This window comes from Rhinatrema bivittatum, chromosome 5 (genome assembly GCF_901001135.1).
Source record: "Rhinatrema bivittatum chromosome 5, aRhiBiv1.1, whole genome shotgun sequence".
Lineage (NCBI taxonomy): Eukaryota > Metazoa > Chordata > Amphibia > Gymnophiona > Rhinatrematidae > Rhinatrema > Rhinatrema bivittatum.
Genome location: NC_042619.1, coordinates 50,156,050 through 50,228,138, shown reverse-complemented (window position 1 = coordinate 50,228,138; position 72,089 = coordinate 50,156,050). Strand labels below are relative to the sequence as shown.

The following is a 72,089-nucleotide window of genomic DNA, read 5'->3' as shown; positions in this document are numbered from 1 at the left end:
TTTGCCTCTACAGCCAACTTCTTTTCAAATTCTCTCTTAGCCTGTCTTATCAATGTCTTACATTTAACTTGCCAATGTTTATGCTTTATCCTATTTTCTTCTGTTGGATCCTTCTTCCAATTTTTGAATGAAGATCTTTTGGCTAAAATAGCTTCTTTCACCTCCCCTTTTAACCATGCCGGTAATCGTTTTGCCTTCTTTCCACCTTTCTTAATGTGTGGAATACATCTGGACTGTGCTTCTAGAATGGTATTTTTTAACAATGACCACGCCTCTTGGACATTTTTTACTTTTGTAGCTGCTCCTTTCAGTTTTTTTCTAACAATTTTTCTCATTTTATCAAAGTTTCCCTTTTGAAAGTTTAGCACGAGAGCCTTGGATTTGCACACTGTTCCTTTTCCAGTCATTAAATCAAATTTGATCATATTATGATCACTATTGCCAAGCGGCCCCACCACCGTTACCTCTCTCACCAAGTCCTGTGCTCCACTGAGAATTAGATCTAAAATTGCTCCCTCTCTCGTCGGTTCCTGAACCAATTGCTCCATAAAGCTATCATTTATTCCATCCAGGAACGTTATCTCTCTAGCGTGACCCGATGATACATTTACCCAGTCTATATTGGGGTAATTGAAGTCTCCCATTATTACTGCACTACCAATTTGGTTAGCTTCCCTAATTTCTCTTAGCATTTCACTGTCCATCTCACCATCTTGACCAGGTGGACGGTAGTATACCCCTATCACTGTAGTCTTCCCTGATACACAAGGGATTTCTACCCATAAAGATTCAATTTTGTATTTAGTCTCATGCAGGATGTTTATCCTGTTGGACTCTATGCCATCCCGGACATAAAGAGCCACACCTCCTCCTGACTGCTCCTCTCTGTCATTGCGATATAATTTGTACCCCGGTATAGCACTGTCCCATTGGTTATCCTCTTTCCACCATGTCTCTGAGATGCCAATTAAGTCTATGTCATCATTTACTGCTATACATTCTAGTTCTCCCATCTTACTTCTTAGACTTCTGGCATTAGCATACAAACATTTCAAAGTTTGTTTTTTGATTGTATTTTTATTCTGCTTTTTAATTGATAGGGATAAGTTAGAATTTTTTAGCTCAGGTGAGCATGCTGAAGACTTACTATTTGGCCTCAGGTCTTCAGAAATAACATTAGGGGAGCGTGGAGTTATTGCCACCTACTCCTTGATTTGCCTGAAAAGTTTTATTTGATTGCGACGTGGCTTTTTTAATTGTACGTATTTGGATCCTGGCTGTTTGAACAGTTCCTTACCTTATTTTTGCAGTCTGCTGCACGATTTTTTGCTTCTTTTTTTTTTTGGCTGGAAATTGCAGTTGGAGAATTTGGCCTTAAAAGATCCCTTTTTCTTTTCATAATTATTTTGCCTCTGTTTGGTGATAGGCTCTCTTTTTCACATTGTGATGATGGACTGCCTTAGACTTCAACTAGTGGCTCTCTGTATTTACCTTATTTCTTGTTCTTGTTTTTTTTTGTTCTCTGCGACACGGCCTCTATTCCCCTTGTATAGGGGATATAATGTCTCTATCGAAGGCTGGGAATAGAAAGAACAGGGAGGGATGGGGAGGGTTTTTGATTATTTTAAGAGCTTTCTATACCAGTATTCGTGTGAACATCATTATGGTTGAAATTATCAGGGGCTTTGGGGTCATTGATCCTGAACCATCGGGGCTGATTGGACAGTATGTAAGTGTTGCGCCCGTCGGTCACAAAAGCCTGCGCCCTCTGTTGCTTACCTTTTTTCTGCCTAACTCCGTTCACCTTGGGAAGATGGCTGCCTCTGCTTCGCTACGCTGACCCCTCCGGCGTCCCCAGACCGGCATGGTCGATTGCGTTCGCTATCTTTCTCCTAGGGCACATGCGCGCGCGCAGGCCCGTCCTTTACGTGCGTCATGGCAGGAACCTCGGGGGCGACCCCGCTGCATGATGCCACAAGATCAGTATATTTAAACCCATTTCACAATTCCAGCTATGAGTTAGCAAGGAATCCTCCATGCTGATCTCTCTTCGTTACCAGATGCTCCCGCTCTGTGTACTCTCCTCCAGGACGACCTAGGTACCAGCTCCTCGGGGGCCTTGCCTCGATTCTCGTTACCCTCTGGGGTTATCTGCTACCAACACGCTCCTCGGGGGCCTTGCCTTGCTCCTATTTACCCTTCAGGGTTGCCTATCTATTACCAGGATGCCTACGGAACCCGCTCCTCGGGGCCTCGCTCGTCCGAGACTCTGCTCCTCGGGGCTCTCTCCTACTACAACTACCAGCATCAGAGTGAGTACTGCCGCTCCAGTTCTGTCTTTGCTTGTCTCATCTCTCTCTCCATAGACTCCCGCTCTACCCTGCACTGCGGGCCTGGTGAGACTGCGCAACTGCCATTCCACTCTGCTACATACAGACGGAACATTATCATCTTTTTCTCCTCTCCTAGCTGGAATCCTGTCCCGATCCTCAGGTTACATCTACATTGCCAGTACAATAAAGATATATCTCTGTGTCCATCTCTGCCTAGAGCTAGCCTATCGCTGCAAGTTCCCACAGGGCTCCACCCTGTGGGAGGTATCATCTCTTACAGCGACCAAGGGCCCATGCTTCAATGTCCAGAGTACAACAGTAAGGCTACTTTCACACATTTATAGGCTAGAGTTTGGGTTGTGGCTGGGAGACCCAGACTCATTGTGTTATGAACCCTCCTGTAGCAGTGCTACGGGAGGCTCCTTACCTCTACCTGGAGGCCGCTCCGGAACCAGGGTCTCGCCTGCGAACTATCCAAGATTTGCTCTAGGGCCTGGGAGGCCTCGATGTCCTTGGGGCCTGCCCGAGGCTGCTTGTGTTTGCATGAACTTCCTGGTTTGAGCCACGCCCTTCTCCCTAGGGGCTGGCCCGCAGCACTTCTCCGTAGTTATAGGGCCAGCTAGATGTGGGCCTGCCAAACTCCTCCCAGGGAGTCGCCGGTCTGCAGCCCTATAAAAGGACCAACTTCATTCTGGCTTTGCCTTGCAATGGGCTTACATCCTGGTTTCCTGTTGTGCCGTGCCCCAGAGTGACCTGCCTTGCTAATCGCTCCGTTCCCGCCTGCCTGCTACAGTACCTGCTTGGTTCCCGCTTGCCAGCTACAGTGCCTGCTTGGTTCCCGCCTGCCTGCTACAGTACCTGTTTGGTTCCTGCTTGCCAGCTGCAGTGCCTGCTTGGTTCCTGCTTGCCAGCTGCAGTACCTGCTTGGTTCCTGCTTGCCAGCTGCAGTGCCTGCTTGGTTCCTGCTTGCCAGCTGCAGTACCTGCTTGGTTCCTGTTTGCCAGCTACAGTGCCTGCTTGGTTCCTGCTTGCCAGCTACAGTGCTTGCTTGGTTCCTGCTTGCCAGCTACAGTGCCTGCTTGGTTCCTGCTTGCTTGCTACCGTTCCTGCCTGGTTCCAGTACCCGAGTCTTGCTACAGTTCCTGCCTGGTTCCAATGCCCGAGTCTTGCTACAGTTCCTGCCTGGTTCCAGTGCCCAAGTCCTGCTATAGTTCCTGTCTACTGTTCTAGTCTGGTTCCAGTTCTCAGTCCTGATCTTCAACCTGCCTAAGTCCCAGCGGCCGGGCCCCTGCAGGCTCCTCCCGGGGGAGCACCAGCTTCCAGGGTGAAGAGCACCTCTAGGTCCTGCCTGAACATCTGCCTCCCGACCTGCAGCATACCAGAGACATTGTACACCTTTCCCAGTCTCCTGCAGGCCAGCCCAAGGGTCCACTAAACTGAGACTTCCGTAACACATTGGATGTTTCATTTTACTATATTGATTAACTTACCATCTTGCGCCCCTGCAATTCTGGTCCTGGAATGTCTCCAGGATCGGTTCTGTGCTTAAAAGATACAAACTCTTACAATCTTTGCAAAAACATAAAGTAAATATTGCTCTCTTGCAAGAAACAAAATTGAATCAAGTGGAACACCAGAAGTTGCGTCGTATGTGGGAGGGGCAAGTATTCTCTGCGCAATCTTCCACTAAAGCAGCTTGCGTGGCCGGAGTTATTGGTAAACAGGTTTCTTTTCAACATGAACAAGAGATTATTGATGATGATGGGAGGTATATTATCCTGATAGGGAAAGTAAATGGACAGTTGTTTACAATTTGTAACATTTATGCTCCGAATGTCTATCAGCATACTTTTCTTTATTAAATTGGCAAAACTACTGGCTGATCATTCCAGAGGCCTCCTATTAGTTGGGGGTGATTTTAATTGTGTACTAGATCCAGCTCTGGACAGGTCTTCTGGGTGACCAGGAAGAGAGAACTTAGGGAAAAGAGTGTTTCTTACCTATGTAACACATTAGGATTAGTAGATGCTTGGAGATTACGTAGAATATATCCATATTTCGAGGGCACATGTAACTGGCTGTAGACTCAATTATTTGTTAATTAGAGATCACGATCTTGCAACAGTGCTACAGGCTAATATTGGGCCTTTAGCAATCACTGACCATGCGTCGGCAACCCTGGATTTACAAGAATTTACTCAGATGTTGGATCGTAAAATATTGAAGTTCCCTAAACATTTGTATGGTGATGCTGGCTTTAGGACTTTTCTTCACAATAAATGGGAAGAATATGCGCATAATAATTTAGAGCATACGTGCCAACCCCTTTTGTTTTGGGAAACTGCAAAAACAGTACTGCAGGGAAAGATTATTGCTTTGGTTGTAGCTCGCAATAAAGCAATTATTAATCAAATTTGGCAACTTGAGGGTCTGTTAAGAGAGGCCAAAGGGACCAATGAGAAGAAACCAATTCAGCAAAATAGGAAGAAATTGGTTAATACACAATATGCCCTAAACTCAGTGTTGCACAAGAGAGCGCAGAAAACCCTCTGGTGTTATAAGGCTAAATACTATCACTATGGGAATAGGTTGGGGAGAATACTTGCCAATATGAAGAAATTTTGTTAAGGAAGTAATAAGAACCTTGCAAAACAGATTGGTTACTACTATTAAAGATATTAGTGATATATTTCGGGCTTATTGTGCCGCATTATATTCAGATGACCTGATGGACGAGGCCCGAACTGCAGAATATTTACAGGATTCTGATCTGCTGCATTTGACAAATGCCAAATTGGCTGTACTTAATATGCCAATACAAGTCCAAGAAGTGTTGACTGGCATCTGGCGTTACTCAAAGCACCTGGCCCCAATGGGTATTCGACAGAATTTTTAAAGATATTAGCTACACAATTAGCGTTACCTCTGAGAACAGTGTTTAAAGTTCTCATAGATCATGGGCGCACTCCTTATTCATCTAATTTGGCATATATCGCCGAAATTACAAAGACCCTGCCTCCCTGGCCTTGTGTTGGCTGATCTCTCTATTAAATTTTGATAGTAAACTGTTAGCTAAAATCATGGCTGATCACCTGGCTAAAATCTTACCATATCTAATAGCGGAAGATCAAGTGGGATTTGTTAAGGGAAGAAGTTCCTCGTTAAATGTATGAAAGATCTTAGCCTCTCTGGAGGCTTGTCAGTGGCAGGGAATCCCTTCCAGGTGAATTAGTTTTGATACTGAAAAAGCATTTGACTGAGTAAGCTGGTCTTTTATGTTTGCAACATTGGGAAAAATGGGTATTGAAGGATATTTTCGTAAAGTGGTGGAGGTGCTATATCATTCCCCATTAGCATCTATCTTGATTAATGGAATTCCCTCAGATCCTCTTGAGCTCCTGCGGCAGGGCTGTCCCTTATCCCCATTATTATTCCTTATTGGTTTGGAGCCTCTACTAAGTAAAATTAGAGGTAATGATAATATTAAAGGGGTTTCTATGAAACCGGGGGAAACAGCGCCATTTAAATTGGTCGCCTTTGTGGATGATATTTTAGTGCATCTCAGTGTTCTCCAGGAATCTTGGTCAGCCCTGTTGGTGGAATTTACTGCTTACGGTGAGATTGCAGAATTCCGGCTAAATTTAAGTAAATCTCTGGTTATGCTGACAAAACCAGAACTCCAGTCATGGTAGACAGTAGATTTCCTTATCCCTAGTATTGAGGCATCATTGATATACTTAGGTGTGCTAATACATCAGACTCCAGAGAGGGTGCAAACCTTAAACTATACTGTCAACTGGAAATGTGCTTGTGATCAATTGTGGAAATGGCTGGATATTCCGTAATCCTTGGCCGGGCGAGTTGCCTTGTATCAGATGATGATCTTGCCCCAATGGCTGTACGTGGTGCAACTACTCCCTGTTTAATGAACACGGAAAGAACTTGCTGGTATAGATAAGCAAATGAGGCTGTTCCTTTGGAAAGGTTTAAAACCTTGTAAGGCTTTAGCACAGTTGAGATGTCTTAAAACACAAGGTGGGTTGGGGCTAGCTGATATTAAGATGTAAAATATTGCATGTCATTTATGACATATCGGAGACTAGATAATGGATACTAATTATCATCCATAGAAAATTATTATCCATAGAAAAACAGAGTAAAGCCTTTGGAGTTGCATTATGTCTTGCATAAAACTAAATATGTTCTTCCAATTCATCTCCAGAACAGTGTGCGTATCTGGCCAATTCTGTGCGCTTGGTGCTGGTTTTGCAAAAAGATGGGGCTCTGTCATCAAGTTACGCATTATTTACTTATTCTGGGTAACAAAGATTTTAGTCCTGGCATGCAAAACAAAATCTTTAAAAATTGGCATGATAAAGGTTTTCAAACTGTATTCCATGTAGTCGACGAAATGAATCATGTTCATTCTTTTAAAGCACTGCAAGATGAATATGCTTTAGATTTATTTATTTATTTATTTATTTAATGTCTTTTTTATACCGATAACCGTTCACACATCGCATCGGTTTACAGTTAAACAGGAACCATTGGGCAGAACCCTTACATATAACATTGCAAACAGGTTAACTTTTGGGCAGGGCCCTTACATAAAATTGAGAACAGCAAAATCACTATATACATATCACCAAAACTATATACAAAAGATAAGTACATAAATAGCCGAGTCAAAGTACAAAATCGATAGGCATACAACGTAATCCGAGAAATAAATCATAAGTCGCGTATCAGATTCTAGGAGAATCACTTATTTAATCAGTAAGGATTTATGTAATGGGAGGTGATGTGTGGTAAGCTTGCTGGAAGAGCCATGTTTTCAGTTTTTTTTTGAAAGTGGGTGTGTATGATTCCAGGCGTATATCAGGAGGCAGGGAGTTCCATATAGAGGGGCCGGCTAGGGAGAAAGCTCTGTTTATAGTGGACGATAATTTGAAAGATTTGATAGGTTGTGCACGTAGGGTTCCTTGGAGGGCAGTACGTGTGGGTCTATTCGAGGTGCGGGGGAGGAGTGGGGGGTTAATCCAATTCAGGTTAGAGTTCAACAGACTTTTGTGGATGATGGAACAGGCTTTATAGAGAATTCGAGAGTGTATAGGGAGCCAATGAAGTTCGATGAGTGTAGGGGTGATGTGATCTCTTTTTTTCGTGTTTGATAGTATCCTGGCGGCAGCGTTTTGTAGTAGTTGTAGGGGTTTGATATGGGTAGCGGGGATGCCTAGAAAAAGTGCATTACAATAGTCTACCTTAGATAAAATGATAGACTGTAGTACAGTGCGGAAATCAGAAAAGTGTAGCAGTGGTTTGAGTTTTTTTATGGTTTGGAGCTTAAAGAAGCATTCCTTAATGATAGATTTAATGAAAGGTTTGAATGTAAGATGGTTATCAATGAAAACACCAAGGTTGCGAACTTGTGATGGGAAAGTTGTGGAAGAGTATGCAGGTGGGATGTCTGGGAGCGGTGGCCTGTTAGATATAATTAAAAGTTCAGTCTTGCTGGGGTTTAGCGCTAGTTGCATGTCATTTAGTAATTTGTTGATGGCTGAGAGACAGGATTCCCAGTTGCGAAGGGCAGTAAGGAGAGAGTCAGAGAATGGGAAAATAAGTTGCACATCGTCCGCATAAATAAAATGCTTGATGTGGAGGTTAGTGAGGAGGGTGGTAAGGGGGAGCATGTATATATTAAAGAGGGTGGAGGAGAGTGAAGAACCTTGGGGCACACCTTGGGGAAGACTGATGGGGTCAGATTCATTGTTATCAACTAATACTGTGAAAAGGCGATCCTGGAGATACGATCGTATCCAGGAAAGGGCATTGCCAGTGATCCCGATGCTCCTGAGAATGTTAAGGAGGACATCATGATTGACTGTGTCGAATGCCGCTGAGATGTCAAGCATGGCAATCAGATAAGAAGAACCTGAATCTGTACCTCTGATGAGGGTATCATGTAGAGAGAGTAGCAGGGTTTCAGTACTTAATTGCTTTCTGAAACCGTGTTGTGTGGATGGGAGAATCTTGTTTTGCTCCAGGTGATCTGAGAGCCGTGAGTTGACAATTTTTTCAAGAACTTTAGCTAGGAGGGGTAAGTTAGAGACAGGTCTGTAATTAGATAAAGTGTCGGGGTCAAGATTAGGTTTTTTGAGTAGTGGTTTCACTACTGCTTGTTTAAGAACATTGGGGACTGTGCCATGCTCTAGGGAACAGTTAAGGATATTTGAGAGGGGTTTGGCAATCACCTCGGGGATAGCTAGCAGGAGTTTAGTGGGGATAGTTTCGGAAGGATGAGATGATGGTTTTAATTTTTTAAGGATGTTTTGTACTTCGAGAGAGGATGAAGAGTCAAAAGACGAGAGGGAGACTGGAGAGTTGATGGTGGGCAGATAAATATTGACGTTATTATGTGAGAATTGTGCAGTGATGGAGGAGACCTTGTTTTTGAAAAATTGAGCTAATTCATTGCAGCGGTTTTTAGAGGGATTGGCTGATAGTTGCGTGGGGGCAGGAGAAGTGAGGTCCGCCACCATGGTGAAAAGGGCCTTAGGGTTGTATTGCATACCATGTATTTTTTTAGCATAGTAACTACGTTTAGCCTGGAGGATGGAGTTTCTATATTCGTGCATTCGCTGGTAGTATAAAGTTTTGGTTGCAGGGGATTGATATTTGCGCCATGACCTCTCAGCTGTTCTGAGTTGGATTTTCAGATTCCTAAGATCAGGCGTATACCAGGGTTTTCTGTTTCTACGGTTTGGGTTAATAGTTTTCGTTATAAGAGGGCAATGTTTGTCAGCAATGTTGAGGGTGAGATTGATCCAGGTAGAGAAGGCATTGTCTGGGGATGAGGCGTCAATTTGGTTGTCTATGTCAGCGCATGCTTGTGAGATGATATCTATATCGCATGGTTTGCGAAATTTAAAAGAAAAGGGCTGCTGGGGGGTGATGGGGGACATTTGCGGGAGAGAGAGTTTAGTCTGAATCAGGGAGTGGTCAGACCAAGGTACTGTGTTGCATGTAGGGGGATTGTTTATGTTGATGGGGGAGTTGACAAAGATCAGATCAAGTGTGTGGCCAGCTTTATGTGTAGGAGCGTTCACGATTTGTTGGAAACCCATTGCTTCAAGAGAGGAAAGGAATGCTTCGCATGCTGGAGATTGCGGGGAGGTGTCCACGTGTAAGTTAAAATCCCCTAGGAGAATTGTGGGTATGTCAGGGGATAGAGAATTTGCAAAAACTTCGATAAGAGGAGATGAATCTTTCTCCAGTAGGCCTGGGGGCGTATAAATGAGACATAGTTGGAGCGACTTAGATTTGAAAAAGCCGATTTCGTACTGGTTTGGAATATCACAATTCTGGGGTAGTAGTTGAAACTCCTTTTTTACAGCCAAGAGTATGCCACCACCTCTTTTCTTTTTCCGAGGGATAGAGAAAACATCGTAGGTTTCTAAGGGTAGCTGGTTGATGAGGGGCGTGTCATGTTGTTTAAACCAGGTTTCCGTGACAGCACATATTTCTGGTTTAGAATCTGTGAGAATATCATGTAGTAGATGGGTTTTCTTTTGGAGTGATTGTGCGTTAAATAGAATAATGGTGATAAGAGATAAACTGATGGCTTGAGTGCGTGTGAGGGTGTATATTGGGATAAGCCTTCTTTTGCTGAGCTTAGTCTGGTGGTGTGGGGTCTGATAAGAGAATGTAAAGGGAAAAAATGGGTTGTGTCCCAGGTGGCAGGATAGAGAACAGTTTCCACTTAAAGGAGGCATTGTTAACCTACAGTGTGTTAAAAGCCTATCTATGCAGATTCTAAGCACTTTTTTGCATACTTGCTGTTAGGACATCATGTCACTTCTCTGACCTTGCCGGATCCCCAAAATCAAGCTTGGGAGCTCCTGTTGGATTTTTTAAATTTGGAGGATCCAAGCAAGCACAAGGTATCTTTTTGGTACAAATTGTTACATAAAAGGAAATCTAACTTAACTTGGATAAGCTTAGTGGAGGGTTGGAACAGGGAACCGGGAACTAGGTTGACCTCTGCATATTATGCAGGGTGTTTCATGAGAATGCAATCTTTGTCTGTCAACATTAACCTCCTGGAACACCAATTTAAATTCCTGCACAGATTTTATATTCCCTCTAAAATAGCTTATCGATTGGCTGTAGCAGACTCCGGGCAGTGTCCCTTATGTGGGGAGGTAGATCTTTGGCACATCAATTTTGGACTTGCTCCATAATCCAGAGGTTTTGGGAGGCCGTTTGTGCCTATCTATGCAGGATGACTGGAGTTTCCTTTTCCTTAATGCTGAACACTTTTCTATGGGATAGCATGAGAGGAGCAATTTTTCCTAGTAAGTATGTTAAATGGTGGTGCAGACTGGCAATATTGTTAGCAAAAAAATACATTTTGCAGAAATGGTTGTCTTCTGACCCACCTACTTTGACACAACTGAGAAATCTTATGCATCAAACACGTATTTTGGATAAATATATTGAAAAAATTGAATGTTTTAAGCAGAAGCAGGATTTTGTAAATCGGTGGGAAATGTATTTGAATTCTTTGTCTCCTTTTGCGAGAGGTTTGATTGTCAATGATTTTTCAATTTGACTATCTACATTTTCTGTCAGTCTATTACAGATGGTAGTCACTAGAGTGGCTTTTCTCATTAGGTGATAATGATTCAGGAACTAGGAAGAGGTATGGGGGGGGGGGGATTGGGGTACTGATGGTCTCCTAATGTATTTTCTTCTTTGTGATATATATATATTTTTTTATTTAACACTTTTATATACCGACCTTCATGAATAAAATTCATATCAGCTCGGTTTACGTGTAACAAGGGGTATAACTTAATCAACCATTTAACCAGAGGTGAAAGTTACATATAACAAGGAGGTATTAGCTTGGGGGCTTGGTTAGCCGGAGGCAAAGGACAGCATGACAGAATAAACTAAATAGTGCAATGAAACAAAGAAACAGAGGAATACATATAATGCCTAAATTTGGCGGGGCACTTAGGTAGGCGGAGTCCTGTTTGGTGGAGAATTGATGGTTTTGAAAGTTAAGGGAAAGCTTGGAGGAAGAGCCAGGTCTTAAGTTTTTTTTCGGAAGATTAGAGGACAAGGTTCTAGCCTGAGGTCTGTGGGCATGTTATTCCAAATGGCCGGACCCGCTGTAGAGAATGCTCGTTCTTTGGTGGATGATAGACGTGTGGATATCACCTGGTGGTTTGAAGAAATCCCTTCCATCAGATTGCTTCTGGTTAATAATACCTCTTAATGTTAGGATTTACTAAGAGAAGCCTTGAGATGATATTGTTTATAAACTGTTATATCATGCCTGGATTATACTGATAAATGCCAGGCAACTGGTTCATGTACGTTTTTATTGTTGAGTCAATAAACAGATTTAAACATTAAATTAAAAACCACAACAACAAATCTTAAAATCTGTATGGATTTTAAGATTTGTTGTTGTGGTTTTTAATCTTAATTTTCATTGGTTCATACTTCTCTCAATCTAACTATTGGGACAGATTTTCACAAACAGCACACACAATAGAACACACCTACCTCATTGTCTTATATCGACGCTCACAAAATGGCGAAATGCTCTCAGATGCTGGTCAATTTGTTGAGAATTGTGTTTGTATGATCTCAAGGTTTGTTATTGTGGTTTTTAATTTTATTTTCATTCTGTTTCAGAGTGGGTAACCCCTGATGCAGGTGGCAGAGTCCGCCAAAATATGACTTAGCTCAGTAAGGGAGTTGAATAATTTGCTGCAGATCCTTATGATAGCGTGACCCTGGGACAGCTCTTTGTTTGATAAAAGTTAAGTGTGTTCTTTAATCTTTCATATTTAAAGCATTTCAGGGATTAAATAAAGGTTTGTTTACATTAAGGATGGGGAGGACAATAGAGCAGAACCGGCAAATGAATGATATTTGAGTGCTTCCCACTGATACCACTTGGATCCCATTGTGTGGCGAGAAGCGGTGGATGGATAACGTATGAGCACTTAAGAATAACTTCTGATGCTGTGTTCTTAATTAAAGCAGTTGAGAGTAATAAGCGTCATTTTGGTATAGTTGATGAAGTAGAAATGATGTACCTACTGTTATTATAATGAAGGTTATAATGAAAAGGCTTCTGTTGTAATTTTGTTTGCAATACTTTACATTTTGCCCATGGTTTCTTTTTCTATTTTTTGCAAAAGGGGTTTCAATCATTTCTTCTGTTTTGATTTGGTGGTCATCAGATCATCTGATAACTACTTCAGCATAAAGAACAAATGTCATCTGTGTACATATAGTATATGGAATGAGTTTACTTTTCATGCTAACTGCCAGCCTTCTGAGGGTCTTTGCCTTATTGTCTATAGGCCAAATTAAATCAAGAACCATATCAAATGTTTCATGTGCCATTTAGAGAAAGACAAGTGAAGATTTTTGCCTCAAAAGTGAATGCAATGTCAAGTATCATTGAAGTTCACTTGAATGCAAGTGAATGTAGTCATAATCCGAGCCTTGATGTGTTTGTACATTTAAACAGTGCACAAGCTGCCGTGACTGCCCTTGAAAAGTTGAGAACTAAAGATAGCCATCATCTATGTGCAGTAAATATTTCATTCAGGTACAAAATACTGTTTAAGTCATAATAGCCACCAATAATGTTGTAACACAGATCTCAAAGAAAGGAATTTGGAAGAGGTGTTTTTAGAGGAGGAATAGTTTATAAGTATTCAAACATGGGAGCCTACTTTTTTTTTCTTATCTCTCTATATTTATAAAACTAATTGGGCCTATAGGGTTGTCTGGATTTGGAATTTAATTACTTGCCTTTACAAACCTGTGCTCAAGATGAATTACAGTTCCCTGCTACAAAAAAGGGGTTATGATATAAATTAGTACGCAGGGTAATGTGACTTGCTCAAGGTTATATGGAACATTAGTGAGGGAAGCAGGATTTGAACCCTCAGCCCACTATATTGGTGCTACTACCACCCCAAGATTTCTATAGTGCTACCTGACCTATGTAGTGCTCTACAAGCACAATCAAGTTAATCCTCCGGTCTGCTGATGGTGAAGAGGCAATCTGAATACTCAAAGCTAGGGGAGGTGCGTCCTACTGACGCTGCAGGGATGATTCAAATGCTGGTCACAAGTTGTCTGGTGTCTGTGCTGCTGACGCTAGAGGGAGTCCCTGCTGTGCATGTTAGAGGGTTGATTTGAATGCCAAGCGTTTTTGTCTTTCGACTCAGCAGCTTCTGATCAAACAGAACCTCTAATGCATGGGGGATGATCCAAACAACGATTACTCAGTCTTCAGTTCACCAAGGTTTCATCAAACCTCCTCCCTCCTTTGAAAAGGGGTTTAAACTTTCTAATGTTCCTGCACTTTCTTTCCATAGTAGCACAGTGTGCACTATTTCCTATTCCTAGTATTCTCCACTCATAACATTTAGTAAAAAAAATAATATAATAATAAATAAACAAATAAAAATGGCATTCCTGGGATATATCAGCTGGACACCTGATGTTTCTGTGGCAAGGTCCTTAAGTTTTAGGATCCTTAGGGGTAGATTTTCCACATAAGCGTGCTGCGCACATGGACGTGCCAATTTTCTACCATGCGCGCGCTGGCACAGATATGGTGGAAAATCAGTGGGCCGTGCGCACATGTGCACCAGATTTTATAATCCGCACGTGTATGTGTGGGCAGCGTGTGCAAGGGGGGGGGATTTTTGCTATTTCTGCGCAACGATGCTCCCAAGTTCCCTCCCAGTCCTCTCCAATTAAGTAGCGGACTGGGAGGGAACTTCCCTACCCCCTAAACCTTACCTTTTTTCTTTGCAACTCCCGAGCTGAAGTAAGTCGTGCACGCCAGCAGCCGGCCAGCGTGCGAGGCTCCGGGACAGCGAACAATGATGCTGTCCAGGCCCGCCCTTCCCCACCCAGAACACGCACCCCCCCCCGGCCTGCCCCTTGTAGAAAGTCCAGCACTTGTGTGCGTACTGGCTTTTTACTCGCATGGCTGGGCCTCGTGGAAAATTGGCTCAGCGCGCACAAGGCCTGGCCAAGCGTGTAAAGGCCAGAATTTACGCGCGCAGCTGGTGGAAAATCTACCCGTTAATGTGTCATCAGAGATTTTCAGTGTACTATAACTATTATAAACAAAAAAGACATGACCTATGCTCTTCCTTCGAAATCCCATCCGTTCCTAACATGCTTAAATATATATATATATAATGTTTGAATTATATGTATGCATTTCATGTCTGTCCACTGGATCATAATTTTGTATTTGTAAACTATGTCAGATGATCTATTATTTTGAATAGGTGCATAGGGAGAGGTATATGAAAGGAAACAAGACTCAGGAATCTAAAGATATATGCCCTAGATGAGAGGAAGAAGAGACAGAAATGTAACAGAGACACTCAAATACTGAAGAAAGGCAAGCATTTTTATGTGGCAAGTGAGTTCTGGAAGAAAAGGAAGACTCAGGCGTAATATAAGGAAATATTTCTTCACAGAAAAGGGCAGTGGAAATTTACAGAAGAGTCTTCCAATGCAGATAAAACAGTGTCAGATTCATTTTGTTTTATTTTAATATGTATAGGTTATTTATTTTGCATTTTTTTCCATTAATAAAAACACATTTTCGGTTTTCACAAAGGAATTTTAATGGACAGGTTCAGCCAGTAAAATCTTCAAATCTGAAATTATGCTCTTGGGATCACCTCTTTTAGCTTTCAGCTCTTAAAATGTATGGCTGGGAACTATCAGTATCAGCAGGCTTCTGCACCAGGGCAGGGTGCTGGCTACTATATATAGTAATCCCCAGACCATTCTGCTGCACCCTCTTCCAGAATAGATGAAAGAAACTCTTGTCCTCATTCAATTGTTCTCACACTATTGATGTATAATATTTAGAGCTTTGTAGACTGACGATAGAGATGTCACATTTTTTAAATGCCCATTTATCTTTCTTCTAGTGGTATCATTTTAGTTCTCTTTGCTTTTCGACTCTCTACTGCATGCTGTGAAAAGTTTCCTGATCTTTTCCTAATTAGGCTTCAGGTCTTTTTATTTTAACCATCAGTAGATGGATACAGTAGGGGTGTGCATTCGGATTGACCGCATTAGTGAAACGCAACTCTTTTTTTTTTTTTACTTAAAAAATTGATTCGACATAAACGATCGGATTTCCCACATATCGAACATAGATATGTTCGATATGTGGGAAATCGCGATTGTTGAGCCAAAATAAAATATAAACCCCCTCACCCTCCTTAATCCCCCCCCCCCCCCGACTTACCACAACTCCCTGGTGATGGAGCGGAGTGAGGACGCCATTTCTGCAATCCTTGGCGAGAAGCATGTGACATCGGCGGCACGTCGAGTGACGCCGGCGTCACGTGATTCCCGGCTCGTTCGCGCCGGACGGCTCGTTCGGCCCAAAAAGAACTTTTGGCCAGCTTGGGGGGGCCTCCTGACCCCCCCAAGCTGGCCAAAAGTTCTTTTTGGGCCGAACGAGCCGTCCGGCGCGAACTCGCCGGGAATCACGTGGCGCCGCGTCACTCGACGTGCCACCGACGTCACATGCTTCTCGCCAAGGATTGCAGAAATGACGTCCTCACTCCTCGCTCGATCACCAGGGAGTTGTGGTAAGTCTGGGGGGGGGATTAAGGAGGGTGAGGGGGTTTAAATTTTTTTTTTGCACATATGTACATATACCCAACTCATTGGATTTTTTTTATGTCCATATTGGCCGCAAGTGGGACCCCCTTTCGGACATAAAAAATATGAACATAAAATTTTGCTCTGCACATCCCTAGGATACAGTAGTGCGGCTGCCATATTAGTCCTCTTGAATGCACAGAAATAAAAAAATTATTTATTTATTTGAAAAACGTATTTTCCCATGACTTCCAGCTATGGGTTGTGCAGTGTGGATTCACAAGATAACATTCCTAAATCTAAAAACAACAGAAAAAAACCATATAAACACAATTAAAAAAAAAAAAAAAAGATTGCATCTTTGTTCAAATATCTGTTTACAAAATAAAGCTTTGAGGTTTTTTAGAACTTTAAATAATCTCTTTTGCATCATAGTTCATTTGAAATGGTGCGCCACAGCCCAGAAAGTGCAATAAACACAGCCCTATTAGGCATTTCTTGCAGCTTATACTTTTTAATAGATGGAAAAAGAAACACATTTTGGCTTACCAATTTTAAATGACAAGTACACAAGGTATAATTCTATCCTTAAAACAATTTAAAATATCATTAGAGTACATATTATTGTTAATACCTTAAATTGAATTCTAGATTGAATAGGGAGTCAAAGCAATTCCCTTAATCGAGGGGGTTATCCTTTCTATGTAGGCTGCACCTATTATTCTTGCAGCCGCATTTTGCATAAATGTAATGCTCTGAGACATACCTTAGGCAAACCCTAATACAGAGCATTGCAGTAGTACAACCAAAATAAGGATGGTAACTTTCAAATGGGCATGCGAGTACATGTTGTACTCAATGATCTGTATCCTCAACTACTCTTCCTATCCGCCACAATCTCTCATATATTGCTTATATTCTTTTAATACATAGTTATATACTGTATTGTATTTGTTCAGTTACCATGTTAAATTGTAAAGCGCAATGCTGTATTACTGTTTGAATGTAAACCGAGGTGATGTTTTTTTTTACGTACCCCGGTATAGAAAAATCTATTAATAATAATAATAATAATAATGTTGTAAAATAGGCTAGGCGTGCGTATATGTGCACCTAATTTTGAACTTATGTGTGCTCCGCAGCGTAAGTCAGCATACGGACACGTAAGTGACTGTATTTTATAACTGATGAGCATCCATCATTTTGTCCAGTGTTCATTTGGTCCTCCAACCCCCCTCCCCCGTTACCCCAGATCCCTCAAACCCCTCACAGATGCCTGCAATTTTCTTTTTTTAATTTATACTTCCTTCACAGCAGAAGTAAAGTTGAGTGGCCCTGGACCTGGCGTGCACATCTCTTGCCCCCATCCCGGAACACCCACACCACACCCCTTTTTCGCCCGATACGAGATGTGCGTGCATCGGCACTTATGCACACATCTGCCCACCTTATAAAATTGGGCGGACACACGCAAGTGCCAGACGGGCACTCATCTCCCGATTTTGGCGCGTGCCCGGCTTTTAAAATTCAACTTTAAGGCTTGTTTAACAAAAAAATATATACATATCAGGTGAAACCTTTTTTTGGACTAACTTAATACATTTCTTGACCAACTTTTGAGAACTAAAACTCTCTTCTTCAGAATTCGAATTAGCAAAAAAACAATTTGACCCATCAAACCTCCCCCTTGACCCCTACTGGATAAGTGGTCATCTCAACCTTATTTCTTTTAAAGGCATGAAAAGAACTAGCCATTAACATGCATGCCTAAATACATTTTGTAGAGCTGCCGCATGCCAATAAACCTATTCTGCACTCAGATGGCAATCAAATGTGTGTCGTAAATAGTTTCTTCAGTCTTTCATTTAAATCAAATAAATAAACGTATGTCATTCATCACATCATGAATCAGATTCTTTGAAAAGTATACAGACGGCTTTATATAGAAAGCCTGACACAGCTCCATAGATGGAGTGAATATACAATAACCATCCTCCTCACTTGTCACAGATTAAACAAATATCAGGCGGCTAGTGGAGAAAAAAAATAAGATAAAATCTTAATTACAAGAAACTCCCTGTTGGTTGTACTTATGACCTATGGCAGCCAATAATGTGCTCTCCTTTCCTTTGTACAAGCTGGAGGTCATGGAACAGGTTGGGAGAGAGTTCAAGCCATCTTTCCTCTGAATCTGGCTCTTTAACGCTGCTCACATCCTCAAAACCACATCCATAATTTAGGATTTTTAAAAAATGAACTGACGGCACAGGGTGGCAGTGCAGGCTCCATTCTTTGATCACCGTTTTCTATGGCTTTGATCTCTCATTTAGTCAGAAGTATCAGCCATATTCGAGTAGCCTAGTTACAGAAATCTTCAGACTGGACTGAGGCATCCATCATGTTCGGCACGCCTTCATGTCTTACACGCCCATTGCTGCCTTTGGTCTCCATACATTCCTGTAGCTATTGATATGGCTACGTGCTTAATTTACTTTGGATAGTAACTTTGATGAAAGAAGTCTCTATTAAAAGTGAAGTAGAATATTCTTGGCATGTAAAAATATATATATACGTAGAGAAGATAGTATTCAGTAACGTGTGTAAGTCATGCATATATAGATACCCCTAAAGTTACGCCTGTATTTTATAAAGTGTGCAGTGGGAGCCAAACAGTTTATAAAATAGCAAGTATCACCACCCCAAAAGTATGTGCATATGTTTCTGTACATGCTCATTTTTTAATGCAGGGATATGCATAATTCATATACCTTTTTTACGAGTATACAGTACACATATATATTATATACATTAAACAACTTTAACATGTGCATGTAATAATCCTCAATTTATACATGGAGGCAGGTATTTTATAAAGTTGGCTGATATATGCGCATATCTCACTTATGAAAATATTTGTGTATGTGGCACCCCTATGGGTTGGCCAATAGATGCCCCTAGTAGCCCACGAATCATCTACAAGGAATACCACTTTTCAGTTCCCCCTCTAGGCAGCCTGAGTGGGTGGATCTTGTTAATAACAAGGGGATGAGAGGAGAGTAGCTCTTATAGAGGAAGGAGCTCTGTCTAGTTTCGGCCTCCTTAGGTGTGCTATTTATTAAGGGAAATCCATGCCATCACTCCCTGTCACTCTGGGGCTATCCTGAGAGTTATAATTAAGGATTTTTGAGACTGGAAGTGAGACCCTGGAATTTCCTGGGAAAAGGTCACTCACCCTTCTCCCCTCCGGATCCAGGGTTGACTGAAGTCCTGTAGTCTCCTTTTCAGAAGAAGGGGCTACAGTGACAGTGGTGCTCATCCAGAGAAGAGTTTGCTGTTAAGTAACTTTGATCCAGTTTTGTTTTGAGGAGGCTTTGTTTGCCATCCCTCCTCTTTTGGGACTGGAGCTGTATTCACACAGCCCTGAAGGTCCATCTCAGGCCTCTCCCACCGAGAGGTCACGCCAAGGTGACAGGAGAAAGAAAAATCAATCTCAAAGATCCTCCACAGGATCTTCCCCTGGGGATACGGGCGCAGGCTGGGTAACTTCCGGAACGTGAAACTCTGAGGGGATTTCCCTCACAGCGTAGCATCTCCCCAGAGCCAGGGACACTGACGCTCTCAGTTCAGGAGAGTTAGCAGCCACCCAGGAACATTGAGTTGCCAGCACATACACAAAGAGAACAGGACACGCATCTGCATTTTGATTTATTACTTCATGGAGCTTGATTCACTTCTGAAACAATCAGTAAACATTTATTATTTGAACACCCTGTGAGGTGCGTATTTCTGTCCATGCCAAGCATTAGCACCACATTTACCAACTACACACTGACAAGGGGATCCACCTCAGCGCCTGGGCCACAGGCAGTAGCTTTCCCCCATAGAAAGGACTCACTGTTGGGGTACCAGCACCGGGAGGGGACAAGTGGCAAGAAAGGCAGCCCCTAAAGAAAGAAATTCTTTTGTGTGCCCTTGCAGAATATGCCTGCAAAGAAAGGGTTACAGGCATGCATTTCCAGGCACCAGTTCACCGGGCCTTCCACCAGTTGACCCAGTCCTTCACCAGTTCACCCCCACTTTCTGCCACTGCTCCGGAACCCCCAGCCAAAAACCGCAGACAAAAGAAGTCAGGTTTAATATTCACAACATGATTAGCAGGCGTAAAAGCGTGTGCGTGTGTTTGACGTAATGCGTACCCCGTTTATATAATATGTAAATGTGCGCAGACTTCCAAACCTGCTCCAGAATGCCCTTGAAACAGCCTCTTTCTCCGTGCATCATTTTTCACGTGGCAGCAATAAGCACCTACTCTGCCCCATGCACAGAGGTTACTTATGCTCATATATACCGGTTTTATACATGCGATTCCTGCATAAGTCTTTGAAAATTACACCTTATTCCATAAGTGTCACTTTAAATTATATCAACTTAATCGATCAACAGCATTATGCTTGACCTTATCTGTCCCATGCACTTCGCAATTACTTTTGACATTTTTGTTTGTATGCACGTTCCATAACTGAGGGGACGTGTCTGTTGGCTGCACTCTGTCTGTCCACCTGCAGGGCGTATGGATGGATGTGATTATGCGCAGTGGCTGAGGTCACATGCCAGCAGCTATGGCAGAAGGGGCTGGAGCTGGGTGACAGCAGCCGCAGGGAACATACTTCTGATCCTGGCGGCAGTGCTGCCACATCCCTTCCACCTGGGGGGGCAGCTATGGGCCAGAAAAAAAATCTTTGTAATCTGCCTTTCCTAGGAAATGGTCAAATATCACATGGAAAGAAGTTAATAAAATACCGCACTACGTGCTTGGTTAATGCTGCCAGTAATACATCAGCTTCAGCATTATCGGCTGTATTAACACTAGCTATCCCCCCCCCCCAACCTATTGGTGACCGAAAGTAATCCCCTTCCCCAGCAACATCCTCCCTAGAGCAACACCAATACCACACGTGAAACCTTCCAACATACCCCGCAGAGCAATCCCCCCCACTCCAGAGCATCACCCCTCATCTGAACCCCAAGGAAACCCCATGCCAATGAGAAATCTCCCGTGGGCTCCATTTACCAAAAGTGAAGACGTCCCGAGCTTCCACTCACTCTTGCTCCAGTGGGATCCGAATTTTTAAATGCCAGCCTCCTGCCACTCTCCTTTGTTCCACACAAGGGCCTTTTAAGGGGGGTAACTTTGCCAAAACATCGACAGGTACATTAGCCTTCTGATACTCTGGGCTAGGATTTCTCAAACTATGGCCAGAGGGCTGCTTCCAGCCCGCACAGCAAATCTTTGTAGCCCACCAAAAACTTCCCTGGCCAACCGAGCATGGTATACTTTTTTTTTTTTTAACTACATGGGGTGGTGGGAGAAGCCTGCAGTGCTGGTAGGGTCCCCAACTCCTGCCAGTAAGGGAGGAAATTTTGCACAGCGATGGGAGAAGCCTGCAGTGCTGGCAACGTCTTCAACCTCCACCAGCAAAAAAAGAGAAGCCCTCTGTGAGGTGAGGAGGTCGGGTTTGAGTGAGAGGAGGGGAAGTGAGAGTGGAGAGAGAAGAAAAGGGGGAGAGGAAAGGGAGGGAGTGGGAGTGGGAGGAGGCGAGAAGAAAGGAAGGTGTGAAAGGCAAACAGGGAAAGGAGTGAGAGGAGGGGAGGGGGGTGATAGAGGAAGTGGGGTAAGAAAGAGGAGGGAAGAACAGCAAGAGTATATATGTGGGTATGCGAGTACGAGAACGTGTGCCACCAACATATCTCCCAGACATTCACTTCCCTACCACTCACACACTCCCCCAGAGGACAGATGCACATGCTGAGGAACCAGGGAAGAAAATGGTAAGGTTTTCACGTTTGTGGCAGGGTTGCCAAATCCCTAGGAGTGTCTTACTGACACCCTATCGGCCCTGCCTCCCTCCTTCCACAGCATTTCAAAGCACGGAAAGGCCCAGACTCCAGAGAAGAACCTGCTCTCCATCAACCCCCTTTGCTCATTAAAACTCCAAGGAGACCACCCCCCTGGGCTTCTCACAGGCTGATGAAAGAAGGTGCGCCCAAGCTAGCACATGGTTCTATTCGGGGTTGGGCGCGCAATGATAGTGTCTGAGGCGGCAAGGAAATTTGCACATCTAAAACGTGTGCCCTAAAAAAGCGTTTACCAGATAGCGCCCAAAGTATTTGCATTCCATGAAAATGAGGACATTAGCTATTTCTGCCTGATGCAGGCAAGGGCTCCCAAAGGCTGGGCACCCAATGCCCAATTTTTAACGACAGAAAATTAATTCCAGCTCTGGAGGTGCAGTAAAGTTTACCGGCAGTCAGGGGCTCATGAGAAACACATAAAATTTGGCCCTCTGTGTTGCGATAAAATGTGCTCCTTATAGGGTAGGGTTCTGTAGAGAGATTAGTTTAAGATTTAGTTATTTGGGGTTAGAGCCAAAAATGTAAAAATGTAAATAGGGAGTAGTGGAGTGGAGCATGAGGATTAGCTGAAAGACACCTTAAAAATTTGTGGTATGCGAGTACGCATACCACAAATGTTTGTTAGGAATGCACAATTTAGACATGTTTACCCAATGCATAAACTTTTGAGTGCCAGAAACACACGTTTCTCCTTAGCGTGCCCTTTTTCTGTCTCATTTAAATTAATTTTTATTTATTTATTTATTTATTTAACACTATTTTTATACCGATATTAGTAGCTACATCATATCGGTTTACAGCAGAACTGAAGTTAGAAATTACATTAAACGGGTGCAGGGAAGGGATTAAATAGGAACAAAGATATAGCATGGAACTGGCAAACAAGAACAACAGGCTGCTTGCAATCACAATAAAAACAAGGAAACAAGATAAAACATTGTAACGTAACTTATACCAGGACATAAATATTGAATCGGACGCACAAGGGCTGTGGATGTGTGCGTGTTAGGAAAACGCGCCCGTTTTTTTGTGCCTGTCTTATTGCATCGGCCTGTCAGTGATTCGAAAGGTCGCACTCATGTGGTCCTTCCTTTACAAAGTTTGGGGACCCCCTGCTCTGGGCCAAAATTAGCTACATATCTTGGAACTACAGTTAACTTTTTACAATGTAATATGAATTGCTAGGTTAAACGCAATTGGTGTTAAGCTAGTTTAATATTAATGAGCTGCTTTTCATGTATTTGCATGTGATACAGCTCTTAATATTTTGCTCAAACTCAATAGTTTTTGGGGTTTTTTTTAATTAGTTCAAGTGGGCATTACCAATAAAGTCCATTAACACATATTTTATGAACTTGAAACAAAAAATGTGTTGTTTAGTGTGCATTAAAACCTCAATGCAACTTATTAAATAAAGGGTCAAAGTTTGATTCCTCCTATGACCTCAGCAGGATTATCCCAGCTTTCTTTGTACTATAACAATCATCATGTCTAGCAAACATTAAACAAACCTGTGCTCTTTCTCCCTTCTACAGCACACTGTGGCAATTGTTTTCATAATGGGCTCTCCAGTTGCCCAGCACGTTCCTCTTCTGCTTTGACACGCATGCCAATAATCTTTGTGTTCTTACATCTTATCATCCTTGAGGCTAGTAACTTGGCCACATTGGGCAATTTATTAGACATTTTCTTTAGATTTGCTCCATTACAAATTGTTCTAGATTTATCTATGAAAATATTCCAAATGTTTTCAATGGAAAAAATGCCAAAGAAAAAAAAATGAAACAAAACCTCTAAAATGTACCCCACTGTTTTTTTTTTTTTGCTTTCATTTTCTTTTCTGCTTTCTATTTGCAAAGTAACAAATCAGTTACCATTTCTGTAGCTTGGGCGATACCATTTTTTTTTTCTTTGTCATTCTTCAAGGTGAGTAGTGATCGAGTGGCTCAGCCTATCATAGTCCAAGAACCCTCCTACTTTAGACTGTTTCCTCTATTGCTAAGCATCAAGGGATTCATTGAGCGTAATCAGTAAACTCTGGGTGAGCTGCACCAGGCAACTGGAAAGCCTAAAGTTCTATGCTTAGTACCCCTCAGCCTGAAGATTTATAAAGTTTAGGAAAAGAACCTGGTAAATTCAACCAAGTCATTGAAATGGAGGTTGGAGGACCTGATTTCCTAGCAGACACTGAATGCAAAAAAAAAAAAAAGCCTTAGTCATATGCCCTGTCTTTGCCACCCAGACCAACTAATTAAATCATTTTTAATTCTAAACAGCTAGTAACATAAAAGCATTTATGCTGTGTCTTTCCTTTTAATTATCAATGGAGAGTTTAGTTTCTGAAATGCTGTACAAGTGGGCATTAATGCTACATTTTCCTTATTAATTTTTGTTGGAGCTGTCCTTGGGAGATGACACAGATGATGAGGAAAGGCCATCTCTCTTCCCTTTATTTTATTTATTTAAACTCTTTTCTATACCGGCGTTGAGCTAGGAGCGGTCACATCGATTAACAATGAGGCACATAAATTAATGTTGCTAAATGCGTTTATTATAACAACTAGACAGGTGCCTGTAAGATACGATACATAGTTTCATAACAACTATAGGATGATAAGTGAGATAGATATGCTTAGATTTATTAGAACAGTTTTTAAAAATATATATAATCTACATGTTATCTGTTGCTGCTTAAAAGTAAAACATACTCATATTGAGTAGGTGTGTTTTGTTAATGCACAAACTTATTGCTCACTACAATTCCCTGGATTCTATTCTCCCTTCTCTTTGTGGTATGCTTGTTTAAATAGCCATGTTTTTAGGCTTTTTCTGAATAGTTTGATGTCTTTTTGCAATCTGATTTCTGAAGGCATGGTGTTCCATAATGTAGGCCCTGCTAATGAGAGGGCTCTATCTCTTACTTGCGTTAGCCTTGCTGTTTTGACTGAGGGAATAGTTAGTCGTGCTTTGTTTGCAGATCTCAGGTTCCTATTGGGGACGTGTACTCGAAGTGCAGTGTTTAGCCAATCTGTTTTTTTCGTGATGGATTAATTTATGTATGGTACATAGTGACTTGCATTGTATTCTCTGCTCAATGGGTAACCAGTGTAGTTCAATGAGGGTGTTAGTGATATGGTCTCTTTTACTTTTTCCCGTCAGAATTCTTGCTGCTGTGTTTTGCAGTATCTGGAGTGGTCTAATTGTTGTGTATGGTAAGCCCAGTAGTAGGGCATTACAATAGTCAGTGCTCGCAAAAATGAATGCTTGTAGCACTGATCGGAAATTGTTTGGTGCATAGCCACAATACACCTTTCTGACAGATACATGCATGAGGATAAAGAAGAACATCTGGAAAGTTGACACTGCATTTCTCTTTGCTCATTTTGATTCTAAAGGGGTAACCATGGAGATTTCTTCTTCCCAGAGGAAATGAAGAAAGCATTTGGCCCACTTTATTATTTATTTATTTATTTATTTATTTTTAGCTTTTATATACCGATCTTCTTGCATTGGATACAAATCAAACCGGTTTACAATGAACAATAAGAGCTTGCCGGTGGGCTTTACAAAGAACAAGATACAACTAAGCAAAACTTTAAGTAACATAGTGTGCAACTTAGGTAACAATTTAAAACTTAAATAATAAATTTTTAAACAATTTTTATACAAGTTGACTGGTAAAAGGATGGGAAATAAACTTACGGCCCGATTTTAAATGGCCGGTGCGCGTAATAAACGGGGCTTATGCGCGCGGCTGGGCCTTGAGTGCGCGCCGTGTGTTTTAAAAGGGGCCCGGCCGCGCGCGTAACCTTCAGTACATGCACAAGAGCTGGGCGAAAGAAAAGGGGCGGTCCAGGGGGCAGGGCGGAGCTGGAGGCGGCCAGTACAACGGCCATTTGCCGCTGTGGAGGGGAATCGCGCGCTGGCGTTAAGTTCTAAAACAAAGGGAAAAAAAGGCAGGGCATTTTAAGGGGTCGGGGAGGAGAGGGGAAGAGGGAGGGAAGGATAGGTGGGGGGGGGGGGAGTAGGAAAGTTCCCTCCCAATCCACTCCTTAATTGGATGGACTGGGAGGGAACTGAGGGAAGCCCGATCTCGTAGCCGCGCATAAATTGCATTTATCAACCCCCCCCCCCCAGTGCATGCCATCCTGGCGCACCATCACCCGACCCGGGGGCTGGTCTGGAGGCCTCGACTACGCCCCCGGGCCGGCGCCATGCCCCCCGGACCCGCCCCCGAAACGCCGCATCACTCGCGGCCCACCCCCGAAACGCCGCGTCACTCGCGGCACGCCCCCTCGGCATGCCCCCGACACGCGTGTCCCGGGGCTTGTGCGCGCCGCCGAGCCTATGCAAAATAGGCTTGGCGCGCGCAGGGGGGGTTTGGGGTAGGTTTTTGGGGGGTACGCGCGTACCCCTTTGAAAATCTACCCCACTATGGGGTAGATCTTAAAAGCCCTGCACGTGTAAATCCTCCCGGATACTCGCGCGCCGGCACTCCTATTTTGCATAGGCCGCCGACGTGCGCAAAGCCCCAGATGCGCGTAAATCCCGGGGATTCGTAAAAGGGGCGGGAGGGGCGTGTCCAGGGGCATGTTGGCTGGCTGGGGGTGTGTCCGGGGGTGTGTCCGGGGTCAGTGGGTGGTCCGAAGGCGTGGTGACGTTTCGGGGGCGGGCCGGGAGGGTGGTCCCGAGTCCCCCGGCACTGCGGCCTGTGCCAGGGGATGCCAAGGCGGTGCACACAAGTTACGCCTGCCTCAAGCAGGCGTAAATTGTACATCAAAGGTAGGGGGGGGATTTAGGTAGGGCTGGGGGGTGGGTTAGATAGGGGAAGGGAGGGGAAGGTGGGGGGCCGCGGGAGGGAACGGAGGCAGTCTGCGCGGCTCAGCACGCGCAGGCTGCCAATTTTGCGCAGCCTTGCGCACGCCGACCCCGGATTTTATAAGATATGCGTGGCTACGCGGGTATCTTATAAAATCCAGCGTACTTTTGTTTGCGCCTGTTGCGCGAACAAAAGTACGCGCGCGCATACTTTTTAAAGATCTACCTCAATATACTTTTGCATTGAAACTTGCTGTGGGTACACAGTGAACACAATCTCTTGCACCTGATTTTTCCTGTGGATAGGTTTTTGCTGGAGAAGCACGTGCAAAGATTTGAAAATGCCATCTACACGTCTATTTCATCCTCCAACCTGAACAAGTTCCTGGAAGCCCTTCCTCTCAGTGCCTCTAAAATTACATGGTGTGCAGACTTCTGACTGCATGCAGGAAAGGCAATTTTCATACCGCCAATTAATGTGGATAAAATGCCTCTACTACTTGAGAAAATTGCTTTGAAAATTGTCCTTACAATTTCTGATTGATACAGATTGGAACCATACTCCAATAAATTGTAAGCACTCTCATTGTCCTTACAAATTAATTTATCATGTGATAGTCGCACAGCTTGAATTCTCTCCCTTTACCTTCTCACTTTTAAATATTGTGCTAATACGTGATCACATTTATTACTTTCTGAATAATACCTAGCTTTATGTAACTAAATTGATTTGACAGCTTATGAACTACAAATGATATTTTATTTCTATCACAGGTTCTGAAGTTGCAGCAATAAATGTATTATCTGTCCTGCTAATATGTTGATCCTGTATGTGCTTGATTTCCCTTTCCAAATTGTGAAGTTCCTGCTTCCTTAATATATTCATTTCAAAACTAAAATTTATAACTGGTCTCTTAGAAGTGGCTCTTTTAATAGTGGGTGAAACTTCATATGAATCAGTAAATGAAAAAAGGTCCACAATTACGTTGTTATCCTGATGTGGCAGTAATACACATAGGGGTAGATTTTAAAAAAATGCACGTTCGCGTACTTTTGTTGGCGCACCAGTCGCAAACAAAAGTACCCTGGATTTTAGTAGATACGCGCGTAGCCGCGCGTATCTTCTAAAATCCAGGATCGGCGCGCGCAAGGCTGCCGATTTTGGGCAGCTGGCGTGCCGAGCCGCGCAGCTTGCCTCCATTCCCTCCGAGGCCGCTCCGAAATCGGAGCGGCCTCGGAGGGAACTCTCTTTCGCCCTCCCCTCACCTTCCTCTCCCTTCCTCTACCTAACCCACCCCCCCGGCCCTATCTAAACCCCCCCCTACCTTTGTCCACGGATTTACGCCTCCCGGAGGGAGAAGTAAATCCATGCGACCCGGGGGCGGTTCTGGAGGGCGCGGCCATGCCCCCGGACCGCCCCGGGCCGAAACCACGCCCCCGGGCCCGGCCCCGAAATGCCGGCCCCGCCCCCGACACGCCCCCGACAAAAAACCCCGGGACTTACGCGAGTCCCGGGGCTCTGCGCGCGCCGGCAGGCCTATGGAAAATAGGCCTGCCGGCGCGCAAGGCCCTGCTCGCGTAAATCCGGGCGGATTTACGCGAGCAGGGCTTTTAAAATCCACCCCATATGATGCAAAGTATGGGAGGCTACAAGTAAATCCCCGCTAGAACCAGGAGACAGAAAATCCCCAGAGGAAAGAATCACGGACAGAACTACATATCCCAGCAGGGTGCAAGACATTCATAAGAAGAGGGGCTACAGGGGGTAGAATTAGGTGGGTTGGGAAGCCCACCAGACTGGCAAACAGAAAAGCATAAACAGGCCGATTCAATATCAGCACGCAGAAAACGGGCGCTCAAGGCTGAGCGCCCGCTGTCCTAACACGTGCCGATGCACCTCTCCGGGGCACACAATGTAATGTTTAAATGAGGTGCCGTGGTAAAAAGGAGGCGCTGGGGGAAATTGTGCGCCCCTAGCGCCTCCTCGGCAGCAGGCGCCCGGGAGAGGTGGCTGTCAGCGAATTAGGAAAAACGTCGCTCAATTTTACGAGCGGCCATTTCCCTAACCTGTGCACAATCATGGCTTTGGATAATGGATGCTCGTTAATCGAGCGTCCCTTTCCCTAAACTTACTACCGGCTCAATTAAAAAAAAAATAATAAATTTTTTTTTGTTTTTCTCCTTTTTTGGTTCCTCCGACTTAATATCACCTTTCTATAAACTTTTTGGGCTCCTCAAGAATTAACCCCTGCTCCGAGGCAGGCGTTAATTTTTGAGTGTAAAAATGTGCACATCTGGCACACTTTTTTTTTTGCATTGGGAGAAATAGCTTTATAACCTCATCAACATGAATTTACATGTAATGAGCGCTATTAGCTATGCGCTTAGTTAGACGCATGTTTTGAACGCACTAACCCCCATTTTACAGCGGGGGTTATGGACGTGCGTCCAAAACGTGCATCCAGTCGCGTGTTGAGCCATGCACTGCGGCCAGCGCACAGGTATTGCATTAGCCTGAAAGAGTGTGCAGTTTTCCTCAGAGATAGAGGGAAGTGATGTGAACAGAAGGAGACAGATGCTAACTACACAAAAAGTTGGACTTGCACTTTGATCTATTTTGGGACTATTAAACTCTCTTGTTTTGATCTTGAGGGGTTTTGGCTGGTAATTTTTACTTGTGCATGGAAGAGAGGATTAAACACTCACACTAGCTGCTTGCAGCCAAGGAATATTGTGTCTGTGCTCAGGTCCAGAATCTAACAGTGACCATATGGTAGATATCTGACTGTTGTGGATACATTCTTCTACTTTACGTGGTTTATTGATAGTATGTTAATTCATTAACACGCATTAATGGTAACACATGTGCCTGCTTTATAGTTAATACACAAAAACATGCCATAATGCACAAAAAATTAATGAGCTGCATTGCAAAGCAAGTCATTAATACTAAAATGAATTACCATCAAGGGGCTCCATGCTCCTATTTCCCCCTCCACCTTAGAGCAGTCAAGGTGTAAATATACAAGATGGCTGGACTTATAGGTATAGATTGATCAATGCAGGTAAAAGGTAAAGGTTAAAAGTCAGTCTCTCTTTCACTGAGCCAAAAAATCATCCAGCAAGTCTGAGATGTGAGTCTAGCAGCACAAGATCTGTTAAGTCCAAAAAAAAAAAGAGAATGAACATTGAATAGCTTCACTTTTATAAACAATATCTGGTCCTTACACCAAGCAGTGTGAGGGTGGAAGCTTTGTTTTGAGCTTGTCAAAGATGGAAATCTGCTATATAGAATGGATGTCAAACAATATTCATTATCACAGATCAGCAACTAACTTACAACATGAAAAAAAACTGCAAAGGAAACAGGATGTCTTATAAAAGTTTACTCATGAGATCATTTGCTTTTGAAAGAGCAAAATTGCAAGTAAGTAAAAAGTTAAGATCTGGTCATGATATATATCAACTCTCAACAGTATATAGAAGAGGGTGGCGAATTCCCTACACTGGACATTTGTCTCAATTAATTGTCAAGAATAAATATTAGAAGATTCAGTGGAGGCTTGTCATTTCCATGTTTGATGAGCAAAGAGCAAATAGCATCTCAAACAGGGTCATGTTGTTCTTGTATATCTGACAGTGACAGCATCCGAACTCTCACAATCAATAACTCTTACAATCAAAACTATCAGATGTCTTTCACACACACAGCTCTCTCTCTCACACACACACAAAGAGGAGATAGAAGAAGGCATCTCTGACTGGAGCTCAGGCCAGGTGAACGAGTTAGACTGGGTGAGACAATTCCATTTTTATAGCTAAAGATTTACTTATGGTCTGAAGCAGGGCTAGTAAAATTGGGTATTTACATAATACTAATTAAAATGTATTATTTTTAGAAATGTCTCTGTCTTTCTATTACTCCACAGCATGCGTCCTATTGTGTAACAATGGGGATCCATGTCTTAATGTCTTCCCTTTCCCACTGTCCAAAACCCACTATGGTGTTCCATGCCCAATGTCCCTTTCTACTTCTCAGGTCTGCCCACCACCACCTACTCCATTTTACTCTGCACAAGTGTTTGCAGCAGGAAACATCCCAATAATCTTTTGCTTAGGTCACTTCAGTGATGAAAATGGCTCTATCTGAACTGACATTCTCATTTTCCACGCACATGTGAGGGAAATAGGGATGACAGAGATGACATTGAAGTATGTTGCCCTTCGGTCGCTCTCATGAGAAGGGGGGCATTGGGGCATATAGCCTCTTGGCTAATCTCAGGGGAGGGGAGCTCAGGACATGGAGGCCTTTGTCTCTGAAATTGTGCCCCATTAACAGCTCTAAGACAAGGAGGGACCTAAAATTGTCCTTATAGCCTGATAGCCACCCTGACTCCTTCCTTAAACTATCTGAAGTCCTATGTGACATCGCTATCAATACCCACAACCTTCTGGTTCTAAGAGATTTCATCTATCATGCAGAGTTCCCCCTCAAAGGGCACACTGTCAGCTTCCAGCATGGCATGGATGACCTTGGCCCCATCCAACTAAATAAGAACATACGAACAGCCATACTGGGTCATACAGAGGTTCCATCAAGCCCAATATCATGTTTCAAACAAGGGCCAATCCAGGTCTCAAGAGCCTGGCAAGATCCCAAATGTTAATAGATCCCATGCTGCTATTGTGCAGTGATAAATAGTGGCTATTCTCTACATTTACTTGGCTCATAACAGTTTATGGATTTTTCTCCAGGAACTTGTCCAAACCTTTTTCAAACTGAGCTACACTAATTACCTTAACCATATCCTCCAGCAATGAATTCCAGAGCTTAATTGTATGATGAGTGAAAAATAATTTTGAATTTTTTTTTTTTTTACAATTTATTCTTTATTGGTTTTAAGCAAAACAAAACATTGTGTATAACCATATCAAGTCAGGGATATTTGAGAAGGAAATTTACATCAAGAAGAATCTCAAGGAAGACAAATATTTCATATTCTGAATTCAATATTGCAGCTTATAAAGTAAAGTTTCAGTAAAAAAAGGAAATATAATCAATGCAATAACCTGCTGTCAAAATAAAACATTCTGATATACCTCTTGGTATTTATACTTCTTAAATAGCAGCAGAAGCCTCCAAAGATTTATCCCTATATGTTTCCAGATGGGAGGGGGGGGTCAATGAATGAATATCTTTTCCCATGGAGTGTAATTAAACATTTACAGGGAAATTAAAAAAAAAAAATACCCCAAGGACTGAACTTTAGATCTTAATGACAAAAAAGTTTTCCTATGTAACTGTCTCATGTGAGACATCTGGGAATATTTGTATCATTGCTCCACAAAACTTCTCCGTCTTAAACCTGAAGTATCACCGAAGTACAAGTTCTCTATCTAATTCGGCCACAAAAGTAACAATTAATGTGGCTCTGGTTCTAATTGTATCCTGAGAATCAAATAGAAAAGTTGACACATTAGAACTATTGAAAGATGGAAATACATCTATGGCCCCTTCCTCAGAGACTTGTTTCTTTATTTCCTGTGCTCAAGGTTAACTTCCTGTACTGTTCCCTTAGCAAGCAGCCTCACCCACTGTGTCATGATCCATTCATGGGTTCCTGAAACACTCCTCTTGGGTCTGTGGCCTCCTGCTTAAAGATGCTGTCGGCATGCACAAACTTCACATAGCTGGAGCCGAGTATCCCCCACAGCCTTTATTTCACTTAGCACAGTTAGGGACAGCAGCCCTCTTAAACAAAATGCAACGGGGAAAAAAACCCCACAAGAGAAAATAATGAAAATAAAGCCCAGGCTTAACTCAAGTACAATAGTACAAAAAGCAAGCTGAACACAGCTCCACACACACATCTAATGGTTTTCTTTTCTGTTGCAGACAGGAAAACACAGGGCGCAAGCTGAAGAAGTTCCCACAAACTGTCCGATTTTTCCCTAGCTCCCGCATTCAGTCTCCGAGCTGCTTGGTATACTATCTGAAACAAACACCAGGTATAGGTGATTAGGAAACAGGTTTTAAGGACTGGCCTGATGGACTGGGATGGAGGGAGGGGCACCCAAACATCATCACAACACTGACACCCAGTGGCCGAATTTAGAGCCCCTGGTTGTAATGGAGAGCACTGTCAGAATGCCTACAGTTGCTGGTAGGAGAACATATGGCATTTGCTCTTACAAGTTTTCTAAGCTAGCTATGCTATTTTTCATAAGCCCATGTCATCTATCTTGCCAGAAGACAATAAAATAGCATACCTCTTTACTGAGTTATTATTCCAAAGTGTTTAGGTCCCATTGGAGTTCTTGATTTCTGTTTAAGGCTAAGAATTCCCTTGTTTTATAACCTTTATGTTCACCACTACTCCAAACCTCTATTGCATGCTTATTAAGAAATGGAGACACGGCGCCAACCTTCAGTTCTATTCAGAATATCATGCGTGGCGTTTCATCTTGTGCCTGAAGTCAGGACCCTGCCTTGGGAATTTGACAATAAATCTGCTATTTATCTTGGTTCACAGCATGATCTGAAATGGATATTAAAGAGAAAAATATGAAAACTTTTATCAAATGCATATCCAGTCCTATCCTGTTTCTTTAAATCCCACATGCTGTATATATTGCTGATCTAAATATCACTCTTTCTAGAATTAACTGAGACCACTCTACTTTTTCTATTGGACAGAATATAGGAGAAGAATATAGTATCAAAGATGCATGCTGCACCTAACAACATGTAAGACATTCCAAAACTCAACCAAAATCTACAAAAACTTCTTTCTCTACAAAAGGGAAGGTAGACCCTCTCAGACTGATGAGGAATCTCCTCTTAAACACATGAAAAAAAACTCAACAAGCTGGGTTAGTGGGCCCAACTCAGCAGGAAGAAAGTAAAATAGCTACTCACGCCCTAAAACCTAACCCAAAATGATCACACTCTCTCTACCTCTAGCTCTGCCTTATGCCCTGGAATAGCCAATCAGCTCAGTGGAGAGAATGGAAAATCCCAACGCTGTTACTAGTCCTGTTGGTAAGGGACCTAGGGCCATCTGGTGATGAACCAAAGGGTCGGCCATACTTGCATGGCCACATCTTCAAAAGGGGACTGTTATCATCATTGGAGTTTCTCTTCCAGCAGGTAGCATCATCACAGGAGTGGAGCCAATTGCCCTGCCAGGATGTCACTTAGCCTGGCGATGGTCCCGCCACAGTGTTTTATTTTCTGCTCATGTTGGAGGTAATTTTCAAAAGGTTTTACTTACCTAGATGGGCTTTTGAAAATTGCAATTACTAAAAGTATGGAAAAAGGTGAAACTTCTCAACTACAAACCAAAAATGCAGTTCACTAATTAATCTTTTATATTAATACTTTTGGAGTGACTTCTGTATATGTCCATATAATAATTTTATATTCCAAAGAAAAAGACCTCCGATGGATGCTAGCATACAAATATAAATACCTGTACTGCATACTTTTAAGCAACTAATTATGAGAGATGTTGCTTCACTGGAAATCTCTAAAATCAAATTTAAGAGAGAGGCCACCTCTATTATGTAATAGGAATAAAGGCAAGGCCAGGACTGGCTAGGGTTGCCAAATGGCTTCAGATTTTCAGGACAGGTTGATCCAGTCCTGGTTTTACCCCATTGCTTGCTGGGACTTATTCTGATTTCCCTATTACATTCCTTACAAAAAGCAAGACTAAAAGTACCTGCATGCAGGGGAGTAAAATCAAGGCTGGATCAACCGGTCCTGAAAATCTGGAGCCAGTTGGCAACTCTAGGCCTGGCCAGCCAAGGCCAGTTTGAACAATGGCCAACACCGGGCCCAGAGTCTAGGGGCACTCTGGGCTCCCACTGGACCACCAAGCCTGGAATTGTGAGTATGTGGGGGTCCGGAGGGAGGGCTAGGGTGGGGGGTGGATTCCCAGCTTCCAGGGAGGACTGGATTTTGTTTTAATGAAGGGGAGGTGGTTAGGGGTAGGGCTTGCACCAGACTTTACAATTGCCTGAATGTTTTTTTCTATCTATGGCTACCTCCAGGAGAAGTTGAGGGAGAGTGGGACAAGGGATCTATGCAGACCCCCGGGGTTTTATTATTAAATTTGGGGTGGATTGACTCGGGGCCATAGGATCTTTTAAGTGATGGCGGTCCCACAATCCTGGGGCCACCATCGCATTTTGTAATTGGGGATTACCACAGTATTTTTTTTCATGGTATTTTACCATGGGGAAAAATAGCACAGGGGTCACAGAGTGGTAGGGTCAATTACTAGGGCTTTGTGATTCCCGTGGCTTAGTGAATGAGCCCCTTAACCAGCTGCCTGCAACACATTGACTTCTCCCTTCCCCTGCGCTTGTATACAGAGGGAACTGGTACACTGTGACAAAATTCATGTATGCCTCCACCCCCTCTCACCTTATGTTTTAAATTTTGGAAGAGAGACCGGTGGGGCTTTCAGTGCTTCCCTACCTCTAGTTTTGGCTATCTGAGTTCTTTCCTTGTCCACCTTGCCTGCTCCATGGAGACTGGTGGTGCCACACAACATTTCTGTTAATGTTAGATGTGCCTTGGGCTCGAAAGGACTGGGAAATACTGCCTTAGCGGCCCTATCCCCCCTTTCCTATTTAAAAATGTGTGGCACCACCCCCAACCCCCTCCCCCAAAACCTTCCAATAACCCCACAGGAGGAGGAGAAGAAGCACTTAACCTCCCCACCTGCAATGTCAAAGCTTTATGCCAGGGAAAGACACCAGCTCTCCAGAATCCATCCTTGCACTTGCACTCCGCTCTTTTAAACATTTGGACTAGACGCCCTCCTCCTACATTCCCCTCATGCAGAGATGACACCCCCCTCTTACCCATCCACCCTCCCCCATTCATCTAGTGCTACTCTGACAGCAACACTGTTAGGTTACACTACTGACGTCGCTGTCAGAGCAATGCCTGATGCTAAGATGCAGGCTTCCAGGCTTCCCGGGCTCTAGTGTTTTTTCGGACAGCAACTCCGATAGGACAGAAGCTTGTGTCCTCCTGGTTAGGCTATTTATCTTTTATCAGGGCGAGAGAGGGATCAGGGGATTTGGAGGGTCGGCCATGGTTTTCACTTTGGTCGTGTGGCAGGGAGTCCCACCGCAATGGGTGATTCTGGCTTCAGGTGGGAAGGAAAGGGGAGAGGGGGGGGGGGGGAGTCTGGCCCCAAATTTTTTAAAAGAGCAGGGTGCTAGGGAGGATGCTAGGGGCTGGTGGCTCTCTCTGGCATAGCGCGTAGACGGTAGGGGGATGATAAGTACTTCTCCTCCTCACAAGGGTTTAATGGAAGGCAATGGGGGGAGGGGGGATGGTGCTCCACATTTTCAAGCACGAAAGTCAGGACTGGCCCTAAGGCTCCAAGGTATTTTTTCTTAATTAAGAATGTGAGGGCGATTAGGTCACATCTGGCCCGCAAGAGATTATTTGTGGGTTTTTTTTAATATTGAATAAGCTGCTGAGCAACGAAGTTACTTGGATAACTCTATCCGGGTAACTTTAGCTTTGTATATTCAGTGGGAAGCTGAGTAACTTTACCTGCAGAGCTTGCCGTTCACTGGCCTCAATATGAACCTCTCAGATATATATTCAGAGTGGAGAATTAACCTACAGGTTAGAGCAGCAGGCTGGAAAGCCAGGGTTCAAATCCCACCGCCACTCCTTGTGACCTCGGAAAAGTTACTTCAACCTCCACCGCCTCAGGTATAAACTAAGGGGTCGATTTTAAAAAGTCCGCGCGTGCGTCCATGTACACGTGGTTCCTGGCGCATGGATGCACCGATTTTATAACATTCACACGCTGGGCTCATTTATTGCTCCTAGGAGGCCATCACAGTACTACCAGCAGAACCTCCTTTTTTTTACGGGAGCACCTTCTGAGGCATCTGAGGACTGTGAGTAACAACCTTTGCCATACTGGGTGCTGAGAGTGATTCAGGACTCCTTAACTGAAATGTCTTAACATCTCTGGGATGCCTAAGTAATTTGAGCCAGATAGCTCCTGTAAGCAGGGCCTCGGTTCACTGCTGAAGTCACCCCGGAGCAGCCAGCGAGTCTGGGCTTTAAAGTGACACAGCTTCACCCAGAAAGTATGCCCTTATAACACAATGGGGTAGATTTTCAAAGTTACGCGAGTGCGTCCACGTGCGCGCGCTACCCGGCGTGCGCAAGGGGGTGCACAATTGTGCACCTTGCGTGCGCCAAGCCCGCGCTGCCTTCCCCCGTTCCCTCCCAGGCCGCTCGGAAATCGAATCGGCCTCGGAGGGAACTTTCCTACCCCCCCACCCCACCTTCCCTTCCCCTACCTCCCCCGCCCTTTCCCCCCTACTTGTATTTTTTTTTCTTTCTTTTATTCCAAAACTTACTTCAGCCCTGGGGCTGAAGTAAGTTGCGCGCGCCGGCCGACTGCTGGCGTGCGATCCCTGGCACAGCAGCAAATGGCCGCTGTGCCTGGAGCGTCTGACCCCACCCTGCCCCGCCCATGCCCCGCCCCTTTAGTAAAGCCCCAGGACTTCCACGCGTCCCGGGGCTTTACGCGCATTGCCGGGCCTTTTGAAAATAGGCCCAGCGCCCGTAGGTCTTTGAAAATCCGGCCCAATGTTTACTATCTCAAAGCACAAATGAAAAATGCATTTAATGTGAAGTTTCCTGTGGTCTGAAATTTGTAAATGTTCTCTCCTGTAAATAAAAGCAAACCTGATTTGCAACCAAACTATAGAACTTAGAGACATAATATGAAGCTTCAACGGGGTAGACTGAGGACCAACATTAGAAAATATTTCTTCACAGGACGGTTGGGGGATGCATGGAATGCCTTTCGTAGGCAGTTTGCATATAACAGTTTATATAAACTGTACCCTTCATGATTGATCAAAGTTACCACAATTCCATTTGTCTTAGATAGTGGGTATTTATTAGGGATTTTTTTTATAAGGTTATCACAATAAACCTGTTACCCTAAACTTGATGATTGTTTTATGTTAAAATGATTAGGTATTTAGCAATTATCAGAAATGAAGAGTTTCATTTTCACTGCTTGCCATGTGTAACAACTTCAGTTGACAAAACACCTCTTCTCTGCTGTCCCTAGCAGTGGGGTAGAACCCTGCAGTTCTTCTCATAGAGCTGCAATCGTCCCCTGGCTGAGCTAGGCTGACATTGTCTGATGCAGAGCCCTGTTGATCCAGATACTTCGACAGCTGAGACCATCCCTTAACAGCCAGGAGGCCAGCCAAGCATAGACTGTATTAGAAGGTGGGCATTTATGTTCCTATGGGGTTAGTCAGAATAATATTGATTAATGTCCTAAGTGCAAGTCCCAGTTGATTTGATATGCTAGTGTCGCTCTGATTTTATGTCTAAGTGATTTTATAAGAACAGAGTAGTTTCCTAATTCTTTGTTCTCCTCCTTATAAAAGGGCTTGATCTGCCTTTCTTAATTCTTTAATGCAAATCAATTAGCTCCCAGCTTGGCAGTGTCATTGGTCCAGATCATCCAGGTTTTTTCAACCCAGGCAGGTCAGTCCTTGCCCAGAGAGACATTGACCAGATGATAGCAGCAAACATCTTCCTGATAAGTTTCCAAATGCTGAGAAGTGGTTTAAAGCAGCTAGGCCTTGAACTGCAGTCTCAGAGGTGCCTAGCCTGTTCCTTTTTTGCAGGTAAATAGGCCTTCATTGTTCAAAATAATCTCTTGTGCAGAGAAATATGCCAAATACATCATGCAGCTTTGCAACAGATTCCATGTTGTCAGAAGGTCTTACTGGGCCTTGCTCCTACTACACTCTACTGGAAGATGTAGTGAATACAAGAACTGTTAATGGAATTCAAAAGAGTATGAGATGAACACAGGATTCATAATGGCTAAAGGAGGGAAATGAAACAAAGTTATAATCATTGGTTTAAAGAGTTATCTTTTTCATTTTTGTAATGGGTTAAAACATTCCTTTTGCATTAGTTGCTGTACTTATCTTGTTATGGGATGAAAATCCCCACATGCAACTTCTTCAGAAACTAGTACTGTCTCAAAATCCAACACCAGTGCAGTGTTTCAAGTAACAACTCTTCTTCGGGGGCTCAATGGTTGACCACTGTTACTGCCAGCATTAATTAAACAAATGAGGAAGCACCACCATTTTATATACATCTGGGGACTCCCAGGATAAATTCACTCATCTTAAGCTGACTCGACTATTGCAATTCTTTGTTGAGCCGTCTCTCGTCCCATCAGGTTAGGGGACTTTAACTTATATAAATATGGCTGGAAAGCTGATTTTTGGTAAGCACAAATACAATCACGTCTCTCCACTGATGCAAGACCTACACCGGCTCCCGGTTTCACCGCACATACAACTTAAAATAGGCTGTCTGGCTTTTAAAGCCCTCCGATGGGAACCCCTTCGTACCTTGCTTGTCAGATCATTCCCCGTCGTCCTGCCTGTGCACTTCAGTCATTTCAGCAAGAATTATTAGTTCTGCCATCACCCAGAGAAATTCAGCCTGAAATAACAAGGGAAAGTAGCTTTTTCTTTTTGGCACCCAGCCTGTGGAGCTCTTTCCCATTAACCATTCAACTGGAAAAGGATTATCTTACATTTCAAAAAGCCCTAAAGGCATTTCTCTTTCAGAAGGCCTAACAGTCTGATTAGTTCTTTACTCTGCATTCTCACTCCTTTAAAGTCATTTTGTTTGTTATTGTGTGTATAGGTGTTAATACAGATTATTGAACATTGGTTTTTGTGCTTACATTCAACATTTACAAAATATACTCTAGCCAGTGAATTATGCAATTTCTGATCCTCTTGGGGGTCTTTCCTCATTTAATACAACCAAGTTTTATAGAATACGTTATTTCAGTATCTTAATATATCATTTTATGACAGTTTTATTTTTTACCAGTATACTTTATTGATTTTATTAAGACATAGTCTCACTTTTAACTATTTGTATCATGCAATTTGATATTAACTTGATTTTAATGTATTCTAGCATGCATTTGTATGATAAATAATATAATAACCAACTCACTAAGGGCTAAATTCATGAAACACAATCGGGAGAGGGGTGTGTTTTGTGGTAATAGCCTATTTATTGCAAAGTATGCTACCTTTCAGTGCATTTAACTTTTTCACACTTGGCAGCAATACCACAATTGTTGAGTGAGAGTGAGCTATAAGGTTCTTAGAGTAGTTAGGTATTTATACCTCTATTTGAGGCCCACCTAGTAACTCGAGGTGAGGTTTAGGGGCCACTTTGACATTCAGAGTGAGACGTACGAACAGAACAGTGCACTCTTGTGAAGATTTGATGACCTTCGGAGTGAGGAACCTCACCCAAAGTTTGATCCTTCAAGCTAGGTTGAGAGAACATTCTACAAATCTCATCTTTGTGTGGGTTTCCTCACTCCTAAGGTCATCAAATCTTCACAAGAGTGTACTGTTCTTTTCGTACGTCTCACTCTGAATGTCAAAGTGGCCCCTAACCCCTACACTACTACCTAAACCTCACCTCCAGTTACTAGGTGGGCCTCATATAGAGGTATAAATAACTAACTACTATAAGAGCCTTATAGCTAGGTGCTCTCTCTTACTCTCTCAACAGCTTAAAATACCCACAACACTATTTGCAAAAAGATCACAAAGTGCAATCTAGCCATATTGCACAGCTTAAGGCCAATGAAAAAGTGTAGTTATTTCTGGCATTAAAACTGTATGATATTGCTTTGCAAAACCAGCCCACTTGGACAGAAATCTTGCCCCAAACTCCTCCCCCTTTTCCAAATTAGCATTGCGTCATGTGTTATGTGCTTTTTGCATGCGTTAACGTGTTTTTCGCTTGCGAAAAGGCCTTAATGCAACTTGGAAAATAACCCCCTAAAATAGAAAACCTTGACAGTGATTAGACCCAACAAACTTTGTATATACATCACTAAAATCCAAAATATATTGTTCTTCATATTTACAATTTAAAATATGAAATAAAAACACAGAAAAATTGAATACAAAATAAAAAAATTCGAATAAGTATTCTATTCCACTTCTTCATTAAAGCTAACTGCATTTACCTTACCTAAGATTTAAATCAAAACTTGTTCCCATTTATTCAAGACAGCATCTCAATTTTCTCCTCTTGTTAAAGGTTGAACAGAGTAAACAACAGTCCATTTCAAATGGCTAAATGAATATCCATATGCTAGGTAATGTTCTACAATCAGAGTTTGTGTCCTGCCCATATTAAGGCAGCGCCTGTGTTCTATAAACTGAGTTCTTATTGTCCATTTAGTGCATCCCAAGTAGAAAGGGGGAACAGATTGTCAGAATCTGTTGGAATACAATCTTGCAAGTCCTTTAATAAACAAGTGTGTATATATTACACACTTTAATTTATCTTATCCAGTGGCAATAACTATTTAAAAACATTGGAACATTATAAAGATGCATTTCATTTTTGCAGAATGAAACATTTTCTTATATTGAGGGGATGGAATATCAGAGATCGAGTGTTACAAGCAGCACTACCATCTTCTCAGTTTTTAGAGATCTCACACAGTTGGTGGGACATTTTCCCTATGCTGCTTGAGAGCCCGCAACTCCGTTAGGGAGCAGGGCACAATGGAAGGCAAGGCAGTGGGAGCGGGAAGGCAGGGCTGGGGGGGGGGGGGGGGGGATGGCCTAGCAGGCGGTGCCTGGCTAGAAAAGGAGGCATGTGTGGCCCCCTTTTCGGCTGGGCACCGCCGTCTGGGTTTCACTTCCCCCTCACCCTCCCATTGCGTACAGCTAGAGTGGGGAGGCGGGACTTTAGGAATTTGTCGCGGCCCTTGGCATTGCGGCACGGTGACCAGCAAAGCGCCCCCCCCCCCCCGCGCATATGGGTTATGTAGGGCACGGGCAGGGGGCCAGTGGCCCCCGGAGCACTGGAGCAGGTAGCTCTGACTGGGCCAGCGGCCCAACAGGTCCGACACAGACCCTCGATGCTTCGACGGCCAAGAGGGGAGTGTGAGGAGTACTGAGTCGCTTAGTCCAAACGACCCTGACTTCTACGGTCGGGTCACCAGCAACGACGCTGTGGCTTCGACGGCCAGGTGTCAGTGGCAGCTGCCCGGCTTCTACGGCCGGGGGGTGTACACGTGCGTCAGCGGAATTATGGGCTTAGCACTTGGTAGCGGGGGCGCTGGTCACCAAGAGTTAACATAGTATTTAGATTAATAAGGTTTGTACAATATTGTTTTATTATGCAAAGGTTGCTGTATTTGTATATGGGCTGCGGCCATTAATTTATCCATCCAATAAAAATCTGTTATCAAATATAAGCTGCGTGAGCCTTTGGAATAAATTAAGTTTCCTGGAGGGGGGGGGGAGGAACATGAAAGAGGGATGTGAATAGACGTAGCCTTTCCACTGCCCACATTCGGGCCAATACAGCTGACAGCCACGGGTTCAGAAAACAGACACCGGCATAATTGAGCGTCCGCCTTCCGACCTGCGGGCCGATTTTACTTTTTTTTTTTTACTTTTTAATATTTTTTAAATTTTGGGGCCTCCGACTTAATATCGCTATGATAGTAAGTCGGAGGGTGTACAGAAAAGCAGTTTTTTCTGCTTTTCTGTACACTTCCCCAGCGCCAGCAGAAATTAACGCCTGCCTTTGGGCAGGCGTTAATTTCTGAAAATAAAATGTGTGGCTTGGCTGCACATTTTACTTTCTGTATCGTGCGGGAATTTTATTTATTTATTTAAAAGTGTTTGTATACCGTCTTTACAAACAGTGTTTAATCAAAACGGTTTACATAACTAAATAAAAAACAAATGTAAATAAAGATTTAAATTTAAAAGAACATAAAGATTATCAAATTATAAAAGCTCAAAATTACAAAAATATATAATAAAAATAAAATCTAAAACAATGAATAGTTTACATAATAAAAAACTAACAGGGCCATCAACATGCATTTGCATGTTGCGGGCGCTATTAGTTTCGGGCGGGAAGGGGGGGGGGGGGGTTGGACGCGCGTTTTCGTCGCGCTATTACCCCTTACTGTATAAGTAAGGGGTAATAGCTAGCGCGTCGAAAACGCGCATCCAAACGCAGGCTAACTGTATCAACCCGACAGTAAAAGACAGTAAAAGAATTGACCATAAATGCCACACAGATTATACTTCTCAGTGTGCCATATATGTGATTCAGTGCGATTGCCTAAGGATGTTTATAAAATGACTGTTCTTCTTTATTTGTATAGTTAATGCCAGTAGTAACTGCAGTCAACCACTGAGCATCTGAAGAAGCATTTTCATTCTAAACACTGCGCTGATATCGGATTTTGCAACTCTCCTAGTTCCTGTAGCAGTTGCATTGTAGGTTTTTCAGCTGTTAAGAAATAAATTCAGCAACTTATGCAAAAAAAAATGTAATGCATTACAAAAATAAAAAAGACAACGCTTTAAACTGATGATTATAACTTTGCTGATACCCGGTTGACACCAGTCCTTAATGGATTACAGCTAGGTAATATGATGGTCTTTCTATTACAAACTGTATATTGAGCTATTTAAAAGGAGCATTGATTTTTTTCACTTTATTCTAAAAATGGATAATAAAACTGCAACAGACAAGATCCTTCTTGTAATACAAGAAATAAAAACTAAATAAATGAAAACATTTTTTACACTGTTTCTCCATACACCTCTTTTACAGTTCACATCAATCTTGAGAATAGGCACATTTGAATTCCAAAGAATCTTTTAGCAAGAGAACCAGCTTTCTAAGAAACCTTGAATACTGCTATAACTGATACAGTGTTTTCACAGAATTGGTCATAGGAGGAATGAACTCCCCTTCAAAGAGCAAAGATAGATTTAAAATAAAAACTTACTGAATATATATATTTTTTTCTGAAAACACAGACAAAAAATTCCGGAAGTTATTACCCAGGAAAAGTTCTCTTAATCCCCCCTATCTTATTGCAATATAACTAAACAGGAAAATCATGTTTCCTATTCCCCTCACTTCCATTCGATAACATCCACAGCTCTGTCCTGCTCATCAGACTGTCACTTATACGTCCACTAGTCAACTGAAGTGTGTGTGTAAATGAAGGTGCTTGCAAAAGGGGCAATGCCCCTTTAAGAAGCTTCCACTCTACAACTATGGTCACTTTAAGGATCCGAAAAAATAAAGAACCCAAACAAACAGTCCTATCAGCAAAAAACTCAAAACAACAACAAAAGGACACAGAGTATAACTTTCAATGCTGTGACACTATGTAAATTCTCTTGAATGATGATGATGCATCAGCAAGCCTGACAACGGCAGTGTGTATTTATACTGCCGTCCGTTCTGATCGTCATTTGCAGTGTTAAATTTTTTGAAGGCACAATGCTTTGAAAATCATTTCAAGTGACAATTCAAAAAACATATGAGTAGTCCGTCTGTTCCCGTAAACATAGATTTGATATTCGACCCGACAGCGGCCGGTGTTTCGTGACTTATCAGTCGCTTCTTCAGGAGTATATTTTGTTATAACAGATACTACAATTAAAGGAGAAGACATACTCAATATCTTGTCAAAACGATTTTTTCAAAAACATTACTTAACTTTGATGTCAACAGCAGGACCAACCTTCTTCCCGGACAAATGCATCTCAAACAATTCCACTGTGTGCGGGACAGAGACCACCCTGAACCGGTTGTACCTTTAAGTAGCCCGCGTGTTGTGAGACGTAATTCGTGATGACGTATGACGCATCTCAGCGCCATAGTAACTACTGAAGCAGGAGTAAAGCATCTCGTTGCCATAGTAATCAATAAATGGACTTCACAGGAAAACCTGTAATTCAAGTGCTGAATTAAGCCCATCAGGATCCACTGTGCCCAACCGGTGGATCCATCGTTGCTCTGCTTGTAATAACCGAATATTATAATCACCTCTCCTCCAATTGGGAGACAATTGTTCAAGAACACATACTTTTAAATCGTCAAAGGTATGTGTCTGTTGAATGCAATGAGATGTCAATGGAGCCGTGAGACGGACTGTGGATATACATGATCGATGTTCAATGAGACAGGTTTTAAGGGCCCGCTTAGTTTTTCCGATTATACCAGAGATTGCATGGGCATTGAATTAAATAAATAAACCCTGTTGACCGGCAATCTGTGAACTTTCTCAGATCAGACCGGACGGCAGTATAAATACACACTGCCGTTGTCAGGCTTGCTGATGCGGTTTCATCATCATACAAGAGAATTTACATAATGACACAGCATTGAAAGTTATACCAATGTCCTTTTGCTGTTGTTTTCACTTTAAGGATCCCCCATTAGACAGCAGCAGTAGTGACAGGTTATTTTTAGTTATGGGTCTATACAAAGTTAGAGTTCCAGAGCCAGGGTTTGAAGGCAGAATGGAGTCTGGGCCACAGGCAATTGTGGTGTGCTATGAAAGCACCTTGAGTCAGGGCTTCCTGTGAAAATCAACTTTGGGGCTGGAGATGGGCTGCCATGCCATCCTCTTTTAAAGGATGCATGTGTTACTTATTTTTCAAATTTGGATTCTGCACACATCCGCTGTTTATAATAAACTAAATAAACTAAAAACAGAATAAACTTGCTTTGAAAATTATGAGAAAGTATGAACTGAAGCTCAGCCGTACAAAGTTATACCTGGTTATTTAATTTTTTTGCAGAATTTTATTGTTCTTTACAGAGGGAAAAAGCAAAGGGGTTTAAATTGAGGATAAATTGAGCTTGATGATAAAACAAAGAATATTAAAATCAAGTGACTCATACTATAAGTGCAAAACAATGTAAGTTTCTTGCTATGAACTGATGATGGTGTTTTCTTGTCTACTGATATATTCTAGAAAACATTGGTAAGAAAGCATATAGCATCAACCTGGAGATGTGATGAATCTTTCTGCTGAGGAAAAACTGACTTTTAATTTGGAAATGATTTCCTTATTGCTAGGTTTATGATATTTTATAAAACTGAGAAAACAGAAATTTTCCATTGGTGTGATTGGGAATTTAATAGTTTTTTGGGGGTGGACGGAGAATTCTTTCATACTGCTGAAAAATCTCCAAATCCTGATTGACTATGCACTTTGTACACTTAGAAGACAAAAATGTTTAAGGTTTGATCATTCAAACTCACTCAGTCACCTCGAAGGCAATATATATGGAAATTGACAAAATGCAATTTGCTTTTAGGGGTGCATTTTATTGATTTATTTTGATTTGTTACCCACCAGATCACTAGGAATGATGTTCCTAGTGGGAGCATAAGAACAAACATTTGAAAATGATTTGGGGTACTGAACTCAAATCAAATTACAGCAGCCCCAGCAAAAAAAAAATAAATAAAAAGCCCAGTGAGTCATGAGTGTGACTGACCAGCCTGTATTTAAATGTCTAGAGAGGAGCTAGGTAATGTGCCTGACTCATGTGACCAAACAAAAGCTAGGGAAGACTCAAAGACCTGGTTCCAACTTACAGAAGAAACTGCAAACAATATAAACTCTGAGAAATTAAAACAAATAAAGAAAAACAGAGAAAAACACAACCCATAGTTCAACTCACAACTAAGAATAACAAAATCCAACCTTAGGAAAAAAGAAAAGGACTGGCAAAAATACAAATGTCCCTTGACACTGCAAAGATATCGCACGCAACTCACCACTTATAATAAAATGATTCTAAACACTACACGTGACTACTATAGTCAAAAGATCAAAAAACACCAATAACTCCAAATCTCTATACAACATCGTAAACAACCTCATATCTGAAAACAACTCCCCCACAACTGAAACCAAAAGTTTAAGCCAAGACCTTGCCATGTTTTTCAAAAACAAAAGCAAAATAACTGGTGCCATCAACAAATCCTCGATCACAGAAGACCAAATATCCACAACAAATATAATACCATGGTCTAATTTCGAACCAATCTCAACCACTGAAACAGAAAAAATGCTAAGAAAAATAAACCCAGCACGCCATGATCTAGACATAATCCCAACACGAGAGCTAAAGGAAATAGCTCATACCATAGCCCCAACCATAGCAGCAATTATAAATAAATCTCTCGAAGAAGGTGAGCTACCAGTCAAATTAAAAACCGCAACGATCAAACCAATAATAAAGAGGAAGAACCTAGATCCAGACGATCTGAACAACTACCGTCCAATCTCAAACCTACCCCTACCTGCAAAACTGACAGAGAAAGCGGCCCTGAAACAGCTCAATGAGCACCTCGAAACCAACAACATCTTACACCCCACCCAACACGGTTTTAGGACAAACCACAGCACTGAAACCCCGCTGCTCAACTTATCAAACAATATATTAAGAGGTTTCGATAACAAACTAAGCCATTTACTAATCTTATTTAACCTCTCTGCCTCATTCGACACAATAGACCACAAAAGCCTAATATCAAGACTAGCAAACATAGGTCTCTCAGGCAAAACTCTAGATTGGTTCACATCCTTCCTCAAAGACAGATGTACAATGTTAATGTTTTACGATATTATTGTGAAATCATGGAGTGTTAACTGTTGAATGTCCCTGTTAAATATACTTCAGGTATGTAATCCAGTGAATCTCCTGGGATATGTTCTTAATGTTAGTTTGGAATAATCTGTGATGGTTTCTATGAAACCCATATTTATGAGTGTCATTTTTATGTTATTGTTTTTATTATTATGTGTGTTTATTTTGTATATCGCCTAGGCCATCTTGTGTTAGGCGATTAATAAATTTGAAAAAGTAAAAAAAAAAAAAAAAGTAACCTCAACAACATCTCATCTGAAGCCATACCCCTTGAAACAGGAGTGCCACAAGGGTCTGCTCTCTCGGCCACACTCTTTAATATTTACCTACTCCCACTCTGCCAACTCATCTCAGGTCTAGGCGTAACATACTATATGTATGCCGACGATATACAACTCCTCATACCAATAACTTCCACCATCAAAGATGCACTGATACTAGCAGCCTCTCACCTTGAATCAATTAGAAACATGCTAAACCATCTAAAGCTATGCCTCAACATGGACAAAACAGAATGCATTCTGATAGAAAGAAAAAACACAGGATCAAAAACAAGCCATTCCATACAAATAGACAACATCTGTATCCAACTAAAGGACAAAGTAAAAGACCTCGGTATATGGATTGACAATGAACTCTACTACAAAAAGCACATTGCAAGAAAACCAAAGAAGGCTTTCATAAACTTCAAATACTTAAACATCTAAAACCGCTGCTTCACCACAAAGATTTCAGAACCGTCTTCCAATCACTTATTTTCACTAGCCTTGACTACTGCAACTCACTCTTGATAGGACTCCCAAAAACGACCTTAAAACCACTACAATTACTACAGAATGCTGCAGCTAGAGTCCTATCCAGCAAAATAAAATCAGACCACATCACCCCTGTACTCAACAGTCTACACTGGCTACCGGTAGAAAAAAGAAAAGTCTGTGGATAAATATATAGTATCATTCTTGTCAGTGAGCTATCGAGCTTAAACGTTCTCTATAATAGTCTTGGGTTTGTTCTTGCATAACCGAAGATGGTTATGTGTTAGGTAAGTTATGTGTGGTTAACAGATACCATCTTTGAAAGTTTGATTGAAGATCCATGTTTTGAGCTCTTTTTTAAATGTTTTGATGTTGCTTTGTGAGCTCAGGTAATCTGGTAGTGAGTTCCATAATTTGGTCCAGCAATGGAAATGGCTCTGTTTCTTGTGTTGGATAGCTTAGCTAATGGAAGTGACGGTATGACTAGATGTAATTTACTTGTGGTTCTTGTCGTGCGTTGTGATCTGTGTATTCGTATGACGTTATTGAAGACAGTGTTATCTGCTTTGTATATTGCATTGTGTAAGATTGTCAGTATTTTGAATTCTATTAAAATTAATTTCTCTTAGGTAAATCGAGTATTGACATCCACTTCTCTCTGTTAAAGAATATTTCCCCCTTCAGTGTTAACATAATTCAAATTATGTAAATTAACCCTCCTCTAAAGTTGATATAAATTACATAAGTTTAATCAGTTTGTTGATCATTATCCGGTTTGATTCCAGTTTGATTCCTGTTTGTATCAGTTGTTGACAAAATGTACTAAGTTGTTATATCTGTAAACCGGAGTGAAGGCAGCTAGCTAAACTTCGGTATAAAAAATAGATTTTGAGCCTATGATAGTGCATGACACTACAATCTCCTCCCCCTTCCTCATTCTTCCAGTAAGATATTTTACTTACCCTGGTGACTGCCGTGCTGGAAGAGAGCAGCAGATACCACCTGCCCCACCCTTGACCTTTCCCAGCTAGCAGAAAAATCTTCTCCAATCTTTGAATAAACCAACAGTTTTCTATTTCTCCTCTGTCTCTACTTGCACCTGGCTTTTGCTATTTCCTCTCTGCCTCATTCCTTTTTCTTTTAAAGCTTATGTATTTTGGTCTTCCTCTCATTTATTTTATCTCAGTGTGCATCTCTCTTCCTACCTCTGGTTGTCTCTCCTCAGCTCAGTATCTTCTCTCACCTCCCCCTGCTACTTCCAACTCTCTCTTCACCTCTTCTTGCCTTCTTCCTCCCTCTGTGGTACCTGGGAGCGGACACAGCTTGGGAAACAGTCTGGAGGAAAAAGAGAGGTAGTCTCTGGACGTTTCCATACACAAACTATGAGGAGGCGATCCGGGCTTGTCCGGGGTTGCCGCCCATAACATGGGCACGAGCCTCGGACGGGGCGAGCAGGGGAGGGAGAAAAGGGGGGGGGGGGGTGAGGAGGAGTAGTTGGAAGGGCACCAATGGCGGTGCAGCAAATTTGAATGCTGCATAGCCATTGGTGTAGGGGTAAAACAGAAAGGGGACAGTGTAGCGAGCCAGTCAGTTGAGGCTCAGGCAGCGTGCAGAGCAGAGGGTTTTCTCTTTGCTGCGTGCCTGATTCCCAACTGACCGGGGCGCTTGCTTACGTCCTCTTCTCCGCTTTCGTCGGCGTTTTCGCAGGGCATCATGCGGCGTTCAAAGGCGCAATCGGCGCCAAAACCGAGGTCCCGGCCCACACGTTCTTCGGCGCCGGTGACTGGGCCCAGTCGGCGGCGGGCCGCGGAGGCGGCCTCCCCCCCTCGCGACCTGGAGATTTCTCATGCGGTGAGTCCCGTTGCGCCCTTCGCCCCCTCTCCTGCTCCCGCGGCTCCCCCACTGTGCGACCCCCCTTCCGCCCTCCAGGCGCCGCTTGTGCCTGCTCCCTCGCTGGTTGACTCAGGGGAAAGCGGCCCGGAGCCGGACAGCCCCCCCCCTCCGTTCAGCCCCGGCTCTCATTTCGGCCTTGCCTCTGCCTCCACCACGCGGTTTGCCCCGCCCCCTTTTGGCCCGGCTCAGGCGTGCCCTAGTGGCGCGTGCCCTGCACCCCCTTCCCCTCCCTCTCCTGCGGGTGTGGAGCCCCGCTCTGATACTCCCCTTCAGGCCGGGCAGCCTGTGCTAGCCCTGGCTCAGGCTTTTCAGGACTTACCGCCTCCCCCTGCCCCGGCCCGTCCCCGCGTGGGTCAGCCGGCCAGGCGCAGACGCACAGTTCTTCCCCTGCAGGCCGGGCAGCCTGTGCTAGCCCGGGCAGAGGCTTTTCATGACGTACCGCCTCCCCCTGCCCCGGCCCGTCCCCGCGCAGGTCAGCCGGGCAGGCGCAGACGCACAGTTCATCGGGGCCTTCCGGAGCCGCCCCCAGCTGTTCTCCCCAGAGGCTGGCGTGCCCCCCCCCGCGGCACCCCCCCCCACCTCACCTTCCTCACCCCTCCACTCCTGCCCCCGAGTATGGCACAGGTGTCACGGCGGCGTTAATCGCAGATGTTTTGCGTCATTTAGCCAGCTCGGGGTACCAATTCGTCCAGGGACCCAGCGACAGCAGCGGGCAGGGTCGTCCGAGCTTCGGAGGGTGGCAGACAGGGGCCGCCACGTCGTCGGGTGCACCATTTTTGCCGGCAGGGCCTGGCCCGGCCGGAGGCTCTTCAGGTGTGCCCAGGCACCCTGTTCATTTCAGGCACGCTGGTGCCGAGGCAAATGCGCTGCATGGGGAGGCTAGGGGCGGGTTTAGCGCTATGCGGGGTTTTTTCACAGAGCCCGACGATGGGGATCTCCCTGGCCCATCCAGCCGGGATGCCTGGCGGAACCAGGAGCGGAACCAGGAAGCTTTAGGTGCTGGATCCCCGTCTGAGCCTAGGCCGAGAAAGGACGGCGGAGGCGAGCAGGCGACTCCCCGGGGCAAGGAGCCCACGGCTTCGCGGACCGTCGACACTTTCAGAGCGCTCGCTGAGCCAGGTAAGGATGCGCCGTCGCGGGAGGGCGGGCGTAGTAAGGGGTCGAGGCGGAGGTCTCGGGAGGCGTGCAGTGTTAGTTCTTCAACTTCGGCTTCTAGTACTACTGACGATACTGGCGACGATAGGCCGAGTAAGAGGGCGGTTCTAGGGGAAGGGCCCAATTACGGGGTGGGTCCCACAGCTTCTGCATCCCTTTCAGAATTGTGGGAAGAGGTCCCTACTCGCTTGGTTAGGCGTATTCGGAAGAGGAAATTTGTTAATATCTTTAAGCTCCTAGAGGGAAGACGGGGAGGGAAGAAGTCATCTAAGAAGGCGAAAAAACGCCTTCGCAAAAGTGGTGCGGGCCCGCGCATAGCTAAGAACATAGTTAATTGGACGCGGGGTTTTCTCCGATTAGCCAGCGTAGTTAGTCACTTCGATTCCTCCCAGTATGCGGCTTTGCTGTCCTATGCGGACAGCATTCTGGGTGCGTTCCGGGACTATGATGGTTGGGCATGGCTCAACTACGATGAAAAGTTCCGGGACAAGATGGCAGGGAATCAGTATATGTCCTGGGGTTCCCAGGACATCCATCTGTGGTTGACACAGATGACCAACAAGAGCGCAGGATCGGTTCGGCCTAGTCCACTAGGTGGCGGGGCCCCCGTTTCGGGGGGTGCGTCGCTTGCCGTAGGAGGTAGTGGGCATTCCTTTCGTTCCGGTGGACCGCGAGCTGCGGGGACTGGCTACAAAGGCGCGGGTGGGGCGACGGACGTTTGTTGGCGCTACAACAAACTCACTTGTTTGTTTCCGCAATGTAAGTTCCGGCATGCCTGCGCTACTTGCGGGGGAGCTCACTCTGCCCTTAAGTGCTCGCAAGGAGCGGGTGGAGGGGTCCCCAAGGGACCCAAATAGGCACTTGTTGATGTGCAAGGCGGACTCCCCTATTCTGTTGCCTGCCTTGCGCGAGGGTTTGCGCGATTATCCGGATAAGGCGGCTGCTGCTCTATTGTGGGATGGGTTTAATGAAGGTTTCCGTATTCCCTATCAGGGTCCGGGGCAAGGGGGCAGGGCTAGAAATTCTAGGTCTGTTTATCGTTTGGCCCACGTGGCCACGTATAAATTACAGGAAGAACTCGGGTTGGGAAGAATCGTTGGCCCTTTCGTGGGAAAGCCGTTCGAGCGGATGCACTTATCCCCGTTGGCTGTCATCCCCAAGAAGGTCGAGGGCAAATTTCGTCTGATTCTGAATCTGTCCCATCCAGCGGGGGGGTCCGTTAACGATTTTATCCCGAAGGCCGCATGCGCTGTGAAGTATGCATCCTTTGATGAGGCAGTGGCGTTAGTGCGTAAAGCAGGGCCTGCAGCTTTGATGGCGAAAGCGGATATTGAATCCGCATTTCGTTTGCTGCCCATCCATCCGTCTTGTTTTCCGTTGTTGGGCTTTTACTTTGAGGGTGGTTACTTCATTGATCGTTGCTTGCCGATGGGCTGCGCGGTGTCGTGCGCTTTTTTCGAGGCCTTCAGCACATTCATACATTGGGCTGCTATTCGTCATAACGGATGTGCGGATTCGCTGCATTATTTAGACGATTTTTTCTTTGTGGGCCCGGGCGGATCAGACGCCTGTCAGCAGCAGTTATGTGGTTTTCTACGTACGGCTGCGTGTTTTGGCGTCCCTATCGCGCAGGACAAGACGGAAGGTCCTGCAACCCAGCTGACTTTTCTGGGCATCGAATTGGATACCGTGGCTATGGTTTGTCGCTTGCCGCTGCCTAAGGTGCAACAGCTGCGGTCACTGGTCAGCACGGTTAAGGGAGCTGTTAAGGTTACCCTGCGGCAGATGCAATCATTGATCGGTTCCTTAAATTTTGCGTGTCGTGTGATCCCCATGGGGCGCGCGTTCATTCGTCGCCTGTCGGCACGGACGGCGGGAATTCGGTCCGCTCATCATTTCATTCGGGTGTCGAGGCCAGTTAAGGAGGAATTGGTGATGTGGGACACCTTCTTGCACTCCTTTAATGGTGTCTGCATTATGAGGGAGCCGGAAGTCTCCACCGAGCAACTGGAATTGTATTCGGACGCAGCGGGGGCAGCTGGTTTAGGCATATACTTTGGTGGCCGTTGGTGTGCCGAGCCTTGGCCGGCCTCCTGGGTCGCTGGGGGTATGGTGAAGAACATTACCTTCCTGGAACTATTTCCGATCATTGTGGCACTTACCCTCTGGGGGCAGAACTTGGCTAATCGACATATTGTGTGGTGGTGTGATAATTTAGCAGTCGTCCAGGTTGTAAACAAACAGTCTGCTAAGTGTCCTAAAGTTTCTGCTCTCTTGAGAGTCATGGTCTTATTATGCCTACAGTTAAATGTTAGTTTGCGTGCGCGCCATGTCCCTGGGTCAGTTAATCTCATAGCGGATGCTCTCTCTCGTTTTAAGTGGGACACCTTCCGGGACGTGGCGCCTCATGCAGAACGGATAGGCGAGCAAGTCCCTGCCCATCTGGGCGTGACGACATCAGCACCTTGATCCAGCGTTCCGTGGCCCCGGCGACCTGGAGATCTTACGTGGCAGGGAATGATACTGTGCAGCGTTTTTTATTCTCTATGGGGTGGGCAGGGGGGCAGGTGCCAGATTCAGCGGTTGTCCAGTTCATCCTGTGGGCGAGAGGCGCGGGGTGTTCCCTGGCGTCAGTACGGAGTCATTTGGCCGGCTTTGCTTTTTTCCGTAAGCTGGAGGGTTTTGCGAATCCTTTGCGTAGTTTTTTAATTACGAAAATCCTGGCAGGCTGGGGAAAGGGGGTGGGAGTCCGCCCAGACAAACGACGACCGATTAGGTACGGGGATCTGATCGTGTTGGCCACCGGCTTGCGAGGGGTTTGCGGTTCCGCGTTTGAGCGGCTGTTATTTCGTTTGGCTTTTTCCTGGGCCTTCTTCGGTGCCCTTCGCCTGGGGGAATTAGTCGCGACGTCTAAAGGGGACATTGGGCTGACGGGTCTGCTGGTTGGGGATGTGTGCGTACATGCCGCACGCGTGACACTTCGGATTCGCCGATCCAAAACGGACCAGCGGGGCAAAGGTGCCTGGATTTCCTTGATCCAGGCGGCGTGCGGGAGGGTGTGTCCGGTGCATTTGGCGCTAGCATATGTGGCGGTACGGCCTTTAGTGGCGGGCCATTTCCTAGTTCACGCGGACGGCTCCCCCCTCACTCGGTATCAGTTTGTCACGATTCTGCGCAGAGTGGTGCGAAGTGTCGGGTGGGAGGCGAGCCGCTACACGTCGCATTCCTTTCGCATTGGTGCGGCTACCACTGCGGCGGAAATGGGCTGGTCCGCTGCCGGGATCAAGGCGTTGGGGCGGTGGAAGTCTGAGGTGTTTCGAGCTTACGTGCGAACCTAACAGGGCTGCTTATTAACTGGGGTTGTTTGTTTTGCAGATCGGGTCTGGGAGGTGCCGAGCGCGGAATGTGCCTGGATCGTGGGTCATTCCTTTGTTCACCGTGCCTATCACCGGGCGAAGAAGCGGCCTTCTGGCGACAATTTGCACATTGATCGCCGGCACGTCCGAGTGCGTTGGATTGGAAAAGGGGGGATGCGCTGGGGAGACTTATGTGACATCTTACAAGGCTCTCTCGCTCGCTGGGGTGTCCCTCGCTGGATTATCATTCATTTGGGCGGGAACGACGTCGGCACGCTGACTTGCCGTGAATTAATTAAAATCATGCGCAAGGATTTGGCGTCCCTTCTGAATCGATTGCCCCACACCAAATTCGGTTGGTCAGACATGATTATTCGTCTGAAGCACCACGAGGAGCCGTTATGGCGTCATGGCGTTAAAAAATTGAATCGCCAAATTGGCAAATGGCTGCTCCGGGAGGGCGGCTTTTGGATAAGGCATCAGTGGTCTTGGGAGCTTTTGGGGGGTTATTTTCTGGGTGATGGGGTTCACCTTTCGGACGTTGGTATTGACCTTTTTAATAATGCCTTGGAAGATGGGCTTCGCCAACAGCTAGGTTTTGGGGCCGCAGTGGGGGCACAAAGCCTGTAACCAGGTCTTTGTTGGTGGCGGAAAACCCGAGCCATATGTTGTATTGTGTTTTCTGATTTTGTTATGGACTGTTCGGAGGGGGGGGGAGGAATGCCTGTGTAGCTTGGAGCCGCTACACGGGAAGGCCTAAAGAGCAAGGGGGGGGCCGATGCTCAGGCCGCAAGCTTACCCTCGCTGATGACGCGGCGGGGTAAGTAGGGGGAAAGAGGGGGAGAATGCTTGCTTACCACCGGGCCGCGGTGTAAGTGAAGATTGGGATGCGGCGGAGGTGGTGGGGGAGGGGAGGTTATTTGCATTTATGTTAAGATGTTGGCTCGGGTTAAGTTCAATAAACTGCGGCCTTTTGTTTATCACCATACAGTTGTTATGTGGTATTATTTGCAAGGGAGTAGGAGGTGAGGTGGAGGAACGAAGGTCTCGTGTCCCCATGTTAGAGGAGGCGATCCGGGCTTGTCCGGGGTTGCCGCCCATAACATGGGCACGAGCCTCGGACGGGGCGAGCAGGGGAGGGAGAAAAGGGGGGGGGGGGGTGAGGAGGAGTAGTTGGAAGGGCACCAATGGCGGTGCAGCAAATTTGAATGCTGCATAGCCATTGGTGTAGGGGTAAAACAGAAAGGGGACAGTGTAGCGAGCCAGTCAGTTGAGGCTCAGGCAGCGTGCAGAGCAGAGGGTTTTCTCCCCGCCCTCCCTCCCTTGGTTACCTTGTGTCTTGCTTGTGTGCAGTTCCATGTCGCAGCGGTGGCGGAAAACCCGAGCCATATGTTGTATTGTGTTTTCTGATTTTGTTATGGACTGTTCGGAGGGGGGGGAGGAATGCCTGTGTAGCTTGGAGCCGCTACACGGGAAGGCCTAAAGAGCAAGGGGGGGGCCGATGCTCAGGCCGCAAGCTTACCCTCGCTGATGACGCGGCGGGGTAAGTAGGGGGAAAGAGGGGGAGAATGCTTGCTTACCACCGGGCCGCGGTGTAAGTGAAGATTGGGATGCGGCGGAGGTGGTGGGGGAGGGGAGGTTATTTGCATTTATGTTAAGATGTTGGCTCGGGTTAAGTTCAATAAACTGCGGCCTTTTGTTTATCACCATACAGTTGTTATGTGGTATTATTTGCAAGGGAGTAGGAGGTGAGGTGGAGGAACGAAGGTCTCGTGTCCCCATGTTATTACAAAACAGAAAAAGTGCATTTCAAAAGGCTACTTAAACTTTGCAGACCTTAGTCCTTCAGTTTTTAAACATATGAAGTATGTCTAAACAAAAGCTTCCTGCTTTCTCCCTGCAACCTCTCTAATCCTTCTGGGCCCTGATTCCTTATACTGTGGGGTAAGGGGAGCCTTCCTTTACCCAGAATCCCTTGCGGGGCTGGTTCTTAGAGAAACTGACGGGCCGATATAGTAAAAATCGCGGGAGAGCGGATGAGTGTCCGCTCTCCCAGCACGCGCACAGGACACTCTCCTCTACGCGCGATACAGTAAAGTAATTTATTTAAATTATGGTCCGCGGCAAAAAGAGGCGCTAGGGACTAGCGTGTCCCTAGCGCCTCTTTTTAGACAGGAGCGGCGGCTGTCAGCGGGTTTGACAGCCGACGCTCAATTTTGCTGGCGTTGGCTCTCAAGTCCGCTGACAGCCACGGGTTCGGAAACCGGACGCCGGTAAAATTGAGCATCCAGTTTTCAACTGTGAGCCGCGGGCCCATTTAAAATTTTTTTTATTTTTTATTTTTACTTTTTTTAACTTTTGGGGCCTCCGACTTAATATCGCCATGATATTAAATCGGAGGGTGCATAGAAAAGCAGTTTTTACATACAGGACCTCTGTTTGTTATTGGGCTATGGTCAGATGAGCTCCACCACAGCCCAATGGCCTTCCTGCTTGGGGTGGGGTGGGGGGTGGGGGTGGGGTGTAGCGGAAGTTGTGTTTGTATGTGCACATGCCCAGACACAAATAAAAATATGGACCTCTCCTTCAGCCACTGGCATGTTGAGCATGGCCAGTTGCCTCTCTCCTTTTTCATCTGCCAGTGGCCTGCAGCTTCTCTCCTTCTTCAGCTGCTGCCAAGTTAAGCTCTGCCAGTGGTCTCCTTCTTCAGCCGCAGGTGGCCTCTCTCCTTCTTCAGCTACCAGTGGGTTATGCTCCGCAGTGGCCCCACGGCCTATCCTACTGCCACCGGCCCACTGCCACCTCCCTGGGTGTCCCGCTCCGTGCAAATGCACGGTATGCACACCCGGTCATGCCGGGCCTGCGAAAAACTACATCACAACCAATACTCATTTAAAACATAGTGACCATTGATATAAATCACACACATAGGAAATAATAAATCAGTGAAATATAATATACAGTGGACCCTTGAGTTACAACCGGCTTGACTTACAAACAACTTGGGTTACAACCAAAATTTCAGTTTTGAATTACAACCTGAATGACGGCCAAGGCCATGTGTATCCGCTCATGTGTGCGGTTGCTTCTAATTGGGCATTTTTTCCTATCAATCACGTTTTTTTGGGCTTGGTGGGTGGGACTTCTGCTCTACTGCTGCAGTGATTGGCTGCTGCTGCTGCCGATGAGGCCTGTCCATCTCAGGAGCACCCAAAGCTGCAAATGGTGACCAAGGAAGCTTCTGTGCAGCAGCAGCAAGGGAGTGTAGCACTCAGCTGGCTACAGCAAGGTATCAGGAGAGGAGGAATGAGTATCCTGGGAGGGGGGATGAGTGTTTGGGGGCCAGAGATGTGCTTTGAGGGGGTGAGGAGGAGGGAATCCTTCCCCTCCTCCCTTCCTGCAAGCCAAACATGTCAACTTGAATGGTGAGTACAGTATGAAATTGTTGTTTCTGGTAGGCTAGGCACATTTTACAACTTTTTGGTGAGTACACTAGGAAAATTGTAGGTGTTGCTAGTAATTACACACATTATACAACCCTTTTTTATTATGAAAATGTTAGGTAAGGGGTGCTTTGGGAGGGTCAGAACGCATTATGGGTATTTCCATTATTTCTTATGGAAAAAATAGTCTTGACTTACAACCAACTTGAATTACAACCAGCCCTCTGGAATGAATTGAGTTCATAAGTCAAGGGTCCACTGTAATATAAATAAAACAGCATCTCTGCAGATTAAATGAACCATTCAGCACATAAAAGCCCCATAACACCCCTAATATATTGACTTAATATATTAATTACCCCCCACAAAACAGATAATATATTTAACAAAAACTTGAGAACCAAGCAAAAGTCTTCTTATTTTGGCCAGGTGTATCCTTCATCCTATCTCTGTCTGTCCACATGTATCAGGATTACATGCACATGGATGGACAGACAGATGGACACAAGCATAGATATGGCAAAGGGAGGATGGACAGAAACATAGGTTGGTGAGGGAACTAGGCACTCGGCAAGGGTGAGGAGAGAAGGAGGGAGGGAGGGAGAGAGGGGAAGAAAGGAAGAGTGGAAGAAATGCATCTATTTTGAGCTGCATGCATTTTCCCCAACTTGTTTAGTATGTGAACCTAAACATTTTAAAAACTGAACAAAATGTGAATTCTAGATTCAATGCCTGTTTAAATCTAAAAGAAACAGAATTTTTATTTTTTTTGGGGGGAGGGGAGGTTGGACTGCAACCTGCATGTGGGTTTTGTGAGACTAGAGAAAAATTGTACTGAAGTGTATGTTACTCCCTTTGAGCTGAACGAGTTGCCATGGTAGCCGTTGACCTCCCTTTGAAATATAGAGCTCTCAGCGAAATAAATGAGTAATGTTAAACTCTATGGGCTTTCATTGTAACGAATGAGCCAGCTTAATGGAACAGGAGAAACTGAAGTGGATGGTTCTCGTACGAATCTATTAATTCCATTAAAATTAAATAATACTGAGCAAACCTGGTAGCTCGAGACTAGCGCTGCATATCGCCACGCGGAGGACCTTGGTTTGACTCCTGGGTTCCTAGCAGCTTTTACTCCTCGAGTCCACTGGCACTGCAGCGACAACAGTCACAGCCCACTGAGGGAGAGTGTATTGTGTGTCACTCACCAGCAACACCTACTGGCCAGACTTAGGGTGTACGCATACCAAGTTCCAGAGGGAGCCATGATCTGTGGCCCCAGGTCCAAGGGACTTTCCTCCCATCTAGCGAGATGAAAGGTTTATAAAATAAGAGGGAAAACACTCATGAAGGATCATGACTCTATAGCCCAAAAGAGGCTACTTCAGATAAGCACAAAAATTACTTATTATAAAACAAAGAAGACTTTTTTTTTTCCCATAAGATTTTTATTGAACAAATTTTCAAACAAACTCAAACTCCCCTTCAGGGGGATACATAGACTACACGATGATATTCAAATATAGATTTAAACATATCACGGTTCCCCAGTAACCCCTACCCTAATATCCTACCCCCTTCCCTCCCCCCGCTCCCTTCCAAGTCTTCTGTTACAATCATTTTTCCCAGTAAACATTCTGCATCTCATTTAAGACAGGTATACTTTATATTAACCCTTTTAATAATCAGGTCAAGCACCATCCCTTGCCAAATCCCAGCAAAAAACGGACATGTATTACACTGTGTCCTCCGAAAGGACATTACAAAGGGCAAAGCGTCGAGTTATCTACGGGTTTCCAAACTGCAAAACAAGAACTTCTGCTTATTAGCAGGTTTAAGTCTTAACAGACTATGATTCCCAGCACATGAAAATATTATAATCAGGCTGTATTCTTTGTAATTGAAATGCAGACCTTCCCTTCCCAGAACTTTATGAGGATAATTGATTATGCAGTGTGGTAGTCCCTGTGGAGTGGCCTGTGCTTTCTCAGATACCTTTCAAGACTTCTTTCTGCACTGGAGTTATCAGGCAGTAAAGACAGACAATCTTATGGATAATAAATGTGTGTTGTGACAGAGGCCTAAATGAGAGCTATGTCAGTCAGAAAAGGCAAGAAAATGTTTTTCCTGAAACAAAGAGAAACAGGTGTTACAGATGGCGGAAGTGGCAACCGGAGGGGCTATATGTACATGTTCTGGTTTTTATGGACCTGCTTCGTGCTGATTAAATGGAAACATATCAAATATAATCAAGAGATAAATAAAAGAGCTAGGGAAATAGAATAGAAACTGTTAACCCAGTAGCTTGGTTGCTATGGGACCAGTTGGCATGGTGACGTTTTCCCTAGGGGAGCCCTAAGCAGAGAGCGGGGGCAGGGCTTCAAGCTGTAGATCGAAGTGATATTGGGTTATTGAACTTTTGGATAAAGGAAGCAGCCCAAGCTGGAAAGGCTGGTCATGTGCGAAGCCAGCTACTATAGAACTGTGCTGCAGTGTATTCATGTTACATTATCGTTATTGTGAGTTTTGAGTGAGGGGCTGCTCGCGTCTCTGGAAGGCTGCTTCTGAGCAAACAGATTTTGCATTTCTTCACCATACTGGTGGATAGCAAAGAGAAGAGGACGGCGGAGGCTCCCTGCCAACTGAGGGCGGCTCTTTAGTGGGCTCCTGAGGAATTTTGTGTCGTTTGGACCCCTTTGGACTTTTCGTAGTGCTTGCTTCTGCCCTGAGAGTTCCAGGTGCTATGCAGTCCCCCCAGATAAATACAGGCCTGGATTTGTCAATAGGCACACTAGGCCTGTGCCTAGGGCAGCAGAAACCTCACTCAGCAGAAATCTCACTCAGCAGAGAACAGCCCTCTCCTTCCTGAGCCAGTGCCTTCCCTCCAGGCAGCATGCAAGGAACAGGAGAGCCTGTAGCAGACATAGCAAAGGGGGATTTTTTTTGGGGGGAGGGGAGAGATTAGCAGGGGCTGAGTAGGGCGGGAAGAGAGGATGGAGGATGAAAGGGGGATTGGCTGGGGTATCTGTGTGTGAGAGAGGGGAACAAGGGTTGGGAGCAGTGTTCATGTGTGGGAGAGAGGAGGGCCGTGTGTGTGCGTTTGTGTGTCATATTGAGTGGGATGTTAGAGAGGGACTACAAGGAGGAGCAGGACCGGAGCATGGTAGGGACCTCTCCCTCTTCTCCCTCCTCTCCTTCCCATCCACTGCAATTCAAATCCTCCCTCCTTTGATTTCAGATTCTATCTCCCAGATCCTGGAACCTCTTTCTTCCTGCCTCTCCCCAACCCTTTCTACTCCCTCCTCCCCTTCCTCAATCCAAGAAACTCTCTCCTCTTTCCCAACCCAGATTCCTAATCTTCCCCATTTCCCACCCTCCTCATCCCTAGTCTTTCCTTCTCTCTCCTCCTTCCTCCTCACCCCATTCCTGAGATCTCCTCCTTGTACTGATTATTGATATCACTTTTCTTCACTTATTAAAAATTAAATAAATAATACTAATAATTAGGGTATAAAACTACTTTATTTTTATAATGCAATGTAAAAGATGGAAATGTCTGCCAATTTGATTCAGAAATTTTAAATGTTTTCCGCAGGATCTATCCCTGAGCTGCCACAGGAAACTAGGGGGGGAGGGTTAAAGGAATGATGGAGGGTGACAGCACCAACAGTGCCGAGGGTTGCCAAAATCATAAATCCGTCACTGGATAAGCATAAGGTCCTTAATTGTCAGTCGAAACTGATTTTCACTGATAAATTCCCAGCTTTTAGAGAAGGTAAAAATCGGTTTAAATTGACTTTCACCCTAATTTTAAAAACATTGCAACTACAGGCCCCTGCCGATAGTACTGACAGTGTGGCCTGTTTCTTGCAACCAGTACTGTCCGCAAGGCCGACAAGAGATGCCCTCCGCTTTCATCTGCTTTGGTTGAATGTGACCCCAGCCACATGACTAAGTCTCCCCGTGGCACAAGTCCTAAGGAAAGATACACAAACGTTTCCTCATGTAACTGCTTAAAATTAGGAGCACACACACGCGCGTGAGATGTTTTTTAAAATCCTTACTCACGTACTTGCGTACATGATTTATAATTCCGGTGTATATAAACTCGCACCCACATATGCACGTATGTGGGCGCACACGCGCTCGCTTTAAAGTTACCATCAATACGCTTTGGGTCCTCTTGTAGAGAAAAATAGAGCTACTGTATATAAGTCTGAGAACAGAACAGAAGGATGAAGGGAGTTTCTAGGAAGAAAGAGAAAAGAAAAAGCTAGAAAGAACAGGGAGATGCTGGAAGAGAGGATAGGATTGATGTTGGCAGACTGAAAAAAGGACAGAGCTTAAAAAAGGAGACACGCTGGGGATATATTGGCTGAAGAGGTCATTAAGACATTTATCTAGCACTTTTTAATGATTTTGAAATGTTATGCGGCCCTTATCATAAAATATTTGAGAAATGTCTCGCTGGCTGCAGTAGCCACACTGAGGGAGGTGACCCCTTACCTTCCCCCTTGCTGCACCAGCCATGCTAGGCCACGCTGATGGCGTCCCAATGCAGATGGATCTTCCCTAAGCACGTGCACTCTTCTGTAATTTAAAGGGACTACAGTGGGAAACCGGAACTGGCACGCATTGATGACCTCACTGCTCCCCTCATATTTAAAGGACTGCCTTGCTCTGCACAGATGTCTCAGCAACAGGTTTCCTGCGCTGGTCGTCTGTTCTCGTTGCTCCTGCAGACCTGCTTGCTGTGTTCCTCTGTGTCCCCAGCCTGCCTACTGTGTTTGCCAGTGTCCTGTGCCTGTCTTGCCGTGTTCCTCGTGTTCCCTGCTTTCTGCTGTTCCTTGATTCTCTGCCCTGCCTTTCTGTCTGCATCTTTCGCTCCAAGACGTGCCTTCTCGAGCTGCCCTCCTTGTTGCTCACCCAGACTTCCAGTGTTGTTGTTCTGTATCAGCAATTAATTAAATGTATTTATTTTAATATATTTAAATAAATTCAATTTATTTATTTAATTACATGTCCCTGTGATCTTATTTATATTGGCTGGACAATTCGACCTTTGAATAAATGTTTAATTGAGCACAAAAGTTGGCTCAATACTGAAAAAGTGATGGTGCCTTTGGTGGCTCATTTTTTGAGCTTGAAACATACTTTCCAACAAATTTCTTGGGCCATCATTGATCACGTCCCCTAATCTATTAGGGGGTGGCGATCGGGAAAAACGATTAGCCATGAAGGAACAGAAGTGGATTTTTAAATTAAATTCAAAAGCTCCAAATGAGGACATTGATTGGTTCAATATTTTATGATGTAGGATGGGGTACATTTGCCCCATTGGTTATTGAGTTGTTTTTGACTGACATCCTGAAAGATTGGGCATTGCGATTGGTTGGGGAGAAGGCTTAACTAATGAATAAATTGACTACATATTTGTCTCGGAGAAACAAAGATTTGTTTGGTCAAGACGGCGAGTTCCCCTGAATCATAGAGCAGTTGAGCACGCTCTCAAAACGCTGTCAGCGTCAGGTGTTGGCTGAGTTCCTCACTAAAAAATGAGCTAAGTATTTTTTGATACAAGAAATGAAAGCATTTTATTTGCAACAAAAAAAATACACAAAAACGATTGCACTTAAACACAATTTGTTGTGTTCTGCGCCCGTGGCTGTCCACGGGTGCGCCCCCCTACCTGACTGTGACGGCGATCCGCTGCGGCAAGCATCAGGAGGAAAGCCGTGGTCCGGTGCCATTGTTCCCGCTCGTCGGTGCGGGCCCCCGAGGTGACCGCTGGGCTGGGAGCCGTCCCTGCTCCTCCTGCACAGCATCAAACAGCTTCTCCCCAGCGGCCGGAATCCAAGATGACCGCCGCCATCTTAGGCGTGAGGCCGCGCCTCCTCACTAGATTTAAAGGGACCTGATCCCTTTAACTACTTCCAGCTGTCTTCAATGAGCCAAAGCAGAGGAAGTATAAAAGGAGGCTTCCTCTGCTCATTCCTTGACTTGGCAACATCTCTTGTAGCGCTGTTTAAGTCTGCTTGCTTCGGTGAGTTCTTGTACTTCGGATCCTTGTTCCTGTCTTGTATTGGTGTTCCTGGTTCCTGACTTCGGATCGGCTAGCAGTGATTCCTGGTGTGTGACTTCGGACTGGCAAGTGGTGATTCCTGGTGTGTGACTTCAGACTGGCAAGTAGCGATCCCTTGGTATACGACCTCAGACTGGTAAGCGACGATCCTCTGGCACGTGACCTCGGACTTCTTCTGGACCATCGTCTTCAAGGGTCCACCTAAGTCCCAGCGGCCCGGGTCCCTACGGGCTCCTCCTGGGGGACCGCGGACTTCCAGTGGAGAAGACCCTATTCTTCTCCTCGACGTCACGACTCTTCGTCTGCTTCCACAGTCGCCTCAGTCTCCAGTGCCGAGGGTCAGCTGGTCACGTCTTCTGTTCTTGCCTCGCCACCCAACAGGAGAACCTATGTATCTTCCTCCTAAGTTATACCATCCTCCCGTCGGCCCAAGGGTTCATAAGCCTGAGCATAACACAATTCCTATGATGATAGTGTTTCCCCCACAGCGTTTCCGGCTGTTGAGGTGCAAGTTTTGAGGAATTGTGTTTCTGATCAATTAGTTTAAGGCTTTGGTGCTGTTGTTTTATCAACTTTGTTCATGTTTTGTGAGTAATTTGAATTATTTACTGAACATTGATCGGTGTCAATAGGTGAAGGTGAAGCAAAAGGTTCATGATTAAGGAGCATGTCCATTGATTTTTGAGGTCATGACAAGTGTGATCAGAAAATTTATTATTTTTACAAGTGTGACAGATTTCCCATTTTAAAATAACCATTTGAAAGGATTTTGGGTGGGGGAACCTATTTGGCATTCACCTGGGTTCTAGTCTAAATTGAGGAAAATCAATGCAGAGTGTTGAGATATGGTAGAATAGTAGAAGCTGTCAAATCCTGCTAATTTCCTTTGGCGAGAGTGGTATTCCGAATGGCCTCTAGATCCTTCTGGTAAAATTATACAAAGCCTTTGTAACTGTGGAACAGTGGTTAATGGTCTATATTGGAATGATCTTCTTTAAAAAAGGATGGAGATAAAGGTCCCAATGAGGAAGTGTTTCATCTAGTATAAAAGGGGTTGGTTGAGGATCTGGGAGTAGGACTTGGAGAGAACTCAGCCAGGGAATGGGTTCATCCAGGACAGCCTTTCTTTGGAGAGGTCCCTGCATGGACTTTCTGCCTCAAGGGGGAAAGGCCCGAGGCAGAGTAGGTGCTTCTCCTCAAGGGGAAGCAAATAGGGGAGGAGAGTCTGGAGATGCCATGATCAGTGGGAAGAAGATGGGGTGAGTTAGCCACAGAAGGGTGAGAGGCGAGGACACTAGGGAAGTCCTACGCTTTTCTTTACATGGAGCAAAAGAAACTTCTGAAGAGTTGCAGAGCTTCTATGGAGAATGGAGAGAATTACTAAAGTGAGTGATGCATTGATGCACTTAAGGTGAGAGAAATTGATGTTAAGACTATGAGAAGCATAGTTTATTGAGAAAGAGGAGAAACAGCGGCTGGAGTGTATGGGAATTGTTTCCACGCAGTGTATTTTGAAATATTGGAGAGAAGAGCGAGGAAAAATATTTGTAAGAACTTCTCCTAATTCAGGGGAAGGTATATATATATTACTAAAAGTTCAGTGGTTTGACTTTTCTATCTTGTTTGTAACCCCTGCAGCCTAGCTGTGCCCTGATCTAATCACTGCTTTCTATCACTCTGTTGTTACGTTCTCTGACTGTTGGTAAAGCCAGAAAATAAAACATTGGTTGTTGGAATATGTTTGTGATGTGAGATCCCCTTTTTCTGGTGTGGTGAGATGTGAACTGGGGAGATAGCAGTCAGGGTGGAGGGGTCATAGAGGGGATTCTCTTAAGTTTCAGATCCCTATCCAGCTCAGGCCTACTACACAGCCTACTTGCCTCTGGTCCATGGTCCACTACATCATTTGCTTGATCCTCTCACATTTTATGTGCTCTGTCCGGAAGGGAGCTGCACGTGCATATATTATATGCTTTTACATAAACACAGATTATAGGAATTCCCTCCACTGCACCACTATTAATGTTGTCATTTTTTTAATAGAAGATTAGTATTAACATAATGCACTTGATAAATATGAACATAATATTCTGTTATTGAAATGCTTTTGCAATATCTGATGGACCAGCATTTATAACTAAATATGAACAAGTTCTAATGAAAATTGAGTTCACTATCTCATTTCTGATTTCCTCACTATATCCTGATTGCTAGGTGTCATAAGATCATTTCTTTAGTATAATACAAGTAATTAAATGTCATTGCATTATGCCCCACTTAATATGTTAATTAACTACTATAGCACTTATCAGGATGCTTTCCTGCATGAACATCACGGATAATTTGCCTGGGTGAAATTTGAGTCTCTCCATATAATTGTAATGATTCAGGAGGAGCAGGAGTGTTATTCAGCATACATTTTAATACACATTTTAATTAATTTGAGCAATATCACATGTGAGGCTCCTGCCTCACGTGATATTTCTCAGTGCATTCATCCAAACTCTGACCTAGCTTTGAAGGATTCCAGTTTCTTACATCCTTCCACTATCTTTTATGAGAATAAATATTTCATGGCTTCTGACCTCTTTGGAGCTGAGTCAATAAAGGTCACTATCACTTAGAGGATTTCTTTCAAACACGTGTGCTCCTATATATGCATGTATATGGGTACGCAAAAATCTACTCCTGTATTTTATAACTTGCGTGTATATGATATACGCAGGTTATAAAATCCATACGTGTGTATGTAAAAAAAAATGTGTATAATCGTGTTGCACTTATCCTGATAAGTCCCAATTTATCCAGATAAGTCTTAAATTCGCTACTAATCTGGTTAAATCAGATAGCCAGATAAGTAGCTCTATTTGAAATTTATTCATCTACCTTATTTATCCAACTAAGTAGCACTTTTCAGACTTATTTGGCTATCTGACTTCGCCCACTACATATGATAAGAACTCATCCTCCGTCCGGGCTTAAAATGTTGATAGTCCGGGCGGAACATGGCAGGAGAGCTAGAGTCAGCGGCACCAGCATGGTCTCTCCTTCGTGCTCTCTGCGGCCCGGAAGAGGAAGTGGTATACAGTGGCCATGTGCGCGGAAAGAAGAGACCATGCTAGTGCATGCAGCATCGGCCCGAAGAAGAGAGGCATGGCCTGAAGAAGAGCAGCACGGCGTAGAGCAAAAATGGAGCAATGTCAGCCCCTGTGGCTGATGAGACTCCTTTCTCAAGGCCGCAAAGGTGGGAAGTGGAGGAGGCTGCTGCTAGTTCGGTGGAGGGAGAGAGAGTGAGTGCGTGAGGAAACATATGTGTTTGAGATCGTGTGTGTGTGTGTGTGTGTGTGTGAGCATGTATTTTCAGATAACTGAAAAAAAGAACTTCAAGCGTGAAATGAAAACATGGCTGTTTAGAAAGCCTTAAGACTTAAAATAAACATCTATAATGTGGATAATTGCATTAATACAAGATAGATACAATACTAGTTGAACAATCATTATATAATAACTGACATAAAGGCATTACCAGTAGGATTAGGATTAGAATTTATTTACATTGCATTGTAGACTTAGAATGAATTAATATGAGCTAAATTAGATAGGAACTACTGTGATAGTCATGATGATACGTAACTATGATCTAGAACATATATTCTTTATGGTGTTGAATTCATTAAATGAATTTTAACATAAAGCATATGATTATTGACCTTGAATAAGAACCCTAATAATGTAAACTGTTGTGATCTTCTTTTGGAACTATGGTATATAAATGTACCATAAGTGTGCAATTGAAAACTTGTTTGTGTGAAAGAGAGTGAGTGTGAGATTCAGATCCTTTTTGTTGGAGAAAGATAGCATGAATGTAAGTGTATGATTGAGAACCTGTATGTGTGAGAGAGATCATGTGTATGTATGATTAAGAGCTTGTGTGTATACGTAAGAGAGAAAGCACGTGTGTCTGTGTGTGATTGAGAGCCGGTGTAGGTGAGAAAGCATGTGAGTATGTGAAACTGAGAGAGAGAGAACGTATGTAAGTGTGTGATTGAAAGCCTGTATGTGTGTAAGTGTGAAAAGACAGACAGTATGTATGTAAATGTATGATTAAGAGCCTATATAAGTGAGAGGGAAAAAGCATTTCTATATGTGCATGATTGAGAGCCTATGTAAGTGAGGGAGAGAGAGAGAGAGAGCATGTGTATATGTGTGTGATTGAAAGCTAGTGTGAGAGAGAGCTTGTGTGTGACAGAGAGAGGAGAAAGTTGCAAGCAAAACATCCCTCCTCCTGTGAATTCAAAACAATCTCTGGGCACCTGGATATCAAACGTTCCCAGGTATGCAAAGCAAAGCATTTTTTATCCTTATTTTTCATTATTGGGTCATTGTGTCTGCTATTTTGAAATATTTTATTGGTATCTAGAAATTTTTGTTATGAGTTTTTAATTATTGGATATTCCATTCATCAGCTATTTTGAAATCTGTTTTTTTGTAAGTATGATTTTACTGCTATTGATTTTTTTTAATTAATATTTTATTGATGTACACAGCTTACAGAAATACAACAGGCAATAAACAAAACCAGTAATGAACAGTGTTACATCATGTTATATTGTTATCCCATCCTCCCCACCCTCACCTCTCTACACAACATTCACAAAACTGGATGGTTAGTGTTACGCATCCCGTCCGCGCCCGGCCCGCGCATGGGCCTGCTCACCTTCATGGTTCCACGGCAGGTCCTGGGTCGGCCTCCCTAGCGGCTGCTGCTAGCGCTTCCAGGCCCCGGGGTCCCACGGTGGCAGTCGCCGGGCCTTCCACTGTGCACCAGGCCTCACGCCGGAGCTCGGCATTTTCGGCTGTGTTGGCCACGCTCCTGTGCGCGTGCGCGTGCAGACCTCTCAGCCTCTTGTGGGGCCAAAGGCGGGTCCTGGCTCCGTGGCGCGCCCTAATTGATTCCCCGTTATAAGGAAGTCGTTGCTTGAACTTCCTTGCCTTGGCAATCGGGTCGGCATTTGTGCTGGATTGTCACTGCGTTTGTTGCTTGCTCCTGTCTTGTCCCAAGTCTCGTTCCAGGAGCCTTCTGTTCCAGTTTTGTTCCTGCCTTGTTCTTGCTTCCTAGTACTCCAGCGTCCTCCTGTTCCTGTTCGTCTGTTTGTCTAACCAGGTAGTCTCCCGGACTGTATTACTGGTACTGACCTCGGCTTGTTCCTTGACCTGCCTGCCTGCTGCCTGCCTCCTGACTCCAGTTCGTCCCTCGACTCGACTGCCTGCTGCCTGCCTCTGACTCCAGTCTGTTCATCGACCTGCCTGTCTGATGCCTGCCTTCTGACCTCGGCCTGCCTGTGACCTCGTCTGACCTCCGGTACCTGACCTCTGCTCGCTGACCACTCCTCGGACTGACTCCTGGACTTTGACCTCTGCCTGCCTGACTACGTCCCTAGATTCTGGCTCTGTTCCTTGCCTTGTCATCACCCATGCTCTTCTGGTCCTCCTTGTTACATCGGACCTCCTGCTTTGAACCTGACCGTGCTCCCCTTCTTCCTGTGGGCACGCCAGACTTCCACCTTCCCAGGAGACCCTGCGAGGCCCACCTAAGTCCAAGCAGCCTGGGTCCCTACGGGCTCCTCCCCGGGGGACCTCGGGCTTCCAGTGGTGAAGCTCTACCTAGCCTCTGTCTCCTCCAGTGCTCCGCCCCCTGGGGGCAGTTGCTTCCTGGTCCCAACCAGGAGGCAGTTCTCCACTGCCTCAGGACAAGGGTCCACCCCGAGCGCAACAGCACAATGCTCACAAGGGTATCCATATAAAGTATATAAATTACTGATTGTATTCCAAAGGTAATATGAGGTAATAGCAGAATAATGCATAATAGGGATGTGAATCGTTTTTTAACGATTTAAAATATCGTCCGCTATATTTTAAATCATCAAAAATCGTTAGGGCCACGATACAATACCAATTCCCCCGATTTATCGTCAAAAAATCGTAAATCGGGGGAGGGCAGGAAAACCGGCACACTAAAACACCCTAAAACCCACCCAAAATCGGCAGCCTTGCGCGCGCCGATCCAGGATTTTATAAGATACGCGCGGCTACGCGCGTATCTTATAAAATCCAGCGTACTTTTGTTGGCGCACCTGGTGCGCCAACAAAAGTACGCGAACGCGCATTTTTTAAAAATCTACCCCATATAGTCTAATTTGTACAGTATCTGGGACAGAGAAGGCACTGCACTATCTCTCCAATGTTTAGCAATTACCTTCTTGTGGCCACGCATACATGACTAATAAATATTTGGGTACATCGTGGGAGGTCAGAGAGACACTGGTTGAGAAGTGCAGCATCTAAACGAAGGCAGATTGGTATGTTGAGTATTTTAGAAACCAGCTGCTCGATCCCCTGCCATACCAGCACAATACACGCCCCCGTCCACCACACATGGATAAACATACCCTTGGTCAGGCAACCTCTCTAGCACCTATCACTATTCCCTGCTTTAAATTTATGAAGCCTGTCCGGGGAGAGATACCAGCTGAACAGGAGTTTATAACTATTCTCCACTAATGATGCAGAGATTGAGGTTTTTGCTATATTACCAAATATCTCTAACCAAACTTGTTCATCAGCAATGTCCGGCCAATCCCTTTCCCATGCCCGTATATGGGCGGGTTTATTGGCTAATTTGGCATTCAGCAGTGGATAAATTTTGGAGACGAGGCCCTTAACTAACTGTGGCTTAGAACAGTATCCCTCAAACAAGGATCTAGTGGCTTTGAAAGCCTCCTGAATGTTAGTGCTTCCATAAAAGTGGTGGCATTGCCAATAAGCTGGGAATTCTGTATTGGGTATGTGGCTGTGAGTTCTCAGCTCCGTGAAGGGGAGAATATGACCGTCCTTCCATATATGTCCCATTCCGGTGACACCCCTCGCCTTCCATAGAAGGAATCTAGGGGGCGGCAGGGGGTAAAAGCAACCTTGTGAAAGAGATGTGTAAGAAAAGAGTACTCCCCGTCCCCCACCAAAAACCGCCTCCATTTAACCCATACATTTAAGGTGTGATGAGTGGTAGCCAGCATCATCGGACACTCCCTCCACGTCTTTCTGGGTTGTCAGGGGAGTGCTGTGATAGGCGTAGGGCGTATCTGGGTTTGCTCTATAAGAACCCAATGCTGCTGAGCGAGCTCATTGTGCCATTCTACCAGTGCGCAAAGCTGTGCGGCTACAAAGTACCAGGTAATATTTGGTACACTTAGGCCCGTCTCAGGATGGGATAAGGAATAGCAATTGGCAACGTTTGGAAAAGGTATAGCAGATGTGGAAGCAGGTTCATTTTTAATACAGCTATTCTGCCTAACCATGAAAAGGATAGGCGTGACCATGTCCCCTCCTTCCCCTCGCCAGTTGGCTCTAGGCCCCTCAAGTCTAGCTCTTCATACTGTGACTCCTTGTTCTACCAAGTTATTTGTATCCAATTTTTTTCCACCCTGTTCATTGTAAGACATAACTTATGTCATCGTTTTGTTTGATGTTGGAATGTAAACCGAAGTGATTAGTAACTCTGTTACCTGAACTTCGGTTTATAAAAGTTATTTATAAATAAATAAATAAATAAATAAATAAATAAATAAATAAATAAATAAATGTCTGTCTCCAGATCCTGCTGCATTTTATGAAACATCGGTGCGTAATTGAGGGAGTATAAATCTTTGGGATGTGCACTTAAATATATGCCAAGATATTTAATTTGGGAGGGTGCCCAGCGAAAGGGATGTCTTGTCTGTAGGGATTTTACCAGATTCGGGTCACAGGTTATATTGAGAATCTCTGATTTTTCCTAATTGATCTTAAATCAATATTGAATCTATTTTTAAATTGATAGATATGTACTTAAAAATTATTGGCCAACTGCTTGTACAAATGAAATTGGTTTTAAATTTAGATAAATCTGTTTTTATGGTGCTAGACAGAAAAAATGTTAGTCAAGGTAAAAAAAATAGTCACCCTTGACGATCTAACATGTTATAAATTAACAGATACCTCTAGAAACCTAGGTCTCATTATTGATTATGAATGAAAT

The 72,089-nt window shown here is 44.4% G+C and overlaps 1 long non-coding RNA gene across 1 annotated transcript; it reads right to left on the bottom strand.

Annotated features, from left to right (window-relative positions):
* Positions 1–37,290: 37,290 nt before the first annotated feature.
* On the bottom strand, positions 37,291–63,812 carry LOC115091941. Its single transcript, XR_003856845.1, has 3 exons — positions 63,623–63,812; positions 39,198–39,291; positions 37,291–38,655 (listed from the first exon to the last, which is right to left on the bottom strand). It is a non-coding gene; the product is annotated as an uncharacterized LOC115091941 (long non-coding RNA).
* Positions 63,813–72,089: the final 8,277 nt, after the last annotated feature.